General features: G+C 36.3%; 1 long non-coding RNA gene across 1 annotated transcript; it reads left to right on the top strand.

Moving 5' to 3' along the window:
* The first annotated feature begins 22,016 nt into the window (after positions 1 to 22,016).
* Positions 22,017 to 46,413, top strand: LOC128104184 (uncharacterized). Its single transcript, XR_008215901.1, has 6 exons — positions 22,017 to 22,373; positions 25,623 to 25,810; positions 32,872 to 32,994; positions 36,449 to 37,067; positions 40,827 to 40,869; positions 43,923 to 46,413. It is a non-coding gene; the product is annotated as an uncharacterized LOC128104184 (long non-coding RNA).
* Positions 46,414 to 72,089: the final 25,676 nt, after the last annotated feature.

Raw genomic sequence — 72,089 nt, 5'->3', positions numbered from 1 at the left:
ATAATCATGACTGATCCTATCCAAATGTGAATCCTATGATCTATGAAAACAATTTTCCAAGCAGGATGTGTACAATTGAACAATAACAGTACTACTGGTATGGGTGTAACCTACTAATCTATGACTGAATTGGAGACCTCCTCCACAGGAGGACTCCATTTTAAACTCAGCTAAAATACATGACAGAGTATATCATAGACCAGAGTGGGGTGCTTTGAATACTGTTTTTACCTTTTGTTTTGCTTTAGAAAATTGATATAGCATAATCTTGACTTCTAAATACTTATATTTTGTCTGCCTACTTTTAATGGGAGAAGATTCATTTTCTAGTGAAAGTTAAATACAGAAACTCAGGGCTGCACAAGGGGCTGAGAATAAATGGCAAATGAATGTTCAGCCATAAACATAACATTTATAACATCTTCTTTAAGGCTCAGGAAACAGTTAAAAAGGGACATAGAAAGTATTTTAGTTACAAAAGACAGGGAGAAAGGCTGTGAATTATCATGTCTTGTGTAAGACATAGCTCTCTTACCCATACCCACAGCAAATGTAGGTAGATGCAATGAATCTGCACAAGAATGAAATAATCAACAGGCAGCCATGGGTGAAGGAAGGGCTAAAGGAGGCATCCATCTTTTGTTGAGCTATTAGATAGTGATAGATCCAGGGAGAGGAAAATTGTTGCCTTCAATGTGTACCTGCTGGTGATCCCACTAGACTTCAATATGTAGTTCCATCCCAAGACTACAGAGAGCTCTGGTAAAATAAATGGGTCCCAAAATTAATGAAACTAAGACTAATGATTCTGAGAAAAGTACTCCCTGATGAGAGGAGTTTGATAAGAATATTAGGGAGAGAGGAGAAGAGATGTAGGCGACAGTAATAAGAAAACATTGCATACATGTTATAAAATTGTCAAAATTAATTTTAAAGAGAAAGAAAACTTAGTATCTGGAAATACTTAAATAACTGGGATCATATACTTTCAAGACTTACACATAGTTTCATATTATGATAATAATTACATGTTCTTATAAACTAAAGAATTTACTGTTCCATTCTGGAACTGACATATTTTGTACAGCTATAATGATATGGATGGCTCCTTAACTCTTAACCAAAAAAAAGCTGAGCTAAAGAACAAGCAATCCAATTTATTTCTGAATTGTCACAAGGCACATAGACATGTGTGCATTGGGGGAGTGGATCCAGATGGAAGGGGAAGTAAAGAGTAACTGGGAGTAGAGGGGAGGAAAACCCTAGGATATAGGATATATTATGTGGGAAAAACAAATCTATTTTCAATAAAAGAAAAACAAAATAAAACATTCTTATAAAGTACTATGTTTAAAGCAAGTTTGGAAATCCTTTTTAAAAAGGATTGCTCATAGAATCTCTCTTCTCTCTCTTCGACTGGACTCCTAGAGCTTGGCCTGGTGTTTAGCTGTGGACCTCTGCATCTGCTTCCATCAGTTACTGGAGAAAGCTCTATGATAACAGTTAGGTTATTCACCTTATTACTGGGGTAAGCCAGTTCAGGCACCCTCTCCACTATTGCTAGTAGTCTAAGCTGGGGTCATCCTTATGGATTCCTGGGAACTTCCCTAGTACCTGGTTTCTCCCCATCCCCATGAAGTCTCCCTCTATCATGGTATCTCTTTAGGAATACACACACACACACACACACACACACACACACACACACACATACACACAAACAAACACACACTCACACACACACGCACACATCTTGTTGAGTACATTTGGAGTTGCTTATATGTATATGATTTCAAGGGTGATCACTCAGTTTTAGCTAACCAATTAGGAAGGTCATCCCTGGGTAATGCTAATTTTCACTCTCCTAGCTGTCATTTGTTACCTATAGTTCTTTGTCCTGGAATAGGATCCTGTGAGTGTTAGCATATGTATTGATGTTGTCACCTGTTCAGGTCTTATTTAGGCAGCCATGTTGTAGAGGTATAAATGGTATAACTTTCCTGTAGTTTTTAGGAAACATAGCAGACTTCCTGGTCCCTGAGCTGTCTCAATCTTTCTGTCCCATGTTGCATAATGTTCCTTGAGCCTTGGGTGCTGGAATTGTGTTATAGGTGCAACCACTGAGGCTGGGCACACCATGATCATTGTTGTCAACATTTGACCAGTTGTGGTTTTCTGTAATGTTCTCCATCTACTACAAAAAGAAGCTTCTTTGATGATGAGTAGGGGCCACTTAGTTCTTAGGAATTACATTAAGCTATGGAAATTTGGAATTATGATGTTCTAGGAATTACAATGAACATCTGTTCAGATGGTTTTATCTAAGTATTAGTTTAATTCTATGGGAATATGGAATCAAGAGAATTCAGTGTTTAAAAATGCTGACTGCTCTCGCAGAGGACCCAGGTTAGGCTCCCAGCATCCACATGGTGGCTCACAATACTAATGCATTGATGCCATATTTGGTCCTCCTCAGGAATCAGGCGTGTTCCTGATGCACATCCATGCAGAATACACATATACATTAAAAATAAATCCTCCTTTTAAATTTTAAATGTAAACTCTACTACAAGTTAATTCAATTTTCTCTCCCCAAAATTTGTTTTATTTATATTATGTATTTCAAGCCTATTTAATATGAGCTCACTAATGTAGTTTTTATTTTAATGAAATTATATTTTTAAGCCACTTGAGAGAATATAAAAATACATTCACACTGTCCTCCAAACTTTCAGTATAATTGCCTTTCTGTTTGTTTTCTTTGCATTAGAACAGTCTGTGCCATTTCCTTCCATACAAGCACACTTTCTTTTCTTTCTGCTGGGCACATTGTATAAGGAGAAATTAACTCAGTCCTCTCTGACTCTCATTATTTTGCCTTCACATCTAAAGCATAATTCTGATGAGCTGAAATGGTCAGTATGATATATTTTTCTTTCAAAACTTTGCAATGACCCACTACTTTTAGGTTCCTCTTTTTTTCTGAGATGATATGTTTTAATTGTATTTTATCATTAAGAGGTCTATTTATGTATAATAAATTGGTTTTTCTTTCATAGTTTTAGAGATTTTCTGATGTGTTTTACTTTTATTGAAGTTCTTTATATTTTGAACACTATTATTAAGTGAATATATAATGGATTATGAATATTGAAAATTATATTTCTTTATGTTTTTAAAATAAATATGCAATAATTAAATAAGTATTATAAATTAGATTTTTTATTTAAAAAATATTCTTATAGTTGCCGCATTGCTATTTGAGAAAAGGAAATACTGTGTCCATATGAACAGTTCAGATTAATGTATACTTCTATATGCTCATATACAGATTTAATAATTTCCAATTAATTGAACAAAAAATATTAAATGGATTTTAAAAGCTTTAGTTGTTTAATTTCATGTAAGCAAAATGATTTCATTTATATCATACTTCCTTATTTTTGTCTTTTTCACATAGGAAATGCAAGCAACATAAATTCCTTTAGAAATTTCTATCCAGAAAATAAATTCTAATGATTTGAAAACACTTAAAAAGAATTCACAAAATATTTTTCTATACCCATCATTTTTCTCAACACTGATACTAAGGTTAACATTTGCTGATAATGTCATTGTTATAAATCTTTGCCTTGTTTATCTGAAGCCTGACATGAAATGCTTAATTAATAGAAATTCTGTAGCTTTGTAACTTGAGGAAAACGAACAAATAACAACAAAGAATGAAAATCGCAAGAGACAGTGTGCTAGAAGGGCTTTTTCTCCATCAGATTTCAGTTTTTATTCTAATCATTTTTTTAAAGACTAGAACTGCTAAGCTTTAGCCTGGCACATGATTACATGTACTAATTATACTTCTGAGACTGTCTCCTAGTTAAGTATTATTGTAGGACTGAGTTGGAGCCAATAAAGCACAGTGGATGTAATGAGTGTAACCTTGGAGTTTGTCCTTCCTGGTAAGGAAGGATGACATCAAACATTCAGACGTCCTGGGATTATCCAGCAGAGCAGAACAAAGTATCTACAAAAGACTTCAGTTCCACACTTAAACTCTTACATGATTGGAAAACAGGCATCTGTCTCAAAAGCCTTGATTATGGAAATCACAAGTGCAGAGCATCAGTCTGCCAATGCAATCCCGACAATCCTGACAGAAATCCATTCTATTTTAAATTACTAGGCTTTTTACACCTGCTTTTAGTCTAATCCTCTACATAAAGCAATTAATGATCAGTTGTTCAGTTAAATCTGCCTTTTTCCACAGTTCTTGATTATTAAGTTGTTCATAGACAATATACAGATCCTTTGAATATAGTTTTAAAGCTGCCATCTTATACTAATATTTTATACTTTACCTTACATATTTTTGCTTACTTGACTTCTTTTACCCCCACATACAAACAGCTAGGAAGTGTATTCTAAAACCTAAGTCATAGTTAGGGAATGATGGAGAGTAATGGCTACAAAGAAGAAATTAGTGCCCCAGAAATTCCATTATCAACATTACATGATCATAAATTCAGACAAGTCACAGAACATATGCATTTTATGTTCATTGAATGTTTGGAAGTGCTTACTTGATTGAAAAAGCTGCTGGCTGCCATTTCTTCTTAAATAACATTTTAAATTTATTGAAAGTTATACGCTGTTTTCCAGATTGTGGGGAATCATGCAGAATCATGTCTAAAGTCACATAGGAATCACTTCCACAAGCTCACTGGCCTGAGTTCTAATAGTGGTCAAACTTTTGCTTACAGTTCTGGAAAGACATTGATGGAGTAATAGCATGATTTTTTTCTGCACATACATAAAAGAGTCATATCAATGATCAGAACAGTTAAGAGGACCCAGAATAGTCCAAGTTGTACAGTGATAGTAACATCAAAAAAATAAATAAATAAATAAATAAATAAATAAATAAATAAAATTCTTCACTGTTGCATACTCTGAAGAGAATTTTCCCTTCCCCCAGAGTGCTAATCCAGACAGCATCCTACTCTGCTTTCCCCTTGACTCAATTACAGTACTGATTATAATATTAATAGCTACTTGAGCATAGACTCTGCCACTACGCATGTCACTACTCTGGCTATAGTCTAGCATTTTGTACACAAATCTTACAAAACAAAACAATTTAATCCAAAAACTAAGTATATATTAATAAATATCAGAACCCCAACTCAAATCCAAAATTACCAACTTCAAAACATTTTCTTACAACATGCAAGGTAACCACACTATGCTTCCTATCTAATGTATGCTGTCTACGCAGGTCTACCTCATAGATCATACATGTCAGCATTGCTAATTCATGAAAGTTTGCAACAATATAAAACAAGACCTCAAGAGACACAGTAGAGAATGAATGCCTATGTGTTCTGTGGCAACAAAGGCTCTCATGACAGCTTTGTTTAAGCAATGAATCACCTAACGATTCTATTAGAGCTGGTCTAGTAACATTCAACGAAAAAAATCCCATCAGGTTTGACTGACATAGTGGCAATCTACACAATCTGCCTTGCACAAAATCAAGACAGGGAATCGATAGAGCTTTGGGTAGGAATAGAACCTTTCAAGCTAAATAACCCGCAGGAAGGTTATTACAATCTACCTGATGTGTGAAAGTGATTTGACATAGGCATGGAAGCTGAATTACACTGGCCCTTGTCTGAAAATGTTCAGGGATTTTGTATAACTAATATAGCTGGATTCAAATGCAAGGGTCTTTTAAATGGAGAAAGCACTCGATTTAGAAAAGTTTGCACTACTTCCAGGATAGTACATTCCAGATGGACAAAAGCCTTGTCCAGATGGTACAATATATGTTTTATATATTTTGACATATGTGAAAAGATTTACTTGTTATCAAATTAAGTACAGAAAAATAATTTCCAAATGTCATCGTGAGACATTTAAAGTTATAATTGAGCCACTTCTTTTTTTAAGTAGGAAGCAAAGAAAGAAGAAAAAGGAGAGAGGGCGAAGGACATAGAGAGGGAGAATAGGAGGAAGGACAGAGAGGGGAGAAGGAAGGAAGAAATGAGAAGAGACTAGAGAGAGAAATCTGAGACAAAATTTAAGTTGACATAGGTAAAAGAATTAGTTATATTAAAATTACCCTCTTAACCCATTAAGAATAGTGACTAAATGGAAATTTCCTTTCCTTTCTTTTTTTTTTCCTTTTTGCACAACAATATTAGCAAACCTGCAAGCTCCAACTGATCCAAGAATTGTAGCAGAGCCATGAATATAGATTAGATATTCAAATTCCCATGAGGACACCAGGCTTTTGTTGTTATTTCTTTTTAAATTAAGTATTCTGATTGCAAGCCCATGTTGAGTTATCTGGAATATGCCATGAGGTAATTGTCTCAAATATAGTGTGATTAAAGACATTTAACAGTCTTTTGAAGGCCCTGAAAGATAATTGGCTTAAAATATTAAAATGGAGCAGAGTTGATAAAGTAACCATTCTCATGGAGTTTAAGTTAAAGTAATAAAAAGTGTAAGGCTAATTACTACATTTTAATGTTCCTTTAAAGATCAACTTTCTCCTCACTAGGTATCCTCACTTAGCTACAGATAATTTCATGATTTTACAAATCTGAGTATGTAGACACGTCTTAGACTTTCCCAAATTCTACAAAACATAAACGTAGCTGCTGTTTGATCATTTATTGTTGCTTCTATCTCTAAAACATTCACCATGAACACAGCGCAGAAAGTTGCTATGTTGCTGTGGGATGTCTTTCTGTATGCTGTGAATACGTATTGCTCCCATTGGGTAATAAATACAGCTACATTGGCCTATGGCAGGGCAGGATGGAACCAAGCAGGAAATCCAAGGAGAGAGACAGGAAAGAGAAAGGGGAGTCTGGAGAGAGGCTAGCCTGCCACCCAAGGAGCAATATGCCAGCAGACCAGTGAAGCCACGAAACACATTGCAAAACACAGATTAATAGAAATGGGTTAATTTATGATATAAGAGCTAGCTAGCAAAAGGTCTGCCATAAGCCACACAGTTTGTAAATAATATTAAGTCTCTGAGTGATTATTTTATAAGCGACTGTGGGACTGTGGGGCTGGACGGACTGGAGAAAACTTCCAGCTACACTATGTCAGACTTTCCTTAAAGAAGGCACTGTGTTTTCATGAATTCTTACATACAAGAAGATATTCTTCATTAATGTTGGATAAATAATGTTTATGCTTTCCAATCAGCAGAAATGAGAGCTCTTATTACTTAACCCAGATTGCAAGAACTCAGCACCCTTAGAGATGCAGAATTCTTCCTTTCTGTTGCACAGAAATGTCTAATGATTTTAATTTGTATTGAGCTGATGGTGTGTAATGTGGAGTATCTTTTCATGTGTATATTTGTTATCTGTATATGCAAAAGCATTTATGGCAATGGTGGCTTGTTGTAAGTTGCTCAAATAAGGTCAAGCAATTTAGAAGTCTTTACTGCATATACTGAAATTTCTAGATTTAAATTATTTAAACCACAAGAAACTTAATTTTATACCTGAGGAGCTTTAAGGTAGCATGTATACATATTCAAATGTTCAGTGACATCCTAAGAAAACAAATATCTTCTCTTCTTCTCCAGGGTCAGCGTTTGAATCTTGCCTTCTCTGACCACCTCTTGAAAGCGTCTGTGGAAATTCTAGCAGGAGGGAGTAGCTTGTTACATACCATTGGCCAAAGATCCTCTATCAGGGAAGGTCATCCTTTGCAACCTGTACACAACATCTGGTGGGACGTATATGGAGAAGAGAAGGCAAGGACGTCCCACCTTGTCAACCCAGGCACTAACAGGGTAATAGATGTTCTAGTCAGTCACCTCATATCCAAATGTGTTCCTATGTCTGCTGTTGACAATGGAACCCAGAAACTTAGGCATGCACTCAGCCATTAGCCTGAATCTTCACCACTAAGCCTCTCTTGATTGAAAAACCTCTGTCAAAGATCTAATTCACAGATGCAAATACATCAATATATACCAAAAGAAAAAAGAAATGAATTTTCCTTTCTTCTCTTCCTTCCCCTTTATTTCGCTGCATTCCTCTCCCCCTTCCCTTTCATCTTCTACCCACTTCTCCTCTGTTCTCCATTTCCCCTCTTCTGTTTCTATATATCTTTTTTTTTCATTGTATATATTATTTATTGCATCCTTAACCAAACATTAACATTTTGAGCTCTACAAACAACACAAACAACTGTGATGTGCCATTATGCTTTTTTTTTTTTTTTTTTTTGGTTTTTCGAGACAGGGTTTCTCTGTGTAGCTTTGCGCCTTTCCTGGGACTCACTTAGTAGCCCAGGCTGGCCTTGAACTCACAGCGATCCTCCTGGCTCTGCCTCCCAAGTGCTGGGATTAAAGGCGTGTGCCACCACCGCCCGGCCGCCATTATGCTTTTAATGGAGATATAAAACCAATGAAAAAGAATGTTTTATATATCATTAGCATAGTGATTAACTTAAATTACATTTTAATAATGTAAAATACAGTGTGTTAGACCTCAAAAGAGGAACTACGAAGTTGCCTGCAACCTAAGATGTTGGGAAGGCTCCTTAAATTGTTTTTACCCACCAACTTTATAACACTCAGTAGCATCTGAATAACAGCTGAAAAGAGCCTCATATTTTCTTATATATATATATATATATATATATATATATATATATATATATATATTTTTTTTTTTTTGATGACGGTGCCCTCCCCAAAGCCAATCTTTTATCACAAATGGCTTCCTGCTAGACCAAGACATATTCCATTACTAACTGTCTTAAGAGAGAGTGTGATCACCAGGCTAGGATCATCAGTAAAGTAGATGACCATAGGAAACTCATTTTAAAGAAGGGAGGAGATGAAGATGAATGTTAAGGAGGAAATCCATGTAGCACACAGTGTTCCTCTGCCATATCAAATAAACATGTATCTTCTGAAAAGTGTAGCAACCAAATTTCTAACAATAAAAAACACCCTTGTTGTTTTCATTATATAATTAGTTATTTCTCATGACTCTAGTTAAAACAATTCGCTAAAATTGGAAAATTAACCAGAGTGTAACATGTCCCCAGACCTTAGCACAACTGACACCATTTTGAAGGCACCATTCTGACTTTAAAACCCAGCACATGAGCCCTAACACCTGCCAAACCAGGAACACTGGCATCAAAGACATATTCAATAATCCAGGAAAGTTCCTAAATGTACTGACCTTGTTTTCTTGCTTCTGGGTAACTGTTCTTGCTAACCAAAGTTGAGAGCCAGGAGATGGTTTTGTGCATAAAATATAAAGAAAATACAAAGGGATGCATTACAAGGTCCTCAAGTAGTGTCCCCAGCAATAAAAATGTTCTTTTTGGTTTTAAGAGTGTCCATGCTTTGGTCTCTGGTTGGCATACCAACAAGAGATAATGGAATAATTAGGACATGAAAGTATGATGTTCTTGAATTGAACAGAGTAAGAGCTCAAGCTTTTATATTTCTCACTACTTACCTTTCTTTCCTTTCAAATAATTAGAACACATCTTTCCTATCTCTACTCTAGTGCACTATGCTTGGCTTCACACATGAGGAAAAAGAAACCTGATATCTTAAAGTCTAGATATGTGTTACAATCAACCTTTAGTCTGTCCACTGTCTCTTATTACTTAACTTGTTCATTATCAGAAATATTAAATATGTTATGATCTGGGGAATAATTTGACACATATTATTTCCTGAAATGAAATTAAATATGAGCAAAAGTATTTCTTAGATGTGTGCTACCATAAGAGCTTAATTAAGCACAACTCTGATATTTTTCCTTATAGGACACAAAATCAGAAGTTCACATCAAATGGTTCTGCTGACATTTGAAGAAAATTCAGCTCAGCGCCATCTCATAATCCATCTATTAAAAAAGGAGGGGCATGCACATCATTTGACAGTAGTTCTGAAAAGCTTACCTGTGGTATTTTACCTAAATCCTATCTCAGCTTGAATGGTCAACAGGAATTCCATTTTATTTCTTGAATCTGACTAGATCACACCTTTTATTTAACCCCACCTCCAGTGTTCTCTCTCAAATGGGTAACAATTAGAATGACATTATCATTTTTACATCAAAATTTCTGTTTTGAAAATGAAACAACTGTCTCATAAAGGTAGGTAAACTATATATAACAGAAATATAATTCCACAAGGCTATTTCCATTTCTGAGTTTAAAGTGGTTCACTGGAGATCCACATGTTTCTGCTACCTATGCTCAGTGGCTATGGTGAGTCATAATTTGGCCCTGAATGTCCCTCAAAAGTTTATATGCTAAAGGATTGGTTCTCAATGCTCTGGTGCTCATAAATGGGCTGCTAGAAATTTATTGGCTCTTAAGATCTTAATGTTATTAATGAATCAATCTATTGGTGAGCCTAATCTCCTGGGCATTGAGGAGGTGGTGGAAACATAGGAGGTGGGACCTAAGTAAATAAAATATTGAGTACTTGAAGGTACTTTATCTTGTCCCCATGTCTTTCCCCCACCCCACTTTCTGTATTTCACAAGTTCTTACACATTTCATGCTATCTGTCATGATGATATTTTGCTTCACTATGAGCTCCAAAATAAGGCAGCCAAGTGAACATGGATGGGAAACTTAGAAAACTTTGATCAGTTTTCCTCTGGTTTTCTTGCCACAGTGTAGCAAAGCTAAGAAAGTGATGGGTGCTCTTTGAGACTTCCACTCCTAACCAAAATTAATTAAGAAACTTTTATATCTATATTTGCAAATTTTAGAAATAGTTCATGTATATATGTATGAATGCACCATTTTACTCATTTTTCTCATTTATTGAATTACAAATATTGGATTAATGGCCACTAACTGAAAGGAGAAGTTTTCATTGTATTAAAAAGAGAGAGAGAGAGATGAAATGAAGCACGTGCTTGCAAAATGCATCATTTAGTCACCCTCATAAAGTCATTCTGCTGTTCTGACTCACTCACTGAAATTGAACTAGAAGTATTTTTTTAGGTTACAGACCATAATATCCATGACAATTTATTTTTCTTGTTTCCCTAGAAGGTTTTAGCATTAAGAAAATTCTCCCCTCAAATATTCCTTGATCTGATATGGGATGAAAATAACAGTTGTTTCTTGGGCCATCCACTGTGAACTTCCACTCTTCTAGTTTTATTCATATGGCAACATGATTGACAGTATGAGCCAAGTCAACCATTGCTCAAGACTGTCTTACATGAATATACTGATAAAAACAAAAAGTTGCTTGTATTAAAATGTTATAAAACTTCTGGAGCTCTTGGCCTGGTGCTTGGCTGTGGATTTCTGCATCTGCTTCCATCAGGTACTGGGTGAAGGCTCTATGATGACAGTTAGGGTATTCACTAATCTGATTACCAGGGTAGGCTAGTTCAGGCACCCTCTCCACTATAGCTAGTAGTCTAAGTGGGGTCATCCTTATGAATTTCTGGGAACTTCCCCAGTACCCTGTTTCTCCCTATCTCCATGATGTCTCCCTCTATCATGGTATCTCTTTCATTGCTCTTCCATTCCATCCCTGTTCCAGCTCAACCATCACATTCCCTTATGTTCTCATCCCTCATCCCCTACCTTCCATTGCCCGCCTCACCCCTAGTCTACTCATGGACATCTCATCCATTTCCCCTTCCCAGGGTGATCCATGTGTCCCTCTTGCATTTCTCCTTGTTAGCTAGCCTTTCTGGAGCTGTGGGTTGTAGTCTGGTTATCCTTTGTTTTACATCTAATATCCACTTATGAGTGAGTACATACCATGTTTATCATTCTGAGTCTGGGTTACCTCACTCAGGATGATATTTCCAAGCTCCAGGAGTCTAGTTGAAGAAAGAGAAAGGAACTCTATGAACACAGGGCATCAAGATCATGACGTGAAACATACAGAGATAACCAAACCAAACTAGTGGGAACTCATTAACTGTAGACCAATAGCTGTGGACCCTCATGGGACTGGAGTAGGCCTCTGCATAGGTGAGACAGCTACATAACTTGATCTGCTTAAGGGGCCCCCTGGCAGTAGGATCAGGATCCATCCCTAGGGCATGAGCTGGCTTTTTGGAGCCCACTACCTGTAGTGGGACACCTTACAGGGGGTCCAGGGGGAGGGGCTTGGATCTGCCTCAACTGAGTGTATCAGGCCCTGATGACTCCCCAGGGAGGCCTTGCCTTGGAGGAGGTGGGAATGGGGGTTGGGATGAGGGGGAAGGCTGGAGGGTGGGAGGAGGGAGGAGAGAGGATCTGCGGTTGGTATGTAAAATGAATATAAAATTTCTTAATAAAAAAAAAGAAAAATGTTATGACATAAAGCTAGTTTTTGTGCAAACATTTTCAAAGATGTATTCCTCCATTCTTTTTGCTTTCTTGGAGACAACATCTTTACTCTTATTTTGTGATTATGATTCCCAGCACACAATTCGAACATGGATTCCTATAAATGATGTAAAAGAGGCCTACAGGTGGCACCTTCTCCCCACATCTCTTCTTTTGTTTCCAAATATTGCCTGTAAAGAATGAGAGCAGCCTCCATTGCTGACATTTCTACCATAGTGTGAAGGGCAGAAATTAGGGCTCAACCTTGCTGCCTCTGAACATGGTAACTACCAGGCTTTTAAACAAGTTCAGCTTTGTCTGACTACTTGTGTGACATGTTAGGACCCATGGCAAGTGGATATTAATGTGATATAAAAATCCTGAAATTCTGAGATAAAGACTCACAAGTGGTACAATAGAGGAACCAAGATGAATATCAGCTTGCTCAAAAATTATGCAGGATGAAAACTATTAAGTATTTAAACCCATGTGCAGTCCAAAATAGCTGGATAAAATCCCCAGCCAGTTAAAAAAATATTTAAGTTGAAATAAAGATTATGGTGGATGAGATTCAGTCCTAGCATCACCACATTGATATTCTTTGGAGAAGACTAGACATTATAAACTCTTTTCTTTGGCGTGTTGGAGTGGGTTGTTTATATACATATGGGTACATTCCTGTGAATGTGCATGTGCAGGACATAAAACAACTTCGGTTGTTATTGCTCAGGGTTCACCCATCTTTTTGAGGTTTAGTCACTCACTTTGCCAAAAAGACTAAGCTATTCAGTCAACAAACCCCAGAGAGCCACTTATTTCTATTTCCCGGTGCTGTGATAAGACTACATGCTAACACAATCAGCTCTTACTATATTTTTAACATGGATTCTGGGTATCAGTCTCACATGCTGGTACTCACAAGACAAGCATTTCACTTACTGAGCTTTCTTCCCAGCTCCTGCCTTGGTGTTTGAATGTAAATAAGAGATTTCAGTCAATTAGACTGAAATTAATAGACTATGATATTCCATTTTACACGAATGAGGGTTGTGAAGGTTCTATTGTCATAGCATGAGGATTATATAAACAAAAATGAAACCCTCATGTCATCATTGTTTATAAGCACAGAGAAGATACAGCTAATAAACCTGGGTTTATTGTCCTGGCCTAAATAATAACCTCCTGATTCTTTACTTGCTTGGAGGTTTTCAGCTACTCTATCAAGTGTCCTTACAACTTGCCTATGTGGAATAAGATTTGGTGCTGGCAAATATGAATCAGTCTTTTTGTTTCTTATATGGACGTGGAAATTCTGGACAGGAATCTAGGGACAGAGGTTTCACATGAATATACTGACAAGGACAACACTGAAATGGATCAATGTTACAGTTGTATCTTGAGCAGTTACTTTGATAAGCAGTGAGTGGACTTTATCCATAGTGAAAATGAGTATCTTAACCCTGAACTTTGAACTATCCAATGAACTACTGAGATTCGCCATCCAACAGGGGGTCACTAAAAGAGAGGCTATGTAGCACCCTAATTTCTACATTGCCATGAAGGGGTAGTCTTGAAAATGCTCATTGGTCCTGCCAGAGGGCAGGGTCAGCAACACTAGAAGAACGTCAATGATGTTTTCATTGCCAAAAAGTTACCACCGTTGACCCCTGGCAGTGTCACTAATTACTATTGCTGCCAGTGACCTGGCCATGCCTGTTCCAGTTGCCACTGTAACTCAGCAGGCACGGGCCCATCTCTCTCCTGAGAAGAGGTGAGGAAGTCTATCCTCTCTGTGGTACAGCTGTGCCTGTGGGAAACACCCTGAAGAAACAGCCCATCTGACTGTTACTTGGGAATTTATATTACATCAGCCATCTAAAAACACTGTATTTTAAAACTAGAAAAAAAAAGGAAAGAAGGTAAACAAAAAAACGTACTCTCTGAGCTTTATATTGTAGGAATGCTCAGTTGTCTGGCCGTGATGGAAGAAACAAACAAACAAAACAGTGCTTCCTGGGACTAGCAAATATTCATTCTTTTCCCTCAGGGGGCATTAGGCAGGACTCATACAGGATTCATCTCTGGTATTATCATGTCATTTCAAACTGGCCATGTGCAATCATTAATTCAACAGAACAACTACCTAGCACTGTTGAAGAACCAGAGAGGAGATGTTGGCCCACAAGAAGACAATGACGAGCTGGGTGGTATCGCTTTCCTCATAGACAGCTCCTCTATATGCTGCTTAAAGAGTTGTTTGGAAATTGCAATAATATTGTTAATTGTGCTGTAAACAATATTTTATAACCCACTCTGCTTTTCTTGTTTAGCAGAACCATTTCAGTGATTTGTTGGCTCATTTTTATATTAAATATTTGATCAAGAATGGCTTCTTGACATCAGGGAGTCAGTCAGATATAATAGAGTTCTGCTAACGAGCCTCATAAAAACATAGAAAACAGATAATAAATCAGACTTCTATGCCTCATACATAATAAGCTGGAATCTGGAATAATTAGTAGCCAGAATCCTACAGCACATGCAAAACATTAAAAACTTGATCCAAATAGAAAAAACCTGTAAGTTTATATTTAAAGACTATTTTCCATCTATGCTTATTGAATTATCCAGTCTCCTTGATGGTAGATTAGCCATCCTGACTTATAACTACAGTGTAGGTTCCTATAAGCAACTCTAAGAGTTAGAGCATGTTTGCAGATTTATTGGGGAAGTTGACTAGCTAAACAGAGGCAATGTGGAGTAGTTTAGCCACAGCTGGCCAGGACATTTCATTAGTGACTTTACTATCAATCCTTGGTGAAAGGCTCAGTGGAAGACCTATGAATTATTCAGAGCTCTGCAAGCTGGAAGTGTGACTGACACTTAGCCTGAGGGGCCGAAGTTTGAGGAAGCAAAGAATGACTGAGCAGAGTGATTTTCGAGGTTTTTCTAACACAGGCTGATTTGATTTCTCTACCCAAATGATACCCATCATATTGAACCCTTGAAATAAAGCATGATACTGTTTTTCCCCCACAAGGTCATTTACATTCAGAGTAACATGCTCAATATTATAGAGTATCAGAATTAAAATGAAATCTCAAACAGAAGGAAATATTTCAATGCCAGTGTTAATTCAATTTGCCTAGGTTATTTTTTTCATCAAGTAATAATACACAAACAATTGAACCCTTAAAAACCCTGAAACTAATCTTTAAAGAAGATGGCTGACTTTCAGTTCAAATGCTGCATTCTTCTTATTCTCATATTGAAATGCCTAATGCAGTCTTCCATTCAAACAAAATACATCACAGAAAAGAAATCTGACTCTTTACCCCCTGTGCCGTCAAAGGAAAGCTGATGTTTCATTTGGAATCTCAGAGGCTCATCCACTTGTGGTGGGGTTACATACCAATTAACCCATCACTCATTGAACTTAGGAGGAAGCATGTATTTAATTTACCTTATCGAGCAAACGTCATAACTTAGCAACATGAAACACTATGAAGTGTTATTTCTGCACATAAGTGATACCATTGGCAATTGGGGGCTGCAACGGCTACCACTCTAGCACATCACAGAGTCTTACTCACAGGGCAGGTCCAACAAAAGACCAAACTTCACAAATTGAAGCATGCATTCAAGCCATTATAAGGACACAAGCTGTGGACTTCGATCACTGTAAGTTGGATATCATGTCCCACAAAGTTTCTTTATATTTATTAAATATATCTTGAAAAGACCAATATGTCTTCAGAAAACAATGATAATCAATTGGAACCAAACATGCAGCATGTGCATGAGAATATAATTATTGATATACAGAGCTGTACCAAACATTCTCTTCTTTTTCTGTGTGTGTGTGTGTGTGTGTGTGTGTGTGTGTGTGTGTGTGTGTGTGTGTTGTGGTCTATGTGTTTGTATGTGTGTGTGCATAACAGCACTTATATTCACAAATATACATACATAAAAAGTAAAAATCTATCACCCCACAACACTGTAGCTGAAGTTTTCCTGTGTCTTGCCCAGTCTGCAGCTTCTGAGACCCCAATAAACACACAGAGGCTTATATTAATTATAATGGCTTGGCCATTAGCTCAGGCTTATTACTGACTAGCTCTTAAAATTAAATTAACCCATAATTCTTATTTATGTTTAGCCATGTGGCTTGGTACATTTTCTCAGTTCTGTCTTGTTATCTTGCTTCCTCTATGTCTGGCTGGTAACTCCAATTCAGCCCTTCCTCTTCCCAGAATTCTCCTCTCTGCTTGTCTTACCGATACTGCCTGCTTGGCTACTGGCCAATCATCATTTTATTTATCAACCAATCAGAGCAACACACATTCACAGCATACAGAATGACATTCCACAGCACAATACCCCAGTTAAAAGATGGCAGAGTTGAGCCAGGCAGTGGTGGCACATACCTTTAATCCCAGCACTTGGGAGGCAGAGGCAGGTGGATCTCTGTGAGTTTGAAGCCAGCCTGGGCTACAGAGTGAGTTCCAGGAAAGGCTCCAGAGCTACACAGAGAAACTTGTCTCAAAAAAAAAAAAAATGCCAGAATTGACTGGATGTAGTGGTGCATTCCTTCAATCCCAGTACTCTGAAGGCAGAAGCAGGCTGATTTCTGTGATTTTTAGGCCAATTTCATCTACAAAGTGAGTTCCAGGACAGCCAGGACCGTTACACAGTGAAAACCTACCTTAAAAACAAATAAGCAAAAACCAACCAAACAAACAAACAAAAAAGATGCCAGAGTTCAATTACTTTTTGTTCATTTCTCTGAGCTTTTCTCAATCCTAAAAAGTGCTGAATCCCATCAGACTATAATTCATCATGGGAGTTGAAAGAACAAAGCCAAGAGACTACTGCATGAGATTTATATTTAAGTCCCCTCATTTCTAAAATAAAACTAGAAGTGCCAAGGAGATGGTTTAGTGAGTGAAGATATGTGCTGCTGAACCTGATAATCTGAACTTTATCTCTAGGACCCACACTGGTAGGAGGAGAGAATCAACCCCTGCAAGCTGTCCAATGACCTGCACACACACACACACACACAATCCAAACACAAAAATAAATCGGTAAATAAATAAATACTAACAATTAAAATTGAGCTAGAAGCTTCTTTGAAAACTGTCCTAGTCATGTGAATGTATTTTAGAACATTATTTGGCTCTACCCAATATGTTGAAATGCAGATTGGCTGTTACTTACTAATTCCATCACAATTCTTTTCTAGCAGATGTATAAGTACCTATATTCTGAGGGCAGGGATATTTAAGAAGGTTCATGATATGCTCTTTATAATGGTGTCTAGATGAATGCAGGATATTTCAATCATCAATGTAATGTGTAATAATATACCAAGTTGAACATGAATTGAACTACACTATATCCAGTGGGGTGATTAGCTCTAAAATTGTAGAGAGAAGGGAAATCTCTAGTGATGTAACAATAGACTTGTTTCTTGCAGTTATAAAAATGCTCCCTTTGTGATAACTATAACTGTGTTTTATTCATTTATTACATGCATATTATACTCTGTATTATGAGTATTCTTACATTTGTTTTCTGTTTATTTTTTTGAGGAAGGAGGATATCACTTAATGGCAAGAATAGTGGTGATTTATTTGTTCACAATGATGAGGTCCATAAAGATATTTTCATATAAATCTATCATGTACTTTGACCATAACCACTCCCTGTGGTGTGCCTTTCATCCTCTCCTAGGTCCTGCTGGCACAGACAATCTTGCTTTTACTTTCATTTTATACATGTGTGATATACATGTACACACACACACACACACACATACACACACACACACACACACACACACACACACACACACACACACACACATATATATATATAAATGGGTGTTTTTAAAAATTATCTATATGATATTAGTATATTTATGTATGATAAGACTGTTCTCCTGGGCCATTCTGCATTGCCTTGAAGAGGAAGATGAACACTTGTTAGAGACTGTTATTTATAATATGAATGCTTGATCTCAAGTACATTTTAGCTCTCTCAGTAATATAATCTTAAGAAAATTCAAATTACTTAGCAACTCTCAACTTTAAAAGTTTTGATATAAATTTAAATGATCATCTCACAGTAGCTGTTACAGAATTGCTTCAGTGCCTTCTATGTAAGGCATCAGATTATCACCTGAAGGAATATATTTGTTTATTGCAAATGAGGGGAGAAACAACTTAAGATTCTGGTTCCAATACCAAGAAAATATTTTTTTTCAGTTGTTAACAACCCCGAGGAGAATAGTTGAACTGTCAGGGTAAGTGGAATTAATTGAAATTACATTAATACTCACTTATGTTTTATTGCTTCAAGTCTATATACAAATTTGTCTTCAATGAATTAAGAGTGAAATATCTAATGTTATTAACTATTTTAAAATCGACACCAAAACAGGAGTTCTGTACACCTACTGATATTATACAAATATTTTATTAATACAATTTTAGCTAATCTTTCACGGTTTTGTAAAAATATTTCCTAAAGTAGATTTGACTGTTCCAAGAATATACTATCAAATTTGTCTGCTGATCAAAGGGCTGACATGGAGGAATTCTGGAGGTTGGTTTAGATGACAGAAAGTATGTGGCATGAGAAAGAGAATCAAGTTCTCTTGGTGATGCTTGTGTATGGTCATTTCTTAATCATTTTGGCCAGAGCTTGCTTACTTTTAGAACCACTGAGTAGGGTGCCAACTAGTGGTATTCAAACTGTGTTGTCAAATACTTAGAATTCCTGACAATGACTCATGGAAAACCATAGTAGTGACAAAAAGTTGAATGAATAAAAAATTTCTCACATTTGACTAAGAATAGTCTTATATCCTTAAGTACCAAAACTTATGTAAACTATATAAATTCACACTAAGAACAAAGGTTTCCTGCTGACAAATTAAAAAAAAAAAACAAGAATATATTACTGAAATGATTAACATGGTTTTTGTTTTGATTTCACAATGCAATGGAACGGTTGCTAGTATTTATCATGAGGTCCATCCTACTTTAAGCAAGTGTAGCTATAGAGTTTCTCTCCAGGTGCCGCCAAGCCCTGGTAGTCCCGTAGCCCACTTATAAAATAAACACACAGACGCTTATGTTATTTAAACTGCTCGGCCATTAGCTCAGGCTTACCAGTGTCTATCTCTTACACTTAAACTCAGCCCATTTCTGTTAATCTATGTATCGCCACGTGTTCCATGGCTTTACCTACTGTCTTTACATGCTGCTCCCTGGACAGCAGGCAGGAGTCTCTCCAGCTTCCACCTCCCAGCCTCTCTTCTCTGTTTGTCCTGCCTATCCTATACTTCCTGCCTGGCTACTGGCCAATCAGTGTTTTATTTATCAATCAGTCATAGCAACATATATTCACAACATACAGGACATCCCACAGCAAGCAAGTAATAGTTTTCTGTTGGCTTTAGGAAGTGATTGGTAAGTTCTACCATGGTCATACAACATTTGATTGATGGCTAGTGAATGGAGTCAGGGTTTTTGCTCACTTGAGTCATAGATGTTTGCAAACCACAAGAGGTGTGAATAAACAGTCCCCACTTGCTTATTTTGTAGGTGAAAAATATAAACTTTTATATAGAGATTATGTGGCTGAAATCCAAGTTTCTAGTACCAAAAAGGGTACGCCAGATGTTCAGTGTACTGCTACGTATTATCAGTTCACATGTGCACTCTGATCACTTCTTTTCTCTATGGTTAAGATAAAGAGCTGGAGAATGCTGATGTCTCTTTCAACTGAAAACATATTGTAAACAGAGGCTTTTATGTCCTGCCCAGTCCTGCAGCCACTTTTCAAATAATCATTCAGAGACTTAATATTAATTACAAAATGAAATGTGAACACTCTTACATTTTAATGTGCTTACATATAGTTAAACCTTTAAAAATAAATGTCTCAAATATTAACATGCAATGGAAATGCTTATTGAGTAATATTTGTGCACATTAAAGTAATTAGGAACTGTAAACATTTAAAGACATATGTAGTAATTAGAAATACTAAATAGACAGAACTGAAAGAATGAAAAATTACAAAGGGTTTACTTGATTGGCTTATAGGCTGCATTCCAAGTCATCCAACAATTTCTGTTTCACAACATGAAGGCTAAGAAAATAGTAGTGATTCATTTCAGGAGGATGAAATGAGTCCCAAACACAGTGTCTAACATAGTTTGATGCTGGTGGGGATAGGTACACATCAAGAATGGCACACAGGCTACACAGAGGTAGGCACATAGACATACAGGAAGACACATATAGACAGTGTGGTGAAGGCTACATGTAAACAGAATCACATGAGTCATTCTGCCAAATATAAATTACACCAATACTTATTTTGGGGTTCCCTGAAAATACAATGTCAGCCATTATTAGCTGGCTTATGGTGCCCCAGTTAACTTAGCTACTTCATACTGGATATTCATATCATTTCTATGTTGTTTCAGCACAAACTGGCTCATACATTGTTCTGTTGTCTCCCGAAAACCCATCTTAAGTTTGGGTAAAACCATTCCCTAGGCAGAAGATCCAAAATTAAATAAAGAAAGCTGAGTACTAACAAAACATGCGTACAATCATTGCAATTTTCTTCTGACTCCAAAAATAATGTGACCAGCTTTCTCAGGCTCCTGCAATTATGAGTTCTCTGCTGCACTGGACTGTAATCTGGAACTGTGAACTAAATAAACCCTTTCTCCTTTAAGTTTCTCTTGTCAGAATACTTTATCATAGCCACAGAAAAGAAACCAAGACAACGTAGAATAATTCCAAAAAATAACTTTTGAGAAAAATAAAGAGCACAGTACTTTATAAAACTGCTCATTTATCTTGAGGCATTACATATGATCCACAGTATGATCAAAGGACCCACTTCCATGTACTTGCTGAAAAGCAATGAAAGCATGTGTTTGCATCAAGAGAATTCAAATGATTGTGTAGCTTTATTGGCTAAATTCCAAAATGAGAAATAACCCAATTGCTCACTCTTGGTAAATAGATAGATTATCGTATAACTTTGCAATTGAGACTTCTAAAGAATTACAAGGGATAAATGCCACAAGTATGATATGAATGAATATTGAAATAATTTTGCTGAGGAAGTCAGACTAAACAATATTCATACTGTAATTTTTTAACAAATGGAAAAACAAGAACCAATGGTTGTCTGAGGATCAGAGGTGACTGGGGACAGGAAATGTAGCGGGTATGAGAATATTATTCATGTAGATAGATGATGTTCTTTTTGTGATTAATGATTTGCAGGAGTATACATGTGTTGAAAATGAGCAAAACATTCCTTTTAAATGTTTAGCTTGTTGTCTGTCAATTATATTTAGATAAACTGTGAAAACATAAAGCGGAGCAAATTAAATAACTAAACATGTATACCAATCTGGGACATAAGGAATCGACAGAAACAGATTGTGCATTTATACAGCCCCTAAGGAATCAAGATATTCAAACTAGTAAGCTATTTTCTGCTCAGAGTTAAACCCAATTCGATGACACATTTGCATTTCATTTATGGATCCTGGGAATGATGTGTGATTTTAGGAAGATTTTACTTGAAAAGAGGGTTGCTTTCAAATTGTTTTAAAAGAATAAGCACAGTTAACTAACAATGCCAAGGAAGTTGAAAAGCTGAGCCCTTGAACATAATGAGGAAGTGTCAATCTTCCATTGTTAGATCCTTTTTCCTTAAGGCAGGAGATCTCACAAGCAAAATTCTTTAACATTTGGTGAGTGCAAATGGATTGTAACTGCTGATCAGTCTCATGCCTGCAACATGACAAGGAAGCCATGGTTAACTACTGCGCAGCAAATAAGGAGGGCTATGGCTTTAATTTGAAACAACCTCCAACCATGTGAAGAAGCTCTAGCAATACCATCTGCTTCACAAAGGAACCAGGCTGATGACTATGATTGTGAGTGGAGCTGGTTCCCCCCCCACCAGAGCAGAAGGTAAGAGAGAGTAAGAAACATTTGGGGAACTCATGCTTGTTTTTAAGGAGGAAAAATTTTTCTGTAGACAGCATTGGCTGTGAACTCATGCCGATTAGCAAAGGAACCACTAAAGACCAGAAACAGTTGGGGAGAAAAGCAAAACAAAGAATGTAATTTTCTTCTACCTCCCTGCTCACCTCCCTGGCTTCCTACACTTACAACTTCGAAACAAATGCCTCTCTCAAGATCCAATGTGCTTGCTTAGCTAGATGGAGCCAGTTCCAAAAATGACTTTTACAATATTTAGTTCAGCATTTTACACAGGAGATCATTCAAGTAAAAACCATTATGTGGTACCTCCTTTGTTCATTTTTTACTGTAACATATACGGAATATACTTAAATGTTCAGCAAGTAAAATGATGAAAAAAAGTTTAATTATCAAATATAATTAACAGTGTCTAATTTAAATTAATCATCATCAAACGACAACTAGATTATAAAATGTGGTTAAGAAAGACAGTAGCTGTTCAAAAGACTTGAAGAAGTCTGGGTGAGGTCCTTCACTTTCATGAGCCCTAGTTTGTGCATCTTAAAGGTCTGAGCAGAAGTGAGGATGCCTAGTAGACCCCGGAGGACAACACCACTGATTAATACACTATGAAGAAGCATATACTTCGGTATGGTGTCCATATGTGTTCCTTCTCATTCTCAAATCTTGGAATTGAACTAGAATCCAGAATGTTTTAGTAGCCATGAGACATAAGGCTTGGCAAATCTGTACAATGGTAGAACAGAAGGGGAGTTTTGAGATATGGCAATCATCCACTTATTCTTTCCAGGAAAGGGTTGAAAAGTACTAATTTTAGTCACAGAGCATGAGTCAATACTAACTGCAAAAGAGTCTGGATTCCTCACAGACAGAAAAGAGTTAATTCATTTTAATCCATGCATATACTACACATATTACCCTATATTAGCCTATTTTGTTGATGAGTGAAAGCTAAAATCCTTTCCTGGAAATTTAGTAGGAAATAATCAGCACTTCACAGAAATAAAGTTGTTGTCTGAATAATTCATTAACTTTGAAAGGAATTCTTCAAATGTCATTCCTATTCTCTCTCTCTCTCTCTCTCTCTCTCTCTCTCTCTCTCTCTCTCTCTCTCTCTCTCTCTCTCTTTCTCTCTCTCTTTCTCTCTCCATATATGTGTGTGTGTTTTAAAATTAGATAAGACTCTTTTATCTTGTATATTGAATCACAATTCATTTTCCTATGTAGTCATTTATGAATACCATATTATGAATGCTCCAAGATCCCCACATAGAGACTTGAAACCATAGATGGAAGTGATCTCTAAATACATTTTCCTTATAAATGTATACTTATCCCAATAAAATTAATCTAAAATTTAAGCATAATAAGAAACTGTCAGTAATAACTAGTAACCAAATAGGATGATTATTTAATAGTTTATCACATAATGAAGTTAAGATCTCTCTTCCTCTGAAATTTCATAATGATAATTTACCTATGGTTGATAAGGGTAAATGAAAGTACAGAGAATAAGCACTACTATATATCTCAAGAAACTATAACTGAACCTTAACATGTATAGAATCTAGAAGAACTACTTCTAAGAGATATTTAAAAAATAAAATAAAGATCTTAATAATAACAACACTAATAAATATATTAGTAATATGAGCTTACCTCAAAGGATTTTCTAAAACTTGAATGAATGAATAGAGGCAAAAATCATTCCTTCCAAGCAATCAGTACTTTCAAGATTTCTAGTTTACATCTTTATATGTGACCAACAATGTCATAAGCATCAGAAGACTGCTGTGGGATGTTCTGTATGGCAAATGTGTTGCTGATTGGTCAATAAATAAAACACTGATTGGCCATTGGCTAGGCAGGAAGTATAGGCGGGACAAGGAGGAGAATAAAGCTGGGAAGTGGAAGGCTGAGTCAGAGAGACACTGTCAGCCGCCATGATGAGAAACAGCATGTGAAGATGCCGGTAAGTCACGAGCCATGTGGCAAGGTATAGATTAATGGAAATGGATTAATTTAAGCTATAAGAACAGTTGGCAAGAAGCCTGAAACGGCCATACAGTTTGTAACCAATATAAGTCTCTGTGTTTACTTGGTCGGGTCTGAGCTGCTGTGGGACTGGCGGGTGACAGAGATTTGTCCTAACTGTGGGCCAGGCAGGAAAACTCTAGCTACAGAAGACAGTGTTGAAATCAGACTTGTGTTTCTTTAACAACAAAATTAAACATAAAGAAACAAAATCAGTTACATAGTTTCAGAATTATTGATTCAATTAGGAGACTGGTTCTTTTTTATTCAATCTCTTGACCAGTTTTGAAAAATTGCTCACATACTTCTATAATAATAAAAAATCTTAATTATGGATATGTATGGAATAATTGTTTACATTTCCATTTGATATATTTATGAGTATTCAATTGTGAAACTGGCAAGAGCTTAAAACCAAGGGCCTTTCCAAATACAAGATAATGAGTCTTGGAGGAGCCGTGTAATAGATTACATCCTGAGCACTAGATGAAGTACACATCATCATTTTTCCCCCATCCAGGGTAACTTTCATAGGTCTGACTATAGATATATTGTTTTTCACTTTCACAAAGATATTTGGCTCTTACTCAACTGCTTACTTGGGGATACTTTTGAGTTGGCCATTCTATACATTTCCCATTGTCAGATATGAATAAAGTTCAAGTTGTAGGATGAGTCATAAAAATCAAAACAAAACTCTCTTATGATCATGCTGTATACTCACATGAATCACTGGAAGACGAAAGTGCTTTCCTCCTTTCCCTAGTTTTATTTCCATGTTTCTCTAACCTTCACCCAGCTAGAAAAACAGGGCCCTTGCACAAGTAAATTTACATATGTGGAAGTACTTAGAAATTTGAAGATGCTATACAATTTAGACTTAGCCATGAATGTTATTATAGTGGGTCCTTCCATCGTTTCTGTAAAATCATTACTAAGTCCCTTAATTTACAACATATCCTCCTTATGAATATTACTATTGTAGTCTTCTTAAACTGAGCACAAATTTCACACTAAAAATCATGTTCTCAAGTAATCCCATCAGCATGGAAATCTTCCTTTCCTCTTTTGCTTACTTTAAAGTACATTGATGACTTCCATGTATAAGATACTATTCTATAACCTGGAACATAGAAATGAAAGTGTAAAAGTATACATAAATATTTTCTGTATTTCTACAAGATAAAGAATGAAGGCCAGAAGGCTAGTACACAGTAGTCTTGGAGAAATTAACACAAGATGAATCAGCAAAAAGAAGCATGCTGAAATACGTGAACAGCCTTGAAACCATGAATGCCAAGTGGTATACTTGCTTGCAGTGGGAAGACACTGATAAGAAGAGAGAAGGCAATGGTGACAAGTGGCCTGATGTGAGTTTCTTTGAGAGTCTTCTGATTTAAGCAGTCTTTTTACAGACTTAGTCAATGTCCTGAATCATATCATTTTAGAAAATGTTTCATATCATAAACACACATACATGGGTACATCCTAGTATCTGTGCCTACCTAAGTCTCTCAGAACACAAAGCACAGTACTGGTAGAATGTAAGTGGTAACTATTGGGGGGTTTATTAAGGCAACTCCATGTAATTAAAAGGGAGGTTTATTTGGGGGTAACTTACAGCAAGTATAGGGATTGGTTACAGGATCCAGAAGAGGTGAAGTGCAGTCCAGTGGCGTTCTCTGGAGAACTCTACTTGGGCTACTATCCAGCATCCAGGATCATCAGGAACCAAGAGAGCTGGCACATCTGGATCTCGGGTCTTAAGGGCTCCCATCTTGGCCCCGCCTCAGGGCTAGGTCATAGGTAGGTGTGATAGTTACCGGAAGCCTCATTAAGGTTAGTACTTCCAGGTCAAAGCTGGAACAGCTACCCACTACAGGTAACTGCATATATTTTAAAAATAAACATTGTTTTGACCCATGGCAGTTCACATATCTTGTTCTACGTCTTTAAAACTAAAAGGAACTGTGTTTTAATACCATACATGTTGGTCAGCTGTGTTCTATCAAAGTCAGAAACATACATCAGTCTGGACAGCAGGCATAGTTAAGTAAAAGAATAAGAACAAATAACCCACATATATATGCATTCCTGCCAAATGCTTGTTCTCAGACAGCATGGGCAAAGTAGATTTCTCCACAATGAAGTATCACTGCAGACCAGTGTCTATTGCTCATCTCCTGATATGCATCTATTGACCATTTCGTGTTTTTAGAAACACATATCTATGCAGCATTTACTAAGGACAAGGGATCATTTGCAATTTTTAAATATTTCCTTAAATTTTTTGAAAGTGTATTGGTGTAGATATAGGTCAGAAATCAAGATAATAAGCTATACCCTGAGCTAAAGTCTGAAAGTATGCTATTTATATGAATACAATTTTATTGTACACAGTCACACATTCATTTGCTTTGTATTTCCCACATCTACTTTTGACTCACAACAGCAGTACTGCAGCAACATATATTTGTTCAACTCATCAAATGTTTCACATAGACACTGAATGCTGCTAAACAGATGCACACAATCCTGAAACAATTGCAAATTAAGGTAGGAAAGTTTAATAGAACTGATGAACATAGGTTTTTAGACAGAAAATGGTGAAGAGGCTGAGGGAGAAGAGGAGGAGAGGAGGACAAAGACCAGGAAGAAGATACAAATTAATTTGACATTTCCAAACAGTTGTGATAATAAAAAAAATCCTATCAGAGAAGAAAAAGGAAGGAAAAGATAACAAATTCAGTATCAGAGGAAATGAAATTATTAAAACATGACTGAAAGTTAAAAATAATAGAGTCAATCCAACTTAAAATGGATGTGATCCATTTCTAAAGGAAGTGAGACTTGAGAGGCTGGGAAGAGTTAATCCAAAAGTCAAGAAGAATGCTCCAGTGCTGCGTAATGCTTGCTCAACCTGTAGTTCATGGATCTATGGTGAAGTCAAACATATGCTTGCAGTTTTGTTGTTTTTTTTTTTTCATAAGTTTCACAAGCACTTAGTTGACTTCAGAAAAATCAAATGACGGGAATATATCAATATGAAATTTCTGCAGGCTAATACATTTGTGAGTGATGGGCCTGTTGTGAGTGATGTTGACAGGGGCATAATTATAGGAGGAAAAATATCTGGAACAGGAGCGGGCCATGGAAACAGCAGGCTGCAAGCAGAGTGAGTCACGATGTGCAGTACGGTCCTAATGCCAATGGTCTGGAAGTATCAGGGGCAGACAATGAAAGCAGATGAAGAGCCCAGTTGTAGGAACTCTGTGAATTATATAGATTTGAAGTGCCTTTTTAAGCAAAGTCAAAAAAATGTAGAAATATGTTGCGTAAAAAATATTTTTAACTTTTTTTGATGTGTAAACACTTGTGAAGACTGTCCTCTGGGGATTTGGATGGAACTCCTGCAGATGAAGGTTTAAAAACGGAAAAGTTATTATCTTCAGAAGTAACAAGAGGGTAACTATTTGACAGAAAGTTGGAGGTATGGGGCCCAGTTGCAGATTTTGCAGGTACTGATGAATGTAAACAAATTCTGTTCTTCAAGTGTTGGGAGGGGGCGGATCACTGGAGTGGGTAGAGTGGGAAAGAAAAGAATCTTGAAGAAGAGAGTTGGATTATTCTAAAGAACAGAAAAGCTTTCCAAAAGCAGATAAAAATGTCAGTCATCCTGATAGCCAATCCTTCAATGTTTATGTCTTGCATTTCATTCTTAGCCCTTTGCACAATTTTTTTTCCTATAGCTCTTTATTATTTTGAATTCAGGTTAAGAAACTAAGAAATAAAGTCCCAAATATGTTGTTTCCCCCACCAAAATCGAAGTGTCTTTGTTTGTTTGCTTGATTTGTACTGCTTTTTCTCTCTCTGTTTCATATGGTTGTCCAAAGGTCAGCAGAATTTTCAAGAACAGCAGAAACCTTCTGCAAATCCAGCATATAACTGGGTTCTGTGTGTAAGAGTCTCTAGACTCTCAAGCACAACACAATGGTCCTAGAGTAATTCATTTACATCATCCTGAGTTCCTTCTATCATTCTTGTATTCCATTCCCTAGGGGTTGGTGCTTGACCTTGTAGTCCAAGCTAGTCGCAATCATTATACTATTATCTGCTTAATGAAGTAGCTGAGTAAGTAAGTATATCATTTTTATTCATAGTGTATCATGGAGAATTTAGCCACATGGCCAACCCTCTGGCTGGCACCAAAGTGTTTGATTCAGTGGGTGGACATGAACCCTTCTACAGTCAATTTGCTGGCCACGGGTTCATTACCAAACGAAAGAGGGAAACTTGGATGCAATTCACAATCTCTGTCTGGCCCCTTCATGAATATTCCTCTAGTTAACATATTTTTTGTGACATTTTGCACGCCCTTGGGGGAAGACACCTTGAACTCAGAAAGATTGGCTTGTGGACCCTTCTTTATATTCCCACAGCAGTCTATACTTACAAATTTGGCTAACACCTGCTGTCATATTTATTCATCAGTATCTTCTCTATTCTAGCATCTTGTTAGTTCATAAACATTTACAGTTGAATATATGTATGAACGAATAAATAATTGATGGGTTCTATTTATTTTAGCTGAAGTTCAATAGGTTTTTACTCATCCCTACATTTTTTGTTTGATTTTTCTCCATTTCCTCCACATGTCTGTCATGTTAATGTCTTGTGCAAGAAACTATCTTAAAACTCACATGAATATCTAAACTACTATTTGTTTAGATGTATCATGATGAGTATTAACTAGCACAATATTAATTTAAATTAAATACAAACATAGTAAGCTTGTACTATATGTAACTATTTCATTCAATGACCCAGCTTATTGAAAATATAACCATAGTACAAAATAAGTAAAAAGAAGTCTCAAATTCCAGACAGGTGAGTTGACTAGTTACTGAATTTGTTCATTTTGTGATTAAGCATTTATTGAATGTCTATCAAGTTTCATGTATATAACATACTTGAAACATGCATGAAATATGTATTTGCATATGTGTGTATGTGCATATGCATATGTGTGTGTGCAAGCATATGTATCCACACACAAACACAAATAAACAGACACAAATATAATTATCTTATCATATAATGCTTTATTATCTTTTGTGGAACGGAGTATAAGCAGGACTAAAATCTTGAAATGATCTGTCATTAACTGGAAATTGACAGCTTTCACAGGATTTCTTCTTGAAAAAGATCCCTATCTTTTGCCGTTAACAATAAATTAGAATTACCCAATTGTACCAGATGTATTATCGCTTTTGAAGCAACTGCAAAATAATACTGTGGAAAGGCTTTCAAACACATCCCAAACGGAAACAATACAAATAAATGAAAGGAAAAAAATATAATCTTTCTGACATTTCCATGAAAATTGAATGTTCTTCTTCTACAAACAGAGAAGAGCAGTTTCATTATGGAATGCCAAGGATCACATATCCATAAAATACCAAGAGATTCTGCATGTCATTCAATCACACAGCTGACAGTCTTCAAGGAGAACAGCTTTCAGCCAGATAGGATATTTTAATGAGCTAATTAGCTAGCTCCTGAAGGTGAATCTTTGGCATTACTTATAGAATTACGATAAAATCTACATATCCCTGCTGCTATTTTAGAATAAATCATGTTACCTAATGGCTCTTACTCTAATATTTACTTTAAATATGGAAATTTTATTAAGATCATTTTTACCTCGATGGCAGGTATTTATTTTTATTCAGCAGTGATTTTTAACTCTTTCAGTTCTGAAGTACTTTCTTCTATATATTCGAGTAGCTATGCCATCACTATAAAAATTCTGGTCATTAGAACATTTCTGATAATATATCATACCAACATAGAAATAAACTGAGTCCTAGTAATTAAGAAAATTAAGTTCTCCTGTGCTGTGTGTGTGTGGGGAGGGGGGGTGTATGAATATGAATGGGTGTACTTACTGTGCTTGTGTGCTTGGAAATCAGAGGTTGATGTTGGGGTGTCTTCCTCAATATCAACAATATTTATTCAAGTTAATCTATATCTTAGAAGATGTATCCTATTGTTAATAATGTGTGTGTGGTCTGTCTCTGTGTGAGTATGTGCACATGAGTGTAGGGGAATTCAGAGTCCCAAGGAGGGTGTGAGGTTCCCTGGAGCTGGAATTATAGGTAGTGCTGGAAACTGAACTTAGGTCCTCTGAAAGAACAGCATGTGCTCTTAACTGCTTTGCCATCTTTCCAACCCTTGCCTTTATGTTTTGAGGCAAATTCTCACTCTGAATGTGAGCTTACTGTTTCCACTAGACTGGTTGATCCTGAAAGCCCCTTAAATCTATCTGTCTCTGTCCTCTAATGCTAGAACTGTAGACACGTGCCATGCTGGGCTTTTTACTAGATGCTATGGATCTGAACTTAGGTCCTCGGGCTTGCACAATCAGCACTTCACTCAGGGAGCTACCTTCTGATCTCCAAATATTTACTGTGATATTACGGCATGGAAGAAAGGGAACCACTGCATTCTTTTTTTTTTTTTTTTTTTTTTTTTTTGAGGCTTCTTATTCAAGTCACAAAAGACTTGGCTATAAATAGTGTTCAAAATAAAAGGCTAACTAATTGAAATTATGATGGAATGAAAAATATCAATACACAATTACCCAGAGTCCTATGTGACATTATCTTTGACAAGCTAGGATATTTAAAATGAGCATGGAGGACAATAGCAAATGACTATAAAGATATGGGGTGGTTCTGTATCTCTCTCTCTCTCTCTCTCTCTCTCTCTCTCTCTCTCTCTCTCTCTCTCTCTCTCCCTCCCTCTCCACTCCCTCCCTCCCTCCCTCTCTCTGTTTCTTCCTTTCTCTGTCTTGTGTGTGTGTGTGTGTGTGTGTGTGTGTGTGTGTGACTAAAAATGTGTGCTCTAATTGTGTAGGCTACAGACCCGTGACCCATTTTCTTTGAGTGAGCACTTGCCTCTCATTCACTGAATTTTCCAACAAAATAATTAGCAATTTGGTTCCAACCTGTGTTACCATTTGTTTTTTCTCTGGTATATGTAGCCACTTATAGAAAACAAACTCCTCTACCTGTTAAGGTGTGTGTGTGTGTGTGTGTGTGTGTGTGTGTGTGTGTGTGTGTGTGTGTATACATAATTTTAAAAAGATTTTCTTTTCTTTTACATACCAACCCATTCCCCCTCCCTCCTCTTCTCCTGCTCCCCTCTCCTACCCCGATCCCTCCTCAGAAAGAGTAAGGCCTCCCTTGGGTAGTCAACACAGGCTGTTATACCATGTCGGAGCTATACCTAGACCTTCCCTCCAGCAACAAAATTTCTCAATAAAATACTAGCAAACCAAATCCAAGAACACATCAAAAAATCATCCACCATGATTAGGTAAGCTTCATCCCAGGGATGCAGAGATGGTTCAATATACAAAAATCTATCAATGTAATACACCATATAAACAAACTGAAAGAAAAAAAACACATTATCATCTCATTAGATGCTGAAAAAGCCTTTGACGAAATCCAACACCCCTTCATGATAAACGTCTTGGAGAGATCAGGAATACAGGGAGCAAAACCTAAATACAGCAAAGGCAATATACAGCAAGCCAACAGCCAACAGCCAACATCAAACAAAATGGCAAGAAACTCAAAGCAATTCCACTAAAATCAGAAACAAGACAAGGCTGTCTACTCTCTCCATGCTTATTCAATATAGTACTTGAAGTTCTAGCTAGAGAAAAAGAAGATCATGGGGATACAAATTGGAAAGGAAGAAGTCAAACTTTCACTATTTGCAGATGATATGATGTTCTACATAAGTGACTCCAAAAATTTCACCAGGGAACTCCTACAGCTGATAAACACCTTCAGTAATGTGGCAGGATACATGATTAACTCAAAAAAGTCAGTAGTCCTCCTATATGCAAATGATAATTGGGCTGAGAAAGAAATAAGAGAAACATCACCCTTTACAATAGCCACAAATAACATAAAATATCTTGGGGTAACTCTAACCAAGTGAAAGACCTGCATGCCAAGAACTTTAAGTCTTTGAAGAAAGAAATTGAAAAGATATCAGAAAATGGAAAGATCTATTAAGGTTTTATGGATGTTTTAAAACAAAGCTTTTGTAACTTCTCTTCAGCCAAGCGACTCCTTCATAAAGCGTTTTATATATATATATATATATATATGTTAGGTTGCGCTTAGTTATCAATATGTGCACACTCTCACTGAATAATGAGCTTCTTAAGAACTGGTAACATGTGTGATACTCATAGAAGGCAGGGTTCTATAAAGAAACAGAAACCAATAGTGTGTGTGTGTGTGTGTGTGTGTGTGTGTGTGTGTGTGTGTGTGTGTGTGTGTGTGTCCCCCTATCTATCTTTGCATTTACCTGCATCTCCATCTAAAGAGGATTTGTTCTAAATTTGAAGGCTAAGAAAATCGTGATAGGCAAGGCCAGCAGGCCTAACATCTGCTGTAGATGCAAGAAGAGCCAATCTTGCAGATGAAGTCTGAAGGCCGTCTGCTGGAGTATTCTCTCTTTCATGAAAGAGGTCAGTCTTTTCTTCTATTCTGGTTTTGAGTGATTAGAAGAGCCCACCCACATTATAGAAAGCAATCTGCTTTACTCAAAATCAACTGATTTAAATGTATATTGCATCCAAATTACCCCCATGAAAACATCTAGAATAACGACACATAATTACAATGATGTATGAACCAAATATGGGCTCTATGGACCACCTAAGTTGACACACAAAATTAACCTCTACAGTCAATACGGTGTACTGTATCCTTGCATTTTAGTAAAATGCTTGGTTAAGCAGGTACTTAATACATGATAGTTGGAAAAACAAATCGAAGTTGTTAAGTACTGCTGAAGAAAAATCTTTCTGTCTCAGTGTCTATTGTTGTAAGTTACAGAAGAATACTGGAGCACATATAGGGTACTCAGTTATAAATCTTTAGGCAATAATGACCTGAACAATAACAACCATTCAGAGAAGTAAAGGGGGATAATAAGCCCTATAGCAAGGCTGTTTTTAGTGAAGTCAGGAATGCTGTCTACACATACAGGGTAGTAGCAGAAATGTTCTAAGAAATGTGTGGTGATATTTGAAACTGTCATGGGATAAACCATAGTACTTTCAATAACCTAGGTTGTATGGTCTACATTCAACTATAATTTTATGGATGCCCATTATATACATGTTCTGCAGATAGGTAACACACACACACACACACACACACACACACACACACACACACACACACATATATATATATATATCCCTTCCCCTGGATGCTGCCATAAGTAATAATTCTATACTTGTTTCTTTTTAAGGTCCCCACAGTTAAAATTTGGAATTATTACAGTGCCAAAAATAACATACTGTTATAAGAGCTTTGGGCCATTCTTTCAAGCATAAAGAATCTGATGCATGAAATACCCTCTGACATACATTATTTTAAAAAAATATGTTATTTATTCTTTGACAGTTTCATTCATATGTACATCTTGATACTTGTCTTAAATATATAATGCAAACAACTCATCTTGACCCTCCCAATATATCCCTTCTCAACATCATGTCCTCTTTCTTTCTTTCTCTCTCTCTCTCTCTCTCTCTCTCTCTCTCTCTCTCTCTCTCTCTCTCTCTCTCTCTCTCTCTTTCCTTCCTTCTTTCTTTTCCTTCTTTCCTTCTATGTTTTTGTCTATTTTTTATCACCCACTGATTCCCATTAGTATTGTCTTCATGAACAGCTAACCAGGGGCCATATTCCTAAAGAAAATTACTCCTTTTCCCTCAGCTGCTATTAGTTAGTGAATAACTCCACAGCTAGAGGTAGAAACCTCACGAAACCTTCTTCCATTAATCCTGGGATTATTGACTGGCTTGATCTTGTGCAGGTAACTAACTGCTATAAGTTTATCAGTCATGTCAAGAACACAGCATTTCGCAACATCATCTCCATCTTCAAAATTTTACATTCCTTATGCCCCCATTTCTGTGGATGTTTTTTGAGCCTTGCAGGAATCAATGCCCCATGTAGGGCTGACCATTCATAGTCACATATTCTGCTTAGCACTTTTTATTAGTTCCTAGTCTTTCCATTGTCTGCTACACACTGCAAAAAGAAAAGTATCTGCCAAAGTTCAGAGCAATGCTAATCTGTGAGCATAAATGAAATATTTAAAAGGCAATTTAACAGTATATCCACTAAGTAAATTAACAGTAATAGATTCCCCCATTATGATTTATATTTTTCCTAGCCATGGACTTTGATAAGGTTTACAATACCAGGTTTGAATGCCCTCCTGTATAGCAAGTCTCAAATCCAAATCCAATCTGCAAGCTTTTGATGACCTCCATAAGAGTCATGCTACTAATTCATTTGTGGGCACATCTTGTCTATCAGGTCAGTATTACAGCATGCAGAGTCCACCTCTGGGTAGATCCACTGATGTGTTTTCTTTCCAAGGTTTCTGTATAGTACCTTCAGCATTCATGGAAGAAGCATCCAGGACAGTTTCTTTTTTCTATAGAACTAATTTGTTAGGTCTTCACCAATAGACACTATCTTATTAAGGTGGGCATCTAAAAGAAATGACAATAGTCTTTGCTCATTTGTAGGCCTCTGGGGTCTCCCTGAGCAATACCTGTAGAGAGATATCCCACATCAGTAACTGAGATATTAATTTAATAACTCATGTCTACTGGGAATAGCTTCTAACAATAATTGTTTCTTAAACTTACAAAAGAGCAAATGAAAATCACAACTTTAAATTCACATACCTTTGACAAAAAGTTTTAGTCAATCATTAATTCTTACTTAATAAAAGAGATACATACCCATCCAGCTTTTAATTTATAAAAATCAATTTATATAGAATTGGGTATATTTCAAAAAATGCATTTCTTATACTTCTACAAATTTCAGTTCTATATAACTCATGTTTTCAACACTAACCTAATAAAACATTTTATACTTAATTTTAATCTGAATTTGATATTTTAATATGCTAGTTTGTTTAAAGACTTCTTAATATGATTCAAAAGAGAAAACAAATTCCATGACTTTAATATATAACACAAACATACAAAATTCTGTTTATATCTTAAATGTTAAAATGTCTTTACAGTTTAAATTTTGTTGCTTCACTAATAGCTAGTTTTATCACTATTTTGTACATATGTGCATGTACATGCATGTTTGTTCACACACGTACAAGAGTGTGTAGAGGCTAGAGGACAGCCTTGGATAATATCAGGAATGCTGTTTTAGTGTTTAAGGTACCACCTGCCATTGGCTTGGAGCTTACCAATGGGGCTATACTGGCTATTGAGTGAGACCTGTCTCTGCTTTCCCGGTGCTGGGGTTTCAAGCATGCATCATTGCATCTAGCATTTTTCTAGTTTTGAAACAAACTCAAGACCCTAAGCTGCAGGGAAAATATTTTACACACCAAGCTATCTTTCCATCCTTAATTTCATTAACTGAAAGAGCCTATTTCTTTTCTTTAAATGTTTTTTTTAATTTACTCATCTCTCATACAATACATCCCCCCACAGCCTCCATTCTTATCACCCCACCTCACCTCCCTTCTCCCCCAAGATCCACTGCTCCTCTGTTTCCTTTCAGAAAAAAAGCAGGCCGCCCAGGGATACCAACCAAACACAGCATGACAAAATGCAATAAGACAAGGCAAAAACCCCTCATTTCAAGGCTGTAAGAGGCAACCCAGTTAGAGGGAAAGAGTAGTCGTAAGTGCAGGAGACCAAGTCAGAGACAATTCCACTCCCACCATTAGGAGTTCCACGAAAACACCAACCTTTACAACACTTATGCAGAGAACCTATCACAGACCCATGTAGGTTCCATGATTGTCACCCCAGTGTCTGTGAGACCCTATGAGCCTTGCTTAGTCGATTTTCTTGGGCCATGTTCTCCTAGTGTCTTCAACCTCTCCTGACTCCTACAATTCTTGCTCCCCCTCTACTGCAGCCTTCCTGGAGCTCTACCTAATCTTTTGCTGTGGATGTCTGCATCTGCTCCTATCAGTTTCTGGATGAAGCTACTCTGATGACAGTTATATTAGGCTTTGGTCTATGAATATAGCAGAATATCATTAAGAATAATTTCATTGATTTGTTTGTTTGTTTGTTTGGTTGGTTGGTTGGTTGGTTTTGCCAGTTATTTTTAGTTTTACCCTATGCCTCTGAGCCATTCAGCTTCTGATTCCAGGCAGTGTTGGGCATCCCTCACCTGTCATGGACCCCAGGTTAGACCAGTCATTGATTGGTCACTCCATTTCCAAGATAAGAACTTATTAAACCCTGTCTACAAAAAATTAATAAAAGGAGCAATATTCCAAGATAAAGTTTGGTTTTCTACACAATCTGTTTCCTTAGCTTGAATGATTATGAGTCTCTTCCCTCAATTGCTAATGTTAAGGGCATCACTGAACTAACCAAAATAATTCTTGTGTATTTTTTAGATATAGAGCTCTGTGGCGGGGAGGGACTAGAGGTAGACTCTGGATAGCTTCTTTTATTATTCTCCACTCTATTTTTTTGAGACATGTTTTCTCAGCAAAGAAACTGGAGACCATTGTTTCAGCAAGGTAAGCTGGCAAATGAAACCCAGAAACCCACCTGTTTTCACCTTTTCCAGGAGTTGGGTCAAGACATGCATGACCATGTGTTACTTTTATGTGTGTGTTGGGGAACCAAGCTCTTAAGCTTGCTGAGGTGGCACTTTATCCACTGAGCAACTCCTCAGTCCCTAAGAAATAGAAATAAAAGTTTCTATATATTATTTTATCTTATTTGTAGAACTAAACTCATAGACTTGTGTGTACTAAGCAAGCACTCTAATACTGAACTGCATCCTGAGCCCATTCTCTTATTTTCTCATCCTCCAAATGATCAATATAAAAGTAGCTACATGGAAGCTTTTATACTTGGAAGTACAAATATATATCAGAATAAAAGACTGTATTTCTCTAATTAATTATTGATTCAAGAGCACCATAAATAGAAGAAATCTCTCTTGATAAGTCTGTAGAAGTGGGAAAATCCTTAGTCCTTAGAAAGACTCATTCCAATCACATTAGATGACTCTAACCACTAGGAAGTTGTTTTTAGTAAGAGCCTCCTATTAATATTCTCATTTGCATTTTAAATTTGCCCTTGAGGGCTATTTCTAGGAAGTTTTAAGAGCCTGCACCTTAAGGAAAGTTGAGTCATTTCTCTATCTACTCCAAATGGAATTCCTTGAATTTCAATTGTGATGATTGAGGCAAAGAAATCCAAAAGGTCAAATTCAATTAAGATCTTATAATGACTGGGATCCTAGAAATTAAATCCTAAAAGAAGGATTGCTTGGGGCTAGAGATGGCTCTGCACTGAACTGTACTTATTGCTCTTGCAGAGGACTCAGGTTTAATGAGCCACACAAACTTCAGGCAGCTTACCATTGCCTGTAACTCCAGCTTCAGGGAAGCAGATGATCTTTTCTGGCTTTTGTGGGCACTGGCACAAATGTAGCATACATAAACACATACATAAATATAATTTTTATTCTTTATAAAAAATTTAATTGGTCATTTGAAGGAAGACTCTTAGTGATTAAGGAAAGAACTGAAGGCAACCTGGGAGGTCAGTAACCATTTTGGGATGCTTGGTGTAAATGCTTCCAACACAATTGACAACATAATTGATGTTAGGCAGAGTGTAAACAGACTGCAGATGTGTGGAGAGGGTATAGGGATCAGTTACTATCCCCACACTCCTCAGCCCCTAATATTAGCAGTTTCAAGTACACTAAGTTTCCAAGTTGCTCTGTGGAAATAGGTCCTACTTTTTTTTTCAAGTTCTCTGAAAGCAGCATGAAGTATTGCTACCTAAACTAAGCCCCATCATCGTAAGTGACAAAGACATCGTAGTACTAAAAATAAAGCCCAATTTATATTGATGGAGATTTTGTGACTTATTACTTGGCCAATATTAAGCTGATAATCAATAACTTCCTTGAGTATATATTGCTTCTTTTAATGCTCAAATGTAAAATATATGCTTTTAGACAAAATTTAATTCAGTTGAATTTGACCCAATACTAAAATTATGAAGATTATTTTAGATACTAATGCTTTTAGCCAACATATTGTATCTTTAGCTTTATGTCACCTACAATTTTGATAAGTGTCTGTGTTAAGTGGCAGAAAGTTCATAGCATAATTGCAGTCATTTCTTTCAGCATAAGATTCCCCACAGCATTATTGCCTGTCTGTTACCTCGATTTTGTCAAGAGTGATGTTTTTGACAGATGTAGTGCTGTATACCTGTAATCTCCAAACCTAGGAGACTGAGACGTGAGAACGCCCTAAGCTCCAGACCAACCCAGCAGACACTCTAGGACTTTAGGTGAAGGTACTACAAACATACTTGGTAGTTTGTTCTCTCCTTTTCAGTAGAACCCTCTCAGGACATGATTATTTCCCAAACAAATACCAACATAAATGTTTATGTGTGCTAATTATTTATAATGAATAAACAAAAACATATATATGTTGAATTTGTAGATACACAAACACAAATACACACACACATATATATATATATATATATATATATATATATAAAATCAGGCACTTATATAATGTTTAGCCATAATGGCACATTTCATCCTTTTTCTATTATTCTTTTATTGAAAATAGATTTTCATACAATATTCTGATTCCAGTTTGCCCTCCCTCAACTCCTCCCAATTCCTCTCACCTCACCTCCCTTCCAAGTCTCTCTCTAGTTAGAAAACAAACAGGCATCTAAAGAATAATAATAAAATAATATAAGATAAAACAAAAACAAACAACTGGAGGAATAGAACAAAATAAGCAAACGAACAGAAGCAAAAGAGCCAAAGAAATATATATAGACACATATCCACACACAGAGAAATTCTCCAAAATCAGAAAATATAATATATATTTAATGACCTTTAAAATTAAAAAAAAAAACTGAAAAAGAATTATGATGCAAAGAACCTCCAGATATGTCATTGAATTCATTTTGTGTTGGCCGTCTACTGCTGGGCATGTGGTCTATCATTAAGAGTGGTTTGTCTACCCATTGAGGCTCTGACAGAGAAAACTAATTTTTCATTTGCAAGGTTAAGGATGTGGGCTTGTATCTACTTTCCCTCTCAGTGATGGGACCCCATCTGGCCCAGACCTGTGCAGGTGTTGCGCACGTTGCTACAATCTGTGAGTCCATAAATGTATCATTTTTCTGTGTTTAGAGGGCCTTGATTCTTTGGTGGCCCCATCCCTTCTGGCTCTTACACTTTTTCTGCCTTTTGTGAAGGTTTCCCTGAGCCCTAAGGGAAGGAATTTGATGGAGACATCCCATTTAGGACTCAGTGTTCCCAAGGTCTTTCACTTTCTGCACATTTTCCAGCTGAGACTCTGTATTTGTTCCCATTAAAAGCAAAAAAATGAGATTAAAAGGATGTAAGCCAATCTTCAAGAATGTGAAGCTAAGTTTCAGAATTTTATTTTAACACAGGAAGCTGTTCTTCAGAATTTACATGCCCAGTTCACTTTTCTTTGCTGACATTTGTTTTACCAAATTTGCTAAATAAGACCAGATTAAGGAAGGGATTGAGATATCTAAGAAAAGTCCACTCTGAATGAAGCAGAAGCCCTTCTAATCAGTGTGCAGTTCCACTTATCAGTCCATGACAAAGCCATTGGACCAGTGTCTTGATGGTATCTGCAATTTGCTCCCTTCTTAAAGGCTATGGTTAGATCCAGACCAAAGGCCTTTGAATCCATAATCTTTTGAAAGAGCAAACTAAACAAAATGGTTTCTGCAATAGCGTCAAACAAAATGAGACTGTGTACCTGTTCTCTTTGAGACTGCCATATATCCAAAATATTTACTGACACATTATAGCACTGAATAAATATTTGATGAATGTATAAATTAGATACAATTCAATTTAGGACACTTCTTATTTACATGCTCAGTGAAAAAGTACACACATAACAACTTGTGCTATCATTGTGCATGATATGAAGACAAAAATCACACCAATTTTACCTCCAAAAATTAGACATTTAATATTTCTACATATCAAGTGGGTAAAAATACAAATGATACAATATCCAGCAATAACATATGGGCAGAAGTTCTCACATTTTGATTTGAGATTCTATATTTTCCTATTAAATGTTGAGGAAGTTGAAGAGACTTTTTCATATAGGTTATATCTATCAATACAATTGCTATATACATGAAAAAAACCACTTGAAGTATGCATTCATTGTTCATCTTTGGAAAACAATAATAAATTCACTATAGATTACTGTTATTTCTTATAGAAAACACAAATGTTTCCCAAGGAAGACATATTAGATAACTATGGTGAGTATTATACATGTTTTCTGGTTTTTCCAACATATATTCTAGTAGAAAGCAGTTGGATAACTGTCTACCCCTGTATTTAAACCTTTAAAATATGTTGTTTACATTGAGATACAAGAAAAAAATAGAAGGCATTATACAGATGGCATTATACAGACAGTTTAAAAACAGTGTAGTGTTTTACTAGTCACCTTAGGTAGTTATTGATATCACTCTTTGGCACTACATTCAAACTTAAATGATAACACCTTAAACATTAACTGTAGTGGAGACAAAAAAAACCATAGTAGTAAGCTGTCTGCATTTCATTACTTTCCTCTCTACTGGTGTACTGTGCATGGGTGTTTTATCTGTGTGTGCTTGTGAAAAGTGTTTTGAAAATCACTGGATGTTCCAAGTTACTCAGATTTTCTAAAGGTTGCTATGTTTCATATACTAACAAAAAATGACATTTTAAATGTCATTCTCACTAGAATATTCTTTATATATTGCAGAGCTGTCAAGCTTTCAGTGGTAGATAAAAGTTTTCCAAAATTCAAAGATTTTATTGCAGTGCTAATCTCTTTCCTGGGATAAAGCCTAATGTTTCTTTTCTTTGAAGTGACCAACTTTTTTCACTCACCTTCATATTGTCTGTGTGTGCATGCATACGCTGGTGTGCCTGTGCATGGGTGTCAGAACTCCACATTGGGATTGTTCCCTAGGACATCATCAACATTTTTTGTTGTTGTTATACTTATATTTTTTAAATGTGTTACAGTGTTTGCTTGTATGTCTATGCAACACATGTGTGCCCAGTGCCCATGAAATAAGGAGAGGGCATTGCATTCCCTGTGGGTGCTGGAAATTGAACCCGGGTCCAGTGCAAGAGCAGCAAGTGCTCTTAATCACTGAACCATCTCTCCAGACCCTCAATTTTTTTTTGAGACAGGCTCTCACTTTTATTGGAAATTTGCCAATTCTACTAGGGTGGCTGACCATGGATGAGCCAGTCTATGCCTCTCAGCACTGAGATCACAAAGGTGTACTACTACCACTCTTAGCTTTTAAATTTGCATTCTGGGGATCAAATTCAAGTCCTTGTGTATGCGTGGTAGGCCCTTTACTAACTGTGCCAATCTTCATATTCCATTTACTTTTGACAAGATATCTTTTAATCAATCCAATATAAAAAGCAATCCATCTTTTATTCAACAGTTCTTCCAAATTAAAATGAAGTTTGAGAAAATAAAAAAAGAAAGCTAGTGTATCTAATAACTAATAATTGCAAAGCCTTCCTCAAGGCAGCAATCATCATACATTTTCATGAAGAGAAATGTTTTAAGATAGACCTTCTATTTGTTTCAGTACATACATATATATAGTAGTTTTATGTATATACATATATTTTAGTTTTTATGTAATGAACATGTGTGTATGTGTGTAGGTGTATACACTGATGGTTTATACGCAAATAAAATAATTTACCTTTTCCTATAAATGTATGACAGTATACAGTATGAGTTTATGAGAAGTATACAATAACCACATGCACAGCTTCAAGCTAACACTTTATGCTAAACTCTCTTGTTTTTATAGTAAAAATGTTCATTTCTACCCAGTCACTGTGACATGACTCAAGATTAAATATTTCAACATCAATTTTGTTTGTTGCCAAGAAAGAACATGGAGTATATTCTCCCCCAAATGTCACGGAGATGGGAGGCCTGAATTGGTGTATGATACAGTCTGTGTTGTGATGGCTTAAATGTGAACTGTTCCCCCCATAGGCTCATGTGCTAGGCTACTATGTCTAGCCCTCTGCAGGTGGTGCTTTTTAGGAATGCCATATGACTTTTAGGAGCGTTGCTGAAGGAAGTGTCTCACTGTCATCAGGACTTGAAATTTTAATGTCTGGCTCTTTCTGACCACTCCCAGCTTTCTGATCAACCCAGGTTTGCACAAGCAGCGCCACGATCATACTGCTACATCCTCAAGCCAGTCCGGCCCCTAAACCTCCCCTGCTGTGAGAGTCTGTACCTTTAAGCCATGAGACAAAGAACCCCTTCCTCCTTTGAGTTGATTCTCAGCAGATATTAATGGGTGTGATTACATATCTAGTGAAAGCAGTAATAGTGCTCAGTTGCCAGGTTTTTATTTTTTTCCCATTAGGCTATATTGGATCAATATATCTCCTACTCAGATAGCCTTCTGTACCATTGGTTTTCCGTAGATTTCCCACTTATTTCTAAGTGGGGAGTTTCATTTTTCTGGTGATGGAATTATTCAGGCAAAGTGATTACATTCTCTCCTGGGTGGTAGAGGTTGTGCAGTTTATTGACACTGCAAAGCCCATGTCCTGGTGACCCTATTGTGTTCTACTCCAAGTGCACCCTCAAGTGATATTGTGTGGTCTACCTTGTCCTTTCTCCTGAGATGTACATATCTGAGACTAATAGACTGCTGTTGAACTCTAGTGTGTGGTGTCATGAATTTGAGCATCCTCAGAACCTCAGGGTGGGAGACCCACCATCACCAACTGGTGAATAAGAGACTACAATAGAATCAGATAAATTCAGGCAATTTTATAACTTAGTAATTAATTTCATTAAGATAAAAGCATTAAACCTGGCACCCTTGCACATTCTGATTAGGAATGCAAATTCTACAGTCACTGTCAAAAATAACTTGACAGTTTCTCAAATAATTAAAAAGAAAACAACTGTATAATTTAACAGCTTTACTTCTGGTCAGGTAGCACCACCCCTTCCCCTGCCCGATTGAAAACAGCATCTGAAAGATTTACTAATACACCTGCAGTATTAAGAGCATCATTCTCAATAGCTAAATGGTAAAAGTTACCCAATGTGTATTGGCACTGGAATGTACAGATGTAAAGCTATGTATCCATGTAAAGGTACATCATTCAGACCTTAAACGAAAGGACACTGTGACACATTTTACAGCATGGAATGTCATTGAAAACATTACAGTTGAAGTAATCTAAACACAGAAAGATGAATCTTATATGACTCTATACGATGTAACAATAACAGTTAAATTTATACATACAGTAAGAAGAATGATGATCCCCAGGAGCTGTGAAGAGGAAATGAGGAGTTGTTTAATGGATACATCTTCACTCTGAGAATACGGAAGGTTTAGAGATCACTGGTGTAGATAACTGAAGTAAAATATGAATGTCTTAAATACCATTGAACTGCATATTTAAATTATTTAAAATGATAAGTATTATGTCAGTTGTAACAACCACAAATTTTTGGAATATATGTATTAACTCTTCAAGTGTAAGATTACAGTGTTCAGAATTGGTTTTAGAAAAAAAATGTGTTTTTGGCTGATCAAATGGTGAATGTTATGAACACAAGTATATATACACCTAAAAGAAAACGAATAGAGAAATGTATTGAAAATAAAAACTGATATGTACACCTCACAAAAACATCAATTCATCAGGTAAATATAAAGTCCTAACCCTATATACACAGAATAGCAAAGCTGAGGCAAACACACTGTCTCAGAACAAGGTGAGAAGGCGATAGAGGAAGATATCCAAGCACTGAACCTAGAAGAGTCTCCACACGGGCCCACACACTCAAGTACATAAATACATATGTAAGTAAAATATTTTTAATTTAAATGTGTTTTAAAACACATTAAAACTGATATCAATGAGAAAGGAAAATATTAATTATCAAGGTAATAATGTAAAATATAATAACAAACACTTGAAGTAACTTGCCAGGTGATCTGTCGTGCAGTAGGATGAATATCTTAGTAGCTAATATTGAGCTGGAATTACCTCCTCATGCCACAGTATATCCAAATCAAAGACTGATCAACAAAATCATTCAGCACCTGATGGGAGATAATTATATGATCTATGTTTTCAACTGGAATAACACAAGAAATATCATGAGAGATTTACTGTGGTTGGTCCAGAGGCTTTATCACACCTTCTTTTGAGAGTAGTGAAAATGGAAAGTTAAGGAGATTATACATTACTTTCTTACTGTGAATTGAGCTTATATCCCAAAAGATTTGGTGTGAGTGTGAGCATGTGTGTTCATATTCATGTGCCTATATGTGTTTATATTGGATTGATTGATGGAAAGATGTCAGAAGACAAGAAATGGACATAAATTCCCTCAGTGTGAACACAGAAAAGGAGAACTTGATTGCATAATAACAGCTGTACAGGACAGAGGCAGGAAAGAGCACAGCACTGTCTCAGTCAAAGACAAATGTCCATGATCTTGAACCTTCCCAAAAAGATGGAAGGCTTGAGCATCTGTGTGTCTGCCAGCTGCCATTTCAGTGACCCCACAGGTTCCCCTGTGTGAAATCAGTACAAATGATTTGGGAATGGATGTGTGAAGGACATTAATGTACATAACATGAATAACCCATAGAGCTTTCATCAATGTCAATACAAGAATATGGCCAGGCGGTGGTGGTGCACGCCTGCCTTTAATCCCAGCACTCGGGAGGCAGAGCCAGGTGGATCTCTGTGAGTTCAAGACCAGCCTGGTCTACAAAGCGAGTTCCAGGAAAGGCGCAAAGCTACACAGAGAAACCCTGTCTCGAAAAAACCAAAAAAAAAAAAAAAAAAAGAATATACATGTCAGAGTTTTAAATAATTTACATAACCACAGAAATATTCTATGTTTGGAACCTAATTCAAAAATGCAAATAAATTCCCAATATTTTCTGTAGGTATACTCATATAAAAATTTTTATGTAGTAGTATCAGCCTGTGACTTCATTTTCCCTTTCTGATTAATCATACACATGTTCATCAGTTTTCATATTTTCTGTGTCACCTGGGTAAGTGTGATAGTGATTTGGAGATGTGGTGCCATTTGTCTTAACAATCATCCCTTAGGGATGACTTTCTCTGCTTGTCAGACCTCTTCTCTAAGTATTCAGATGATTGCCATCAAATATTATTTTAAATTACATTTATTTAGTTGGTTGGTTACAAATTAAAGAAATATATATGCTTGCTATTTTTTGTGAGAATCCTGTCTCCTTTTATATCATTTCAGTGCAATTAACTGTTAATTGTTATGGGGCAGTTAGTGTAAGCCACATAACAAGAAGCAACTATTCTTGTTTAGAGGCCTTTTTTCCCTCACAACCCTCTTAATATGGTCTTAAAAACTGCTTTAAGTGCAATGTCCTTTTCTGTGGAACTTGTGAGTATGTTCCCTGGGGGGGAAAAAAAGAAAAATAAGAAAAGTGAAGAGAAATGGAAGGAATGGGGGAGTGAGGGGATGCCTAATTTGCCATATGCTAATAGTTCTACCTTCCAATCACTTCACTTTTAAGTAAACACTTCTGAAAGAGGATTTTCTCCCTCACTTTACCATAAATATTTCCTACATAAGAGCATATTGACTACATTGTCAGAGAAGATCAAAGGTGTTCACAGAAAGGAATCCGAAAGAAGTCACACTTTTGCTAAAATTTGGTACATATGGAGTTTGTTCTCACAACTTACAAAAGACATTGTGAATGTATAAATAAACTGTATGAAGTCTGTGTTTTATTTTGGTCTTCTAATTATGGAGAAGAAATGCCTATAATTTGGGGTTCAGAGGCCATATGTCTCTTTCTATAAAGAAGAATGACTCATTAGAAACAATATTGTTCTGAGCTCTGGTTCAGTTAGACACCATTTTCTCTGTGAAGGAAGATTTGACTCAAATTGTTATGGAGTTCCTGCAAAGGAAGTAAAAGATAGCTATTATTAATAGTAGCCAGGAACAAATGTATATTAAGTGTGGTACCCAACAAGAAGAATTTTATTTTCATATAAAAGAAAAAAAAAAACCTGGGCTCTAAAAGTGTCTATTTCCCATGCTCAACATCAAGAAGGCTTCAAATCAGAGGAACTCTGATAAAGAATTCACTTTAAAAAGTAATCTTTCTTTTTAAAAAATTATTTATTTTAAACTTACAATGAAAATTAAAAAATGTAAATAATTTACACCTCAACTAACCAGATTAAGCTGATCCCTAAGACTATACAACTCAATGAAATGGCCATACACTCAGAGTAAGCTGTTCAGAATGGAGCTGGGGAGTTTCACATTGGATTTTCATCTTTCACTATCAAATTTAGAGTATATGTTTTCTCACTTATCTATATTATTCTCCAAGAAAAGATGTAAAATCGAGAGCAAGAGCATCTGAGAATCAGGAGATGAGAAACAACTGAGCACATGGTAGTAAAAAATCATGAAAGAGCAAATAAAGCTGTTTTTCTAGTTCTCTGTCATAGGTTTTTCTGTTTGTTGGATGAATTAATTTTTGCTTTTTAACGGGGGCCTGAAAGTTGGCCACACAATACCTACATGCCCAGCACACTCATCTCATTCACAAAAAGTTGCTACTTGTATAGAAATGGTCCATGTTTTAAAAATATTATTTATCTTTACTTTTCTTCTGTAAATAAAGTGAGTTTTGAGAAGTATTTGTTCTAAAACTCATTTATATACATTGCATATAACCTTCTTTTAAAAAAAACTATGAGTGTTTTCCAATTATTTTCTGTGCATAACTTTCCTATTTGGTTCCCCATTTTTGTCTGAAATTAAATATAAAAAACCAAAATAAAACAATTAAAATGATTGCTGTTATTAATAAATTCCAATATTTCATTTATAAGACAGATTTAATGCCTGAGATTGTTTATTTGAGTCCTTAACAATAAATGCCAACAGTTTATCATCCATTTATGTCACTTATGTGGAAAGAAATGAGGAGGAGAGAGAAAACAGAGTATTTCCTAACTGGTTAGATGGAGCTTAGAGAGCTCGTACGTTAGCATCCACCAATGCTACAAGGATTGTGACACGGAAAGACCCCAACAGGGAATGTGAGTGCTGGGGGTGGAGAGAAGGCACTGTTGAGCTATAGGCTCTAGTGCTCCTATGAGGACACTTGTCACATCAAGAGAACCTGGAGGAGTGGCTGCAGGAAAAAGTATATCTCTCACATTATTTCTTGTGCCAGCAATCCTTCAGGATCCCAGGAATTTGCAGGACCAGAATAGATGTTGGTCAGACAGCTGAACAGACAGAGCTCTTTATGTGTATCCCCACCCTCCCACTCTAGTTATGAATATTTCACAAGAGTTAGGATTCTTAAGATTACGATCAATCAAGTAAATTCATTGGAACATCAATTATGTGATACTGTCTCATATAGAAAATTAGGTAGCTGGTTGGATTTCAGGCATACCTACTTTTTTTTTTCTTATATAAGTTTAGAATGATTTGAGTAGCAAGAGAAATGTTAGTTTTATTGTCGACAAATATCACAGGATATCTGTGTCAATTAATGACAAGTCTACAAGCTTTAATAATTAGCCAAGTGGAAGGCAGGAATGACATACTCATTAAAACAGGTATTGGAATCCAAATCACACCAGCATAGGGAAACTTTCCTCTAATGGTGGCTGCTCACAGCCTTTTTCCTCTACAAACAAGACATTTGAGCCTAAGTGATTAAAATCACAACAGTTGGGGCCTTAAAATATCCATCTACTGTGCTAGATTTTTTTTTTTTTTTTTTTTTTTTTGGTTTTTCGAGACAGGGTTTCTCTGTGTAGCTTTGCGCCTTTTCCTGGAACTCACTTGGTAGCCCAGGCTGGCCTTGAACTCACAGAGATCCGCCTGGCTCTGCCTCCCGAGTGCTAGAATTAAAGGCGTGCGCCACCGCGCCCGGCTAGATTTTTTTTTAAAACACAATAAGACAGTAACCAACAACTAATTGGGCAAGTCATGTGACACTCTAGAAAGTTCTCTCAAATTAGTTGAAAATATTTGATAGTAACTTGTAGAGAAAAAGTGACTATAAGCCAGTGATGTTTTTAAAATGTTTATTTTCACATTTATGCATGCACCATATGCATGCAATGCTCAGAAGCCAGAAAAAGGCAGTGGGTCTCCTGGGACTGGATTTAGAGATGATTGTGAGCTGCTGTGTTGGTGCTGAGAATCAAACCTGGGGCTTCTGGAAGAACTGCCAGTGTGCTTAATCATGTCAAGCCCAAGCACTGAATTTTAAATGCCTGTAAAAAAAAAAATATATATATATATATATATATATATATATATACATACACACACATATATATATGTGTGTGTGTATATACATATATACAATGCATTATATGTAAACAATATGTATATATCATATGAATATACATATGTTAAATATATAATACAATTTATGTCATAATTTATAACAAAGATTCTATACCAAGACTTGTTATCTCCCAAGTTACTACAAATTTATTACAATAAAATTGTCACCCTTGTAGGGAAAGACTTTGGCCAAGTGGAAGAGGCAGGGTAAAAATTATATCAAATTATGAAGTCACTAGTAAGAAAGAATTCTGTAGACTACTCTTTGAACCCAGAATTTGATGCTGGAGATCTAGTTTTGTGTAACAGAATGAGCTGAGAGACCAATGCAGATGACCAAACATCTGATTTGCTGAGATAAAAGATAAATGACTAAGCCACACTCCAGACTAAAATAAGGCAACTGAATTTGGATTTAAACCATAAAACTTCCCTAAGTTGTCACAGTCAATGGAAGTTATTTATTATTTTTGATGATTTCAAAGTAACTCCTGCTAATTTAAAACTCAGAACATAATTGTGAAACATCAACAGTAAAAAACAAAATCATGTAACATTTCATCATCCATAACATTAGCAAAATTGCAAAATATAATAATGATGTATTTGTTGGTGTTGTAGAAACATGAGCATTTTCATAGACAATGAGTGAAATGAAATCACAAGTCAATTTAGAAGACAATTTAACAACATTGCATGAAACTTCTAGCAATATATATTATTCCATATAGATTATATTTTGGATATATATTCTAGAAAATATTGAACTGTGTATGGAAGTAGAAAGAGACAATGATGATTATCAGAACATTATATAGTCTCATAAAGTGAAAAAGATGTACGTAAAATATGACACTCAGATTTCCAATAGAGACTAGAAACCTAAAAGTATAATGTGTGAAATATAATTTCTATCATTTGCAGGCATCTAAAAGTTTCTTCTGAACCTCCAAAAATTAATTCTTCAGATAGGTTCTTAGTCTTCAATTTTTATTTTCTTTATATTTGTATTGCCATTTATGAAGGGAAGGGAAATAGTAATGACTGTATGGAAACAATAAAATGTGGGTGGAATTATGCTATGTTGTCTCATGAAATAACCTTCTTTTCCTCCAATATGTCCTGTACACCACCTTACACAAACACACAAACATGATTTCACTTAGTAGACTAAGGCTTCTTTTTAGTGAGATTTGTACATTTCCACAGGTAGCTTGCAGTAGATGTATCTTTACATTTGTATTGAGATGGCTTTATGAGGCCATAGTTGCCTAGCTTGATTACAGACAAAAATGTAATATCACAAGTTCTTCTATCCCATGATGAAAAAATAAAAATAAAAAACAAGCTTCATAGCTCTTAAGGGTTTAAAGAGTTTTAACCTGTTCAGCTAGTTGCAGAATACACAGAACCTAGAGAGAAATGGGAGGCAGTAAGAGCAGAGGATAAAAATACGGTGTTTCCATACTGGAATATTTCTACTCTGAGCCCAAAAATGTCAGCTAGTGGTGGTCCACTTACAGATTAGAAGCAAGGCTATTATATCTGCAACACTAAGCAAACAATGAAAAGGAAATTGCTTGTTTTTAAGTACAACTAATAGAGCAATCTGTCTCACTATTAGGACATTAATAACATGTAGGGCTAATTCTAGGAAACAATTTAGTCCAAGGGATGGTTAGCTTCATTATTATTTTTTCATGAACAAAAATGAGTGGTAATTTGTAATTTTCACTGCAAAGTGGGATATAGAAGAAGAGAGAAAATAAGAAAGGCTCTTTCTAAATGACCAAAGTCCTCACCAACAATCTTAGTCTTTGTAACAATTCCCAATGCGTAAACACTAACAAATGTAATATAAAATCAATGAGTTAATATTAGATGAACACTGAAAACAAATCTACATAATTTTTCATCCTGTTCCAAAAATTGGCTTACTACAATTACATCACATTAATTTGAATGAATTTACTGTTCAACTTTATGGCACTCAATAAATATGTAAGAATTAAATTCCCACAATTAACACAAATCTGAAATAAATTAATGAATAGAGCTAAAATGCATTTTTCATTAAGAAAATACACTTTTAACAAATGATGAATAGCAAACATCCAGTTGTAAAAACATTAGGGCAAAACAATCATTGCACATCATCAGAGCATCATGAAGAAGAGAAATCTTCAGAGCCAAAGGCATGCACCTTTATGCTAAGTTTATTTCTTCTGATAAACACTTTAATTGCACTCATTGAAAAAGCAAGAGTAGAGAATTTATTACTTTTCTATAAAGAGAATAAATATAAACCCTTTCTTGTAAAAAGCTGACTTTTGACTAGTTTTGAAATAAGCTCTGAAAAATGTTATTCAATATCAAATAAATATTGTTTTGGATAAGTTAGAGAATCCATAATTAATATTAACTGATTCCATTTTTGAATGTCAGGTGGCTCTTAATTGATTACAAACTTACTCTTCAGAAAGAATGCTTGGGTGAGAAATGCAACAGGTGTTGCTTTTCTGTACCAGTTTAGGGACAGGTCAACAATTTCTTGCAGCTACTCGTTCTACTCCCCACCTCTGAAATACACCACACTGGAACACTTATGGACCCATTTCATCAAAAGCTAAAAAGGCAGCCTGGGCTAGCAAACTCTAGTTTATTTCCTTGAAAGTAACATCATGAATCAAATCCTTACTTTGCTTTCCACAGCTATTAGTAACAAAAAACGCACTTGCTATAGAGTTAAATACTGCTTCTCATCCTAAGGACTTTCTTTAGAAGATGTCTATTGACAAGAAAAAACAAAGACAAACCCAGAATGCATGTTGTCAATAAGTTCAGAACATAGAGTCCTAAAAGCCAAAGTGGTCCCAATGACCATGCAAATTTCTGTAGCTTAAATACACAGTGCTTTTTATTTACAGACTTTTAATAATATAAAAAAATTAAAACTCAGGATCAGAATCCATTCCTGGTGCATGAGGGGGCTTTTTGGAGCCCTCTGCCTATGATGGGACACCTCGGGCAGCCTTGAGGCAGGGGGAGGGGCTTAGACTTGCCTCTACTGGATGTGCCTTCCCATGGGAAGCCTTTCCTTCTTGTGGGGGGGAGTCAGGGTGGGTTTTGGGGAGGGAAAATGGGGGGAATGGAGGAGGGAAGAAGGGGATCTTTGGTGTGTAGAATGAATGAAAAACTTTTCTTAATAAAAAAATTAAAACCACATTAATTAATAAAAACCAGGAGATAAATCAAGAACGTAGCATAAACACAGGCTTCTACTAAGTTCATGAGGACCACCTCATCTTCATGGTGGAAGCCAGAGAGGTAAGCTAGCTCATAAGTATGAGACAAAACACATGGAGAAGGTTTGCACAATAACCAATTCTCACAATAACTAATCCATCCTCATGAAAGCAAGAACACATTTCCTGGAAAAGAAAGGGCTTCTTCTCAGTGACAGCGATGCACTTAACAAAACCATGAGCACCTCCCAATTCTGTCATATGGAGTGCTATGATTCAATATGAGTCTCCAAGGGAACAAGTTATGTTCCAACTATATTGGAGGAAACTTATAAAAATGGTGAAAATATATGCATAGGTCCTCATTATTTCTACAAAGCATTTCCAGCTATTTATGGTCTTTCTAGCAATCAGACTAGAAAATAAAATAGTCTGAACATTGAAAAAATGAGCCTCTATCACGTTCTCTCTCACAGCCTCCCCAATTAGTTTAGGAATAGCAATATGGCCTGTTGACCAGACATGATCAAATGTCCCAGTGAAGCCATCCACGGGTTTTTGCAGCATCCAGTATGTGTGAAGAAGCATTTTCTACAATCCACAAAAGTTATTAAGCTACAGTGGAGAAATTTGTTTTGCTGCCAAAGACAGAACTAAACAAAACATGTTCAACAGATTCTCCTAAGCTGGCAGCAGAGAGATTTAACAATTTACTGATGATTCAAATAGAAGTATGGAGTTAAATGCTAGCCCCTTTAAAGACATGAAACAGGCCAACACACCCAACACCCTTCAATCTCCAGAAGTAAGCAACAAATTGTCAGGTGCTCAGATACTGAACGTTCTGCTTACACTTGGTAGAATTATTGAAGTCAGATAGTCAGAACGTGTTAAAACTGTTTTGCATTATTTTGGGATCAGTATGTCTCCATGTTGGAAGTAGTGAAATACTCATATTTTTAACTTTTTCAAAAGTAAACTATATTCATATTTGTATTTTAGTCATTGTATTTCTGTGTATGTAAGAATAAGATCATAGACAATTTTAGTACATTGTAGAGAAAATAAGATGATTTGCCCAAGCAAGAATGCAAAAAAAAAAAAAAGAATTTTTTTTTCTAGTTTCTCATTCCACTTAGTGACAGTTTTACCTGAGTGGACTTAAAAGAATGTACTTATTAGTTACTATACAAAATTGTATTTGTGGACCTGATCATTTCTCCTACAGTTGTTTTGGATAATAATCTTGAGTGAACAAACAAAAGAACTATATATTCTTTAAACACTGGGGCCAAATACCATTTAATTATAGTCCTTCTGTACCCAGCATGATACCAGGGAAATATATAAAAACTACCTGACTGAAAAGTTATATTGAATTTTTATAATGTTGTGAAAAAATGAGCTTTTTCTAGGGCTGTTCTGCACCCTGAATGACATTCCAGGTGACCTTTCGATAGTGTTGTTTCGTGATGCCTAGATGTTCTAGTTTTAGAACATCCCATTCTAAAACTAGCCAAAAGACATAAACATGTGGTGTCCTAGTTGTTCCATTCTCCCCTTCTTAATGCATTTAGCTTCTTCAGCAACTATTTCTAAGGTTTGTGCTTTCTAATTATATCTTACATTTCCCCTTTTTCACTGTCAGTCTTCAATGTGATTCCTCCAATAGACTCATTTCCTTCCTTCCTTCCTCCTTTCCTTCCTTCCTTCCTTCCTTCCTTTCTTCCCTCCCTCCCTCCTTCCCTCTCTTCTACCATCTTTTCCTCTTTTCCCTGCTTCCTTCCTCTTTTCCCTCCCACCTCTCTCTCACCGTCCCTTCCCCATCCTTTCTTTCTCATCTTTCTATGTCAAAAAATAGTCTCCAAATCTACATGTGGTTATGAAAAATAAACACTTTATAGTTTCATACTATAAAAATTCCTCAACTGGGCTGTGCATTCAATTTTTGTAGTTCCTACAAGGCATCCAATGGTGCCCTCTAATGCCAGTTTGTAAAACAATTGTACCTCACTTCTACTTTATTTAGTGTACTAAATTTCTGTCATTTAAAAATCCAATATAAAAGAATGAAGCGTTGCAAAATACTCCAACTTGTAAGGACAAATTTTATAAAAGAACTTTTCAGATTTTTCATTTAATTAAAATGTGATTACATCATTTCAAGTCACCCTGATTATATTGTTTGATTTACGCTACTTCTGTTGCTGGACACATCATTGTCTAAGACACCCTCTTCAGGTGCTCAACAATAAATAATGAATCCAAACCAGCATTTTTAATGACCAAAAATGGTAATTCCTATGTAAAATGTACATATTATCACCATAACCAGGTGAATTTTCAGAGTTTTCTACTTAAACATTTTCATAAACCTTGGTTTGCCGATCATATTTTAAGTGTATAGTTATTAACTTCTTGTTTTCATTAATCAAAATTTGTAGCATATATTAATTTTATTTTCATGAATAATTAATATGCTTTGATATTTTAAGTAGTAGTTTTTTCAAATATGAGGAATATTGCAAAATTTTTCATTTTGAAAAGTTTGGATTTTTTTGTCTGTCTATGTCTATGTGTACACATACAAGTATGTGGTGCTCACAGAGGCCAGAGGGGGAGTTGGGTCATTTGGAGTTGCGGTTACAGGTGTGTTTGTGAGCCATTCCATGTAGAAACTGAAGTTCCTTGATAGAAAAGTAAGTGCCTTTAACCTCTGAGCCATCTCTCCAGCCTTGCAAAATGTTATTCAGTTGTCACTGTAAAACGACAAATCTTTTCACCCAAATTTAAAAGGATGCATTTCTATTGAGTAAATAATTGGTGATGTCAGTGTTTTGTCATGTAACACAGTCATAGAAGTTGAATATGTGAACTGCATAGTGACAGGAAGAAATACAGAGGTAAAAGTGTGCCTATCTGAGCCTCAGTGCTGAGAAGCAATGGAGATAAAAAACAAAGTACAGTGCTGTGTGTGTTGGAGAATTGAGTCTATTATATAAATCTATCAGAGGTGAAGAGAGACAATGTTAGAAAAGAGAGAGGTCAATCTCTCAATTAATGAATAGTGAGAATAGTGACAAGAAAAGTCCTGGAAGGAAAGATGGAAATGTCAAAAGGGAGACAAAAGTTTAAGAGAAACGAATTTACTCCAGCTGTATGAAATGTAACACAGCTTAGAAAGAAAATGTAAACACTTGTTCACCTTGACACATCTCAAGCTACTTGTAAACTTGTGGAAAGAGACCTTGGTGTCATCATACAGATCAATGAAAGCGCGTCTTTCTATCCTTCACATTCCACATCCCATCACCAGCTAAAGACTGTGTTGTCACTCTCGTTTTTGCCCTCTGTGACCTTGCTGCTTCACAGTCTGCCCCACAAGCATGGGCTGCAAGGGCTTTGCTCTAGCAAACGCTCCACATGTGTGGATCATCAAACTGCCTCTCTGTTAGTTCTTTTGGCCCAGATTTTGAAAAGATTTCCATTTCTTCTTGTGGAGAAAGCAGGCAGGAAGAAGAGCTCCTTCTGGGGCAGTGACCTTGTGAAGCAGTGAGAATGTGAGACAGTGGGGCTTCACATAAGAGAAGAACAAGGAAGAACTGCAAGCTGGAACCAGAATCAGATACAATCTGCAAGGCACATGTCCCCCATGAACCATGACTTACTTCTATCAGCCAGGACTGATCTTTAAGGGCTCTGCAGCCTGAAAACATAAGAATCATGAAACTAAAATATGATTCTCTATGAGGACTTTCCAGAATAGTGTCCCCACAGGCTTCTTAATTGACTCAGAAAATATCCACTCCTGTGTCTGCTTGCCCTGCTTCTCCCGTCCCTTACTATGAGAGCCACATAGTCCTTTTCCTACAGTTTCCTCACTGTCCCCCTTCATTCTGGCTGCCCTAGTGTTCCTCCCTGCCAACTGAACCCACCCACAGGAGCAGGGATGGTGCTTTACTGAGAATTAGAATAACATTAGGTAGAGTTTTCCTGAGTAAGAGAACAGATAGAATGAGTATCCATTTCAAAGAGGGTTTACTAGATTGACTTATGTGATAATGGCTGAGTAGTTAAACAGTGGCTGTTATATACTAGAGAGGCTAAGTATACTGTAGCTTTCAGCCCAACAGTATAGATGCCTTAGCAGTCACAGTCAGGCATTCAAGGGATGAAGGAGTATTGGACAGCTGCTGGGCTTCAGTCTACCTTTGAAAACTGAAGAAGTTTTTTTCTGATGGCAGAAATAGTAGTACAACCAGCAGCACCTCCATCACTACCACAACCACCATTACCTGCAGCAGGAACAGTAGCAACAACAGAAAAGTAGATGCACTCACAGGTGAGGACTAAAGGATGGAGGATAAAAGCAACCCTGATTTTCCCAAAGACCTTCCTTCTACCCCTGCCATCATTGGAAGGCACTGTCCACTATGGAGGAAGGGTCTTTCACTTCTGCTAATCTTACCTGGAATTGCTTTCACAGAGCTCTGTCTTTCAGTTTACTTCAAATGCCATTAAGTTGACAACCAAAAATAACAAAGATTCACAGTAACCAACCATCATTTTAAAGGAAACTATCTACCCTGTTGGCCTGCCTATACTTTGTTTGCTATTAACACCCTACAATTCAAAATACATGACTCCCAATTATTCATAGGCCTTGTTTGTTTAGTTTTAGTTTCAGATTAGAGTCTCATGGGTAAGAAAAAAAAGATTATTTATAAACCAATTTCCTCCATAAATGAATTTCACTGGTGCATGGTAAATACCAATTATGCAAAAGACAGATTTTACCCAACCTATCCTGTGGAAAAACAGCTGAAACCCAAATGTAACAAAAGCATTCCTTAACTATTCACAAGCCTGTTAGTCTCCAGCTTTTACAAGTCAGAGAGATAAGACTAATGTTCTGTTATATATCCTTTCAGTTCTGGAGGGTGAGGACTCACTGTGAGTTTTCTCAAGTCTTGGAAAATGAGAAACAATATCTAACAAAAAGAACCGATCAGATTGTAAACCACCGAATTGCTAAAAACAAGAAAACCACTTCTACAAGTCAAGCCTAGAATGCATATATATAAAACAGTTCTGTGTTTAAGGAGGAAGGAGGCCTAAATGTCAACCTGACATTCCAAGCTGAATGAATTTAAAACTTTATACTTCAAGGAAGAATATTCAAGGATTTACAAATTAGTAAAAGGCAATCACCCCAAATCCTAACAATACTAATTAAATCATCTTAATTTCAGAAAGGATTTATTATCTTCGATAGTACCTGTCCTATAGTTTGTATTCAAATTTCACAATTTACACATGATCTTCATCATTAGGCTACAAACTCTATGTAGATGATCATCAAATAGTTGGCTATTTTATTTATTGTATATATTCATGATTGACACTGTGATGAGCATCAATCTAAAATTATTGATAATTAAATGAGGCCTGATGACATCGATAGTCCTTAGTGAATATAATTAATTTCCAAAATGGAATGCATAAGGTTATTTAAATTTATAAGATCAAAGCAAGGTTGATAAATGTTTTATTCTGTAATCTTGGCAAATCTACTTTATTAATAACTCAGAAATGCATGGTTCCTTCAATTAGTTAGATTTTTTCTTACAGAGATTATGTTGCTAAGAGAGCTCTTGGTGCCCCAAGCTCTAACCTCTATTACATCATGCACCATGAGGAATCATCTCCATGTCCCTAGGGAATCCCATTCTGGATGCTCTGCAGAGTGTGTGAAACTGGCACTTCCGTCTCAATCAGCCAAACTCAATACAAGCACCTGCTTGCATCCAGGAAGTAGGTAAAGTACTGTACAGATAAGCAATCCCACATCTTACAGCAGGAGAGAGAAAGGGCTTGCCTCTCCACCGAACACATCATCTGTGGCCTGCAGAGCTCTGGTCCTTTAAGAAGTACACCCAGAGGACCAGAGTGATGCTACAGATTCACAACCTGGCACAAAGTTTATCTTTTGGGATAAACAGAGAAATCCAACTGTTTCACATGAACATAATGATATAGTGAGAAATAAACTCTGGAGACTAGATAAAAGGACAGAATTCATGTCAGATGGACAATCATCTGATTTCTCAGTTTGCTTCAGTGTGGGTAAAGTGTCTGTATAATACTATAGAAAATTAGTTACTAAACAGTCATGTGAAAAATGTAGCTTACAGATTTAAAATAGTTATTTAGTGTGTTTTTAGTTTTAAAAAGTATTGCCAGAATTAAAAACTACCTAAACATAGAGGTTAACATTTCTGTTTGTATTATTTTAGTATTCTTATGATAAAGAAACAGTTTCAGCCAGGTGGTGTTGGCACACACCTTTAATCCCAGCACTTGGGAGGCAGAGGCAGGTGAATCTGTATGAGTTTGAGGCCAGCCTGGTCTATAGAGCAAGATCCAGGACAGGCACCAACACTACACAGAGTACCCTGTCTCAAAAAAAAAAAAGAAAAGAAAAAGAAAGAAATAAACATAGTTTCAATATTTTTCACAGTTTAAGCAAATACATCAGTCAATGACCAGTGACAAGTAATTTTTTTGTGTGAAATCTGCTGTCATTCTCATTTCTGGCCCTCTCTATAATTGTTCTTTTGGTTGTTTTTAAGATTTTCATCCTATCACATATTCTGTGCCATTATCTGTTTTATTTTGAAGTTTCTTGAGAGAATTCTGGAGATTTTCTTGTGCTTGTCATTCATTGGGCTTCTTATGGTTTGAGTTTGTGATTTTCATTTTATTTGGTTTGGTTTTGATTCTTATTTCTTCAGGTATTTTCCTGAACTCTCCACCTTATTCTGGTAGGACAAGATAGAGCTAACATGTTTATGTCATAAAATGAAAAATGTACTTCTGCACAGTTCTAATAAACAATATTTAATGCAAGATTACTAAAACATGTAGTATCTTAGGAGATATAAACAACATGTATCTTAAAAAGCATATTACTATAAATGAAATGGAACATTAACCAATTTGTCAAAAGACAAATTTCTTAAATAGTTATGAATGTAACAACAAATCTTCAAAATACATGAAACAAACTAAAATTTGTATCTAAAGAATAAATGGGCAAATCCAAAATTATAACTATAAATGTGATGATCTACCCTAATAATTTATAAACTACTTGACTGAAATTTGATAAATTATAAAATGATCACTATACCAAACTGGTATTTATTTTTAAAAAAAGTAATCTTTCAGCTGTAGAAAAATCATTGTACACAAATATCTATTGAGTATTCGTCAACAGAAGCTATATTTTAGAACATAAGGCAAATCTCAGTAAATTTAAAAGGGTTTAAATTATGTGTCTTGAGCATAAGTGAGATTAGATATTAACGATAGAATGGCAAGTACAAATTTCTCAAGTATTCTGAAGTTAATTCCTCTGTAAAGAAGAAACCACAAGGGACATTAGAAGACATTAGAGACTATTCTGAGTGGAATTGCAATACAATATATTGGGGCTGGAAAGATGGCTCAGTTATTATTGTAAAATGTGATCATAGTGCCTCCCATTTTCCTCTTTACTTCACTCACTCTTCCCCGCAACATGTTCCTCTGATAACTTGGTGTTGTTTTAACCCTTGCTATGCTAAGTTTATGTTTTGACAGCTTGGTCATGTTTATTCCTTTACAATATTAATTCTGCAAAATCTGCTGGGTCCAGCTAGCTCAAGGGTCTCAGAGAAGAAGGTATGTATTCATTACTCTGGGACTGAGACTCAGAACAAGGGAAAGAATTCAGTGGGATTAAACCGTTCTTACTTCTCCCAGGTAAGAATATAACCCACCTCTTTGTGAATTCAAAAGATATGCTGTTAGAAAATAAAATAATTCTCAAATAAATGTTTTACTTATTTAATCTTAAGCTTAGAAGAATTCAGTTATTAAGCTAAACTCAATGTAAATATAAGGCATGTGCTGCTGTATAAGTACCGTGTGATAACCCATTGTGCCACTGGAGCTCCGAGCTGACCTGAGTCCTCTCGTCTGCTATGCCGTGGCAGGGGTGAGGAAAAGATGCCCTCCCCTCTCACCCATTACCACCTGTGGCAGTTGATAGAGCTGGTCCTGGGGTCACAAGAGTGGGGGAGTTAGCCCTGACGCTCACTGACTACAGCACACTAATGCAGCCTCTGCTTCCCTTTTAGGGTAAGGGGCACAGGTGAGCCAGCCATGAGGATGTGAGAGCAACAGAGCTGATCCTGCCCTGCCCCCTCGTCTGTCATGCTGTGGCATGGGTAAAGGAAAGATGCCCTCCTTCTCTGCACCTTGCTATCTGTGGCAGGCCAGAGAGCGGACCTCAGGGCCATGAGAGTGAATTAGCCCTGCCCCTCACCAGCTGCAGCACATGGGAGAGAGGGCCCTGCACCCTCCCTGGACAGCACACTAGAGCTGACCCTGTTATGGGGATGTAGGTGAGCTAGCCATGAGAGCATGAGAGCTCACCACCGCCGCCCTGTAAGCATCCTACAGCAATTACAAGAGAAGGCCCTGCATCTTGCCTGGGCAAAACATAGATGGCTCTGGCGAGACAAATGAAGGTGACCTGGATCTGAGGGCCTGAGCACAAGAGAATTGGCTCTGATCATTGCTGTAGACTGCATTGAGTGAGCTAGTCGAGGCAGTGCTGGAAAGCCTGCTCCTATGTGAGTGATAGATGGCGAGCTAACCAATCCATCTACTACCCAGGCTCAAAACCAGAGCTATGATTTGGCCCACCCAACATCCACCAAATCTATAACATGTTGGAGCAAGTGAAGGGAAAGAAGCTGTTGATCCAAAATAGCAGGATCTTCATGATAATGACACAGGATAACAACAGAATATCCAAGAGGAGCCCATTGTTGGTGGTGTCGCAGAAACCAGAGGCCTTGAACCAGACCAATGACTCATGGCAGTGAACATTTGGAAGTAACGATGAATGAACTTTTAAAAGGTTAACTATGTGACTCAACAGGCCACACTACAGCTTCCATGACAAGATTCTTCTTCTTCTTTTATTTTCTTTTTGTTTGGTTTGGTTTGGTTTTATTTCTTTGTTTTGTTTGGTCTTTCGTTTTTCTTTTAAATTTGGTTTTGATTGGGATTGGGAGAGAATACAAGGACAGAGGGCAGAGGAGGCGAGGAGATAAGTAGAATTAGAATGCATGATGTGAAATCCACAAATAATAAAGTTAAAAAAAGATATGTAACCATCAAGATCGAGAAAAACATTAATAAAATGACAAAAATTAAGATCTAGTGTTTAAAATATCAGTCACTCAACAAATACCTATGACAAGACCAATGAGCAAAAGAGGGGATAAAGACAGACAGTGTCCATGCGAAGATGAGAATGAACCATCACTGCAGTTACTACCTAAGAAGTGACTGAGTGTTCAGTGAAAAATGACAAAACATAGCTAGAGTCATGCATATGTGAAGAGGTTGTTTTAACAACAGAGCAAGATAATTTAGTGGCAAAAGAACTCTTTTTTTAATAAATGTGGGAATAATTAGTTATCCACATGCTAGATGAGAGTAAGAAAGAGACAGATACAAAGACAGAGAGAGAGAGAGAGAGAGAGAGAGAGAGAGCCTACCACACAGCCAACAATCTATTTGCATTGGGTTAGATATAAATGTCAGAGATGAAACTGTAAAACTCTTAGAAGAAAACAGCAGAAATATTTATAGTCTTCTGCTTCACAAAGATTTCTTAACTAAAAAACAAAACAAGAAACAATTATAAAAATATGATGAATTAACCTTCTTTGCAATGAAACTTGCCTAGTGTTCAGAAGACACCGCCAGGAGAATGGCATACACAACCCCCACTGGAGCAGATATTTGCAAACTCAGAGAATTCACTGGCAGCAGAACTTGACTTCAAGAGATGATAAAGACATGTTTTTCTTTTTATCCAAACCTTAGATTCAGAAGAGCTACATAAAAGAACATCTACTTTTTTTTAAGGTCCCTGACCAAGCTTCTAGAAACTTCCTTTTACCCATGCAGAGGTCAATTTTGAGATACTCCTGAAGGGATCCTTTAGCAGCAGTCTGACTACATAAGAGTATTCCCCTCCTGTTTTCTCATCTCCTACCATTCCATCTTCTTTCTGTTCTCTTATTGATCCTCCAAATTCTGTCTACTTTCTTACCCCAGCCTCTGATCTCCATTTTCTCAATTCAGTGAGATCTCAGCCCCTCGTTGTGTCCTCCCACAGGGCAATAGGACAAGTAGCTAGCCATGTTTGGGTCTGTTCTTTCATAATCTTTATTTTTAGGCAGCAGGATCCCATATAGCCCAGGCTGACCTTCAACTTCTTTGTGGACTCTGGGATGACCTTGAAATTCTGATTTTCCTGCCAACATGTCCCAAGTAACATTACAGGCATGTGCCATCATGTGCAATTGTATGTCTCTTTTGTCAGTGATATTATCTCTGTACTACCCATTGTTCTGTGTGTGCACACCGCTATCATGATTATTCTACAGTTCTCCAAATGTTTAAATAGAAGACAAACATCTAGACCTCACTTCTCCAATTAGTCAGAAGAAGTGTTCTCTGGATTTTAAGAATATATGAAGAAAACTATCCTAAAAGTCAAATACATTTTTCTCTGACTTTCCAATTATGTTATTCTTTTAAAATATTAAATCTTATTTCGTAATTAAAATATCTTTTAAAATTACAGGTATTTGTGCTTTTAAAAATTCTGACTTACTCAAAAATTTATCTGTCATTCATTTTCTCTCCAATTCTCATTAAGTAGGCATAATATTGACCACATATGTATTAAATTCAAACATAAACACATTCCTACTTCCTTTAAATATTTCATGTACTCAATTTTTTTACAATGAGATCTACAAATGAATTCTTTTGGCATTGCAAAGCTTTATAAAACCTATAATGTGCTTACAGTAAATGTGTGGAAGGCAAAGGTCTCACTCTAGCCTGTAGTATGCTTAAATTAATGTGCTAACTATAGAATATGTTAAATTAAAATTAATTTGATTGTGACCTTACTGCATAGAAGGACTTTGGTGAGCATAATTTGAAAGCTTTTTTAGAAAACTTGTTTTGTGCTAGATGGAACTGATTCCTTTTTATCCTCTGAGACTATTTCTCTAAAGAAGGCAAAGTCCTTCATAATTATTTCAGGGCCTGCACAACTACTTTAGATGCAGTATTAAATGTTCAATTTATTTTTCATAAATATGGATGAATATAGTAGTATTTCTTCCCACTAAAAGTATATTTTCAAAGATAAAAGCCAAGAACATTCCCGCTTCTCTTTACCTTATCTTCTGCCTTTAGTTTCCTTCACACTTGGCACAATACAGAATCCAGTAAAGGCTACTTGAAAATATGATTTTCAGCCTCCAAAATGCTCCATGCTTTAATTTCCCAAGTTAACGAAACCATTAGAAAATTAATGGAGAAAAATAATAATTACCATTTGCAGAGAACTTAATTTGTATGAGATGAGACCCTGTGATGGAGTCCATTATAAACATTTTTTTTCACTTAATCATTCTTGTTGTATGTATGAGTAGTTATTCTCACATGTAAATGAGAAACTTCAAATCAGTATTTACCTAAAATTTCCAAGGTCACATAGTTGGCATTAGAAATGGCAATGATTTTATTCCTATCACTTTGATCTATAGGAAACATTTCTTTGACTAGCTGAGAGAAACCAGCCACATTGTTGTTTTGACCCTCCTTTCCATAGCTACAAATTGTTGTGTGATATTTTGTTTATGTTCTGGTAAATAAAGCTTCCTGGAGATAAGAAGGTAGAGCTAGTCACTAGTTAACCATAGTTTGGAGTTCTGTATAGGCAGGAGACAAAACATGAAAAGGCAGGGTGGAGACAGGATTTTGGCCCATTTGGTCAGAAAATTTGGAGAGGTAAGAAGTCACTTGTGGCTGTTCCTCTGCTCCTTTGATCCTTCTGCATTTACCCCAATATCTGACTCCTGTTTTTTTATTGATAAGACTAATTAGGATCATGCTTCATCTGGCACCCCATGTTGGACACCAAATGTAAATGGACCTTTCCTGTCCTGACCATCCAGTACCAAATAACCAACTCAGAGGCTGAATATGCATTATAAATGTTCAGCTGACAGCTCAGGCTTGTTACTAACTAGCTCTTACATTTTAGGTTAACCCATATTCCTAATTTACACTCTGCCACTTGGTGGTCAGTACCTTTATTAGCATGGCATTTCGTCTCTTGCTCCCTCTGCATCTGGCTGGCCACTCCTGACTCCATCCGACTCCTTCCCATCATTCTTAGTTTAGCTGTCCACCTATACTTCCTGCCTGGATACTGGTCAATCAGCATTTTATTTGAGTGAAAAAATCTTTATAGTGTTCAACAGCACTTTCCGTTCAATTAATCATGATCAGTCTTATGCAAACTTCAGAATAACACCAAACTGGTACATACAGCTGGTGTGGATAGACTTACACTTTTGTGTACATGTATGTGGTGTGGGTTTGAGTCTGTGTGTCCTAGTTATCTTTTTTAAACTTGACACAGCCTGCTGTCATGTGAGAGTGCCACATTAAGAGAGTGCTATCTATCTCTTAATTGAAGTTTGATGTAGGATAGCAAAGACCACTTTGAAGGGTACCATTTTTAGGCAAGTAGTGTTGATTAATAAGAGGTTTAGATAAGTATAAGCCAGCCGATAAGGGAGCCTTCAAGCTGAATTTATTCGTGCTTTCTGCTTCAGTTTCCTGTTTGAGTGCCTTCCCTGACTCCTGTCAATGATGCACCTTGTCCTGGAAGCGTAAGTCAAACAAATCCTTTCTTCCTCTAAGTTGCTTTTGTTCTTGTTTGTCACAGCAACAGAGATGACACTAGAGCTGTACACAAGAATGGTTTTTTTAGATTTACATAAAGATGAATTAAATCACACACACACACACAAAAAAAACAAACAAACAAAAAAAAAAACTATTCCATGGGAGATAATATTCCAAAATTAATTCTAAAAATTAAGTGGGGATACTTTGGCAGTTTAAAAATCATCTGTGAATTGTTGCTTCTAGAGACTTTTCAGGGTTCCATACACACTAACAATAAATGAGTACACGGATATGCATAGTTAACACACAATACCTTTGGGAAAGATCCCCCATCTTCATCTGTTAACTCTCAATGGTACATGTGTCAAGTGATTTTGTTTCCTTAGCTATTCAAAAGCTATTTCTGTACTCCAAGCATTTGACTCAGTCACTAGTATAAAGTTGTTCTTTTCCTTCATTTGCATAGCAATCGCCTTTCCCCTGCATCTGGATGAGACATGTTTTGCTTGTTTGATTTTTATTATTTAATCACCTAAATTCAGTGATGGAAAGGTATTGCTTGCTTCTAAGTCTATGGCTGTGCATTACAGATCCAAAATATTTTTGCAACATGTATTACTTTGAAATTTTGTGGGTTTTAAGTCTGGGAGCAGCAAAGCAGGGTTCTCATAATAGTTCCAGATTTACTGCCATCTCCTGTCAATGTGTCCACCAGGACTGCAGACACCTAAAAGCTGAGCTGTAGGCGAATCCATTTTCATCTCACTTAAGTGACTTCTACAGGCCTTCTCAGGCTTTAGTTACAGACTGGTACAGAGTGACACCCTATGTTTCTCTGTGTGCATGAATATATCCTCCCAACAAGATGTGCATGTTTTCTTGAACACGTGCACTCAGAAACAGAAAATCATTCCTGGAATCAGTTTTCAGCCACAACTAAAAGTGGGTATGCCATTCTAAAATAATAAATTGTTTGCATTAAATTTTTTAAAGTTATTGCAAAACTTATAGTTAGTTATTTCAGCTTCCCAGATTACCTACAAAGTATCAAATACCATGGCGATTTTACTCAAAAATGATATGCTTATGGACATAAAAATAACTTTGGGGGGGGGAATAACTTTTAATTTTCTTTTTGATTTTTAGGGAAGTTAAACATCTTGGTAGAAATAGTGCTAATGAGTTGTACAATATCTATTATTTCTTTGCTTATCATTGGACATGTATAAAACATCTAAAAATGCTTTATTTTATAGACTTCTTTAGTGTTCAAATAAATGCAATAAGAATTTCACAAGCCACTTGTATGGCTCTTTTTTCAGTCATTGATTTTTAATTATCCATTTCACACCCAGGATTGCTAAATATGATACAGGTCACAAAGAGTTCAAGGCTGGCTAATTCATGTGGAGGAGTGCTGGGGGGGTGGCATATGTATATTGTGTGGGGAGAAGTATGTATATTGTGATATACATACATTGCAGTATGTGTATGTGTACACATACATGTAGATCTATGTGTCTACTCACACATGTGTGAAAATCATAGGACGGTGTCAGGTGTCCTGCTCCATCACTCTACCTTATTCCCCTAGGACAAATTAGGGTCTCTCACTGACTCCAGAATTAGGCTTGTGGTTAGTTAGTCCCAGAGAACTTCCTGTCTCCATGAGAACTGGAACTCAGGTCCTAATGTTTGCAAATCACATGTTAGTAACTACTGAGCAGTCTCCCTAGCCTGCTCTGCCCATGCTCATTTAGAATGCTAACTTCTTACCTGATTCCTTTGAGTCAAACATACTCAGTTAGGCAAGGCAATCCTTTATTTCCTTTCAAGAACAAACCCTGTAATTAATACTACACATTTGGTTAATTATTTATTATAATGTACCTGGAGAATGGTGAACTAACGTTACATATAGAAGGATACTAAAAGTTAATAAATTAACCTCTTTTCGAAAGTTGTTTCTAAACAATGTTTCTATTCATATATAAGCTGATGGTGACAAGGCAAGACAGATCTGTGCAATAGGTGAAAGTTTCTGTTTGCTCAGTTTATCTATTAAACAGGTGTTACCTGCCTGCAAAGAGTAAAATTTGAACAGAGTCTTCTGTTACATGCCGAAGATCTCAGAGCCATCCCGTCCCACAGTTTGATTTTCATTCTTTTCCCTTGAAGTCGTTTAAGATTTATTGCACAGATAAACTTTATATATATATATATATATATATATATATATATATATATGTGTGTGTGTGTGTGTGTGTGTGTGTGTGTGTGTGTGTGTGTGTATCTATATGTATATGTATCTATGTATTTATGCTAGCTGTTGAAATGCTTCTGTATTTCTTAATTTTGATCTTTAATCTTAAATATTTCTTCTCTTTGGGTCTGTGCATTCCAGCTCCCTACTCTGGAAGGAGACTTCTGCAAAAAGCCTCAATAGGAAATATGGGCTAGTTACCTTTTCTTCTATCTCTTCCCCATTTAAATGTGGCATGTTTTACCTTAATAACATCCAATGTTTTGCATTCAATGACTTAAAAAATAATTTACAGTTTCTTTTATCTAGACTTAGCATCAATTAATTAAGCATATTTAGTAAGATCCTGTCTTGATCCTCAATTAACGCAGTACAATTCCCATGGGAGTTTCGAATTGTTTACCACATTTTACATGTTTCTTGCTTTTAGTATTGGATGTTTGCTTTATTCATTCATCATTAATATTTATAGATGCATGAAATGCCTGCTGCTTCCCAGATATTGTCTTATACCTGAGGCATTTCAGTTAAAAAAAAATACTGATTTTTTTCTTTTGTGGAGGTCAAAATGCATACATTTCAACAGAAAATAAAGGAGTGCTCATAATAATAACAATAATAATAATAGCATTATTAAAAGAGAGCATACCAAGATTATGAGGAGTAAGATTACAATATATTAAACAGTAGTTAAGTAGACTTCACTGATTTGGTGACATTTGAGGATAGATGATACCGATGAAAGAAAAATTTGAGTGTGCGCTAGGAAAAGGTGCTGAGAACAAAGAGGATGACTTCAGGATTAAGGGCAAGTATGAAAAGAATAGGGTGGGAAGAGAAAGGTTCTGCAAAGGAGCAACTTTCAGAACCTTGTAGGTCATCATAATGACCTTGGCTGGTCATCTACCAAAACACTGGAATATGTTGTATGAAAAAGCAGCAAAACACAAGTAACTTAAAATTCCTCCCTCCTACTAATTGAGAAGGAACTGTCAAGTAGTCAGATCAAGGAGACAAAAACTGGGACATGTTAATGGCCCATGTGATTTTTCAGGATGACTAACAGTGGGTAGTAGAAAATGCCATGAGAGGTATTCTCTGCATTTTTGATGCAGTCCTAAGCCTCAGCAAAAATTCTTCTAAAAAGATGAAAGGGGTAAACTAAAAAAACATTCTCCAGTAAAACATCAGTATTTTCACTGAGCAGTTAAAGGACGCCCCCACAGATGGACAAAAGGAAATGAAAAGTGGTGGATTCTGAGATTGTAGAAGGGAAGTGCTTTCAGGAGCCATGGAAATGTTAAGCACACATGTCTCATGACATATACACACCCAGCCCATGAGTCTGAAGTTTAGGGGGAAGAGTTAGTAATGAGGATGCAAGTTTTCTAAGTTGTCAAATTGAATATCACATGTACATGCAGTTAGTTCAACACTATCAGTTTTTCATATACAAATTTGTCAATATATTCCAAAACAATATATTTCTTTAGTTATCCCTCTGTTTGTGGGCACCCCAGCTGATTTCATAACTAAAATATCATGACTAGTGGTGCAGATATGGGTATGTATGCATCCCTAGGGTATACTGTCTTAGGCTCCTTCAGGTACATGTACCCAGGAGTACTCCAGCTGCATCGTACAGTAAAGATATTTTCAGTATCTTAGAGAACTTTCGTACTGGTTTCTATAGTGGACTGACTAATTTACATTCTCACCAACTGTCTCTATGGCTTCTTTTTTCCTATGGCCTCACAATCATTTATTGTTACTTGTTTTCTTAAAGATAGTATGACATGAATGAGATGGAGTCACAACATACTTTATTTTAAGTTTCTATGAAAATGAGTCATAATTAATATTTTTTGTATGTCTATTAGCTGTTTGCATTTATCTTTTGAGATATGTCTGTTCCTCCCTTTAGCATATTTGTTCATAGAACTGTTTAAGACTAAGACATTTCTTTGTATTTCTTTTCATGATTTCTTTATTCAGTCTATATTAATCCTTTAAGGTGCATAGCCAGCAGATATTTTCCAGCATTCCAAAGGTATCTCTTTACATTGGCTTGTTCTGTTCTTCCAAGGACTAAGGAATATCACTAAGTAATCATTTGATTTTTAATGTAGGGATTTATACTAAATATCCCTCCAGAAATCATGTGCATTGTATCCCACAGTTCTGTTATGGTGAGGTTTTTCTCATTCAATTCTGGAAGTTGTTTGCAGTTCTATCTCTTTTTTTCTTTTAGGACTCCATCACCTTTGAATTCTGTGTTGTTTAGTGCCTGTGAGATTGTGTATTTTATATTGTTTCTCTTGTTATTTCTTTTTTTCCATTTTTTTCCATTACAATCAAATAGAACACAAGAAAATTATTTCAAATTTCCTATATTAAGGTTTTCATTGTGTCCTAACATACAGTCAGTTTTAAAAAGTTCCTTAGACTGCTGAGAAGAATGTATGTTCTACGGTGGTGGGGAGAGATGTTCTAGAAATGTCTGTTATGTCCATCTTGCTCTACAGCGTCATTTAATTGTGATGTTTCTTTGTTGTTGTTTTTTGTTGAGGGGAGGAGAACTGGATTTCCAATGTATTGGTGAAAGGGTGGAATTAAAGCTAACCCTTATTATTGTGTTAAAATCTTCTGTGTGTTTACATCCAGTGGTGTTTTATGAAATTGTGTCTGCTGCTCTTTGGTGCATATATTTTTAGAACACTAATACCTTCTAGATGTATTGCTCTCTTTTTTGTTTATTTTATTTTTGAGATTATAATTTAATTATAACATTTCTTCCTTCTCTTTCCTCCCTCCAAATCCTCCAACGTACTCCTACAAATCCTCTTTCAAGTTGATGGCATTTTTTATAGTTATTATTTTTTATGTATGTAAATGTTTCCAACTTCACTATAAGTTGTTGTTGTCTTAACCAATATGAAATCACCTCCTGCCTCAGTAGATGTGAGTATGACTACTCCTGCTTCCTTGCTACATTTGCTTCTAATGTGTGGTCCGTCCTCTTACTCAGGTGGTGTTTGCTTGGTCAGTGCTATGTAGATAAAAGGCAGCAGATATTCGAACCATATTTTAAACCAAGCTTCTAGTTCACGTCTTTTCATTGGGGAATTGGAATCATCAGTATTTAGAATTATTGTTGAAGGTTATATATTGATTTCTGCTCTTTATTGGTTTTGTATTACTTGGTACTTTTCTAATCCGTGTTTGCTTCTCCACTAGTACATTGCAAGTGTTCTCTCCTGTGGACACAGGGCTAGGCTTGCCTTTCTTTTCACTGCATGTGACTCTTACAAGGGTCTTCTGTGGCACCAGCTTTATGGCCATGGATTACTGTAGTTTGCAATTGTTCTGATAAGGTTCAAAAGGCATGCTTCTCTGCCAGCCTGGCTTCAGTTGGAAAACCCACTCTTGTTTCAGCTTTGCCTTTGCATGGGAATTGTTTTTGTTTTTAGCTTTCCCTATCCATCCTTTGCTCTGTACAGTATCCATCCTAACTGTAATATGACATGACCCGGGGAATTGATGTTCCTGTTGAGTTGCTGTGACATTATAAATTCTTCCTCTATCAAAATGCTTACATCTCCCTTAAATTGGAGAAATTTTCTTCTACAGTTTTAATGAATGTGCTTTTTTGACTTTTCCATGTACCTCTCCTTCTATGCTTGTGGTTCATAAATTTGGTTTTCTAATGATGTCCCAGAGTTCAGTCATGTTCTGTTTGTACTTTCTTGCTATTTTTTTCATTGTCAGTGTTCTAATATGTCCATCTTGTCATCAAGTTTTCATACGGACTTTATCCATTCTGTTAGGAAGGCCTTGCACTGAATTCTAACTAAACTTAGTATTTCATTTCTAATACAAAAGGATATATAAAAACTAACTCTTTACTTCATTGGGGCAATAGTTCTTAGGTGCTTTGTGCATACTTCTGTGACGCCCTGTTTTGAGTTCCCTTTACATGTTTCTGATCAAACAGACTTTTGGCTTCCATTTAACTTTTTGTTTTCACGTGTTTTTTATTCTTCCACATGCCTCCTTGTTTTGCTGCATGATTCTTTATGAGCTAGATTTTCAGAATCTTCATACTCCTTGAAAGTGAGGTGGGCAGCACTTTCTGTTGCAACAAAGGCTTCTCCCTTCATGATGGTGTCATGTCTTCATCTCTGATTTCAAAATAACCTAACTCAGGATGTCTTCTACAGCCAGCTAGAACACTGCCATTGATTCCTGGAAAATCTTCAGCTCCAGGACATATATATTCACAATGGCACACTCAGAGAGACCAGTGCTGGGTCTCTATGGCCATTTTCTAGGCTTTTCTTCTTCACCTAGCCTCATTGTTCTGCCCATATGTCCTTCTGTTTATAGAAAACTCCTCATTAATATTTACTATTAAAATTTCCAATTGAAATTGATACTATATCATTTTGTATGTATGTGGCTATTTTAGTACTTACATAGGCTGTTATGAGGTTTAAGTGACTGGTTGCAATCACTTAGGAAAACACTGGGACACGATAAGCATGATTTTAAATATTTATGTCATTAATACAAGTAAATCTTTTCTCTGAAATGCCCCTTTTCCTTCCTGAAAGAAACTTCAGTACTTCCCAAATGAGTTTCTGGTTTCAGAGATCATTGACAATAGCGCTATAAAATTCAAAATTTCTAGCTTTTTCTCTAATCTAGTTT

Source organism: Peromyscus californicus, unplaced genomic scaffold, assembly GCF_007827085.1.
Source record: "Peromyscus californicus insignis strain IS unplaced genomic scaffold, ASM782708v3 Scaffold_8__1_contigs__length_139910024, whole genome shotgun sequence".
In the NCBI taxonomy this organism is placed as follows: domain Eukaryota; kingdom Metazoa; phylum Chordata; class Mammalia; order Rodentia; family Cricetidae; genus Peromyscus; species Peromyscus californicus.
Note: the sequence above shows the minus strand (reverse complement) of the source record. Positions and strands in the feature narration are given on the sequence as shown.